At 37.7% G+C, this 72,089-nt stretch overlaps 3 protein-coding genes across 3 annotated transcripts; 2 read left to right on the top strand and 1 right to left on the bottom strand.

Moving 5' to 3' along the window:
* LOC140171028 (uncharacterized) lies at positions 1-3,354 on the bottom strand. The gene is made up of 3 exons (XM_072194210.1): positions 2,749-3,354; positions 368-766; positions 1-195 (listed from the first exon to the last, which is right to left on the bottom strand). The coding sequence occupies exons 1-3, from the start codon at positions 3,352-3,354 to the stop codon at positions 1-3; spliced, it is 1,200 nt and encodes a 399-aa protein (XP_072050311.1).
* A 17,626-nt stretch (positions 3,355-20,980) lies between these two features.
* On the top strand, positions 20,981-40,678 carry LOC140171822 (arrestin domain-containing protein 3-like). The gene is made up of 7 exons (XM_072195152.1): positions 20,981-21,209; positions 27,705-27,851; positions 30,085-30,320; positions 32,194-32,376; positions 35,094-35,294; positions 37,607-37,742; positions 38,949-40,678. Exons 1-7 carry the CDS (start codon positions 21,089-21,091, stop codon positions 39,161-39,163), a joined length of 1,239 nt encoding a protein of 412 aa, XP_072051253.1. The 5' UTR covers positions 20,981-21,088; the 3' UTR covers positions 39,164-40,678.
* A 6,084-nt stretch (positions 40,679-46,762) lies between these two features.
* LOC140171027 (arrestin domain-containing protein 3-like) lies at positions 46,763-70,355 on the top strand. Its single transcript, XM_072194209.1, is given in 8 exon segments — positions 46,763-46,883; positions 54,351-54,485; positions 58,126-58,197; positions 58,200-58,357; positions 60,191-60,373; positions 62,348-62,548; positions 64,261-64,393; positions 70,135-70,355. Coding segments are annotated over 8 exon segments (1,224 nt in total).
* Positions 70,356-72,089: the final 1,734 nt, after the last annotated feature.

Here is a 72,089-nt window from a genome sequence, read left to right as displayed (position 1 = left end):
CTAACCTTCAGGAGCAAAGTAGACCCTCCCAACGTTGGCTCTCAGGCGCATCTGGGCATCATTGGGAATGATACCTATTGGCCAAGTAGGGAAGGAACCATAGAAGTCAGGATCCGTAGCGAAACGGGACATGTAGAATTCCACGGGGTCGGGTACATTATCTTCGCCGTATATGTTTCTCAATACGTTAAGTATCTGCAAGTATTATATAGTAATTAATATAACTTTGTCATTCTAAATTAGTCGAATTAAATTTCGTGGTATTTGTAACCAAATCCTACATGATTTTATATCCGGAGCTTATTTTCAGGTTCTTATTTGTGTATAAATAAAACAGGCGCAATTATAATAACAATATAATACTCACCTCAGCTTTTACTTCATCGTCTGACAATAATTCTGCTCGATATGCCTCATCTCCTGCCAGGAATCCAATCAAGGTGTTAGTTCCCCGTGGGTGAAGACCTTCGGCTTCTAAATTCAAGAATGCTGGATAGTATCCGTGTCTGTCATTGGCATGCAAAATGAACTCCGTGTCATCCCAAAACTTGGTTTCAAAATTGAGGAAGATTGGATCAATGGTACCCATTTGAAATCGACAAAACTCTTCGGACTTCCATGATGGTAAAGGAGGGTCAAAGATTATGCCGCCATTTTGAATAACCCCAACGCTGCTGGCTACAATTGCATAGTTGCCTGTGTATTCGATACCATCTTCTGTGACTGCCCTGACATATCCTTCAGTTTGGTTCACGATCTGCACACGCTAAAGTAAGAAATAAAAAGAGCGTATCGTCGGCTGTATTCCATAGTGGCGTATAGTGAGGAAACAACTTTTCGAGAAAATCGGGTTTGAAGAAATACCAATTTAAAATCGAGTTGTGTAAATCAGACATTGATCATATTTTGTAAATGATGTGATATTTCGGTAGTTAACTAAAATTACTATATATTTTTCAAAGTAAATAAATACATAATATTGTTGGCAAACTGACAACAATAAGTATAAAACTATACGTCACTATGGAAAACATGCAAAACGCAATACACTAACCTAATGTTAACCTTACGCCATCTCTATCGCCGTGTAATCCCTATGGCGTTACTTTTCATCGTCTTCATTCCATAGTGGCGTATAGGTCACGATACGTCACTATGACATGTAGCGAGGTGTACGCCACTATGACATACAAAATTTTTCATTTTTGCTGATATTTCTTAATTATAAATTGTGTATACAAAGTGGCGTATGATCGATACGCCACTATAGAATACAAAAATGTCACTTTGTAACTATATGCCACCTTTAATTAATTAATTACTAATTAATTAGCTAATTATGACTGGATGAGACTTAGAAAAAATGAAAGAGAACATCATTAAAAACATATGTGCCAATTTTCAAAAAAATGACAAAAAATTACTATACGCAACTATGGAATACAGCCGACGATATACATACCCAGCAAACACAAAAACGTTTTCAACATCATTCGCAAAAGGTTATAAAAGGTTGTCAGAAAACGTTTAAATGTCGGGTTATATAAAGGGTATATTAAGAGTATAAAACGTTTTCATAACCGTAAAAAACATTTTTGATAATCTACTGCTCAGCAAACAAAAATGTTTTACAGAAAACGTTTAAATGTCGGGTTATGTAAAGGGTATAAAACGTTTTAATAACATTCCAAAAACATTCCTGAAAACTTGGTACAAAACATTGTAAACAGAATGTTATTGTGGGCTTGAAAAATATTTTGCGAAAAATGTTTGTCCAAAATATTTTCAATAACGTTTTAAAAACGTTTTCATGACCTTTATATAACCCGACATTTAAATGTTATTAAAATGTTTTGAAAAAACATTTTAAGAACATTTCTGTGTTTGCTGGGTTCAAATATTTTAACATAATGTTACATAATAGTATTGACACAATATTTGGTAAAAATGTTTGCAAAAATAGTTTACAATAACATTTTTTGAAAACATTTAAAAATATTGTTGTAGTGTGTTTTCATACAAAACGTTTTAAAACGTTATCAAGACCTTTATATAACCCGACATTTTAATGTTATTAAAACGTTTTTACCTAAACCAAAAGCCAAAATATAACTTCTTTAAAACGTTTTTAAAACGTTTTTGTGTTTGCTGGGTAGTGACATACAAATAATTATAGGTATAAGGCTAGTCAAATGAAATGACTCACATCTAATTGCAACATAATATATTTCATATGCATCCATCTCCCAGAAAAGCTCAAACAAAAACATATCAAAAGTCCCGGAAAATCTTAGTAGTGGAACAGTGCCTAATGACCGGTTATGCAGGGTGGAATTTCAAGGGGAGGTCAAATCTTGTTAAAAGTCAAATGTCAAATTTACCAGATTTGACCAACTTTGAAATTGACTCCTGCATAAGCGGCCATTTTAGATTCATGCAAAACCAAAACCCAAAATATAACCCGTTTAGAACGTTTTAAAAACGTTTTGTGTTTATTGGAGTCGGTGCTCATTCAGGTGTAACAAAAGCGACCTAAAATGTGAAACCATTTAAAAACCATAACAGCCTTTGGTTGCTATACATGTCCAACAACATTTCTTGTACTTTAATAAGGGTACTTTATAGTATTTAGTATTTTAGAAACAAAAGGATCAAACTACCTGGTTGAAGCGAACTTGCTCTTCCGTCAGTAAAGATTCTTTACGAAAAATTAAGGATCTGTTTCGAGAATAAAATATTCCTCTGGACCAAATAGTTCATCTTGGCGAAAGGCTTGAATTGTTGATGTATCTCGAGCCGATCTCCTTCAGCAAAATCAAAGTTGAACCATTCCATAACTTTATCAACTGCCGAATTAGCTATCCATCCACCGCGAGCTAATGTTGCCTTTTGTGACAAATCAGGACGTGCTCCTTCCTCGATGTCTTCTATAATAGCATCGGTAGCGTTATCAAAGACTTCTAAGAGACTGTTTTCTCTTTTGATGGCAACACGTGTGATATCATCACCTTCTTCCGTGTAAACTGTATACGATGAATAATTGGATTCATGAAAAGGAATACCCAATATCTCACGTGTAGCAACACCAGGTGGGTACCCCCATAAGCTTCCAGGAGTAAAGTCCAATCCTGCAAAGGTTAGTTCCTTCAGATAACCACGTAAATTATCGGAACTTTCTAGTATGATAAAGTCAGTGATGTTGTTTTCACCCAGAGTTAAAGCAGCATTAAGACCAGGTGCACCTCCTCCAATGATCAAGACTTGGGCGTCGACAGAGACATCCTGAGGTTGCGCGAAAGTGTCGTAGATTAAAAATTGGAAGGTGAGCACGGCAAGGAGTAAGTTGTGAGACATGCTGGTTGCTTGTATCTTTATAATGAAATGTAAACTGGTATTAGTAAAGCAGAATCACACGGGATGACGATGAGAAGTGGTAGTGTGTATAATTACACTGTTAGCATGGTTAGCTTCTGCTGTTTATGGCTCTGTAAATGCTGATCGGTTGTTGAGCTAGACTTGACCTACGTTTTGTGAAAAATCAACCACTCCAGAATTTTCAGGCCATTTGCATTGTTAGTAAGTTATATAGGCATGGCCAAAGGTAATCAATTGTCATAGGGTCACGGCACTTCCATTCCCTATATAGGTATAAATCCAATTGTCAGTGATGATAAGTTAATAACTCAATAAAATATTTTGGTCAATCAAATCTTGAAATGGTCATGGCTTTTCCTCGCAACTTATTGACTTTTAAAGTCAAAAGAAACACTGTGGATTATTTGTTTGGTGTTTGCTTAATGAAATTTCAGTTTTATATTTTGGCGTTCTAGAGGTATTAGCGATCAACTAATGTCACTAGTGAAATAATAGGAAATCACGCGTATTTTGCACCATTTGCCTGAGTTAGCCGAATATGGGCGATGTTATATGACAGATTTCAGTGCAAATTTGCTGCTACTTTACAGACTTTAGTGCAGTTTACCCAAGTTTATAACAATGTTTTCTGAAATTTTGCACAATCTCTTATGATTTAGCCAAATTTGCTGTGAGCAAGCATAATTTTGCACAATTTTAGGTAATTTTATTGCGATTAACAGGGCCATAGTTGAACTTGAACTAAAAATTGGGGAATAGCTCAAAAAGGAAAGGCATCGGAGAGGTACTGAACTTGGAGTTCCGAACAGAGGACGGGAGGATTGATGAAACGAAATCTTTCAACTGAATCAAACAAGATGAAACATGAAGTACATTTAATATATAATATTCAAATGACGCATAATACATATAAAATGTATCATTTCACGGCAATCCTCGCGCTTGCATGTCAAAATATGATTATCATATCAAATGTTTGAAATGAATTTCATAAATTTGAAATAGCAATAATGGCAAATTAGCCAAATACAGCCTTTTTAGTACAATGACCTTGTAAATTTTGAGTTAGTGTAGTTAAAAAGATCCACTCAACCTTGAATTTTACAGTCCCTGGTACTATTTAGTGCTATTGTTAAACAATTTAAACCTATTATTAAAGCTCATTAAGTTTAAGTTGAATGTCTTATTTCGTCGAGAAACTGATCAATGATAAGTCATCCAACAAAACTGTCAATGGGTATTTTTGAAATGAAAATATTTGGCAAAAACAAGGTAAACAGTAGTATTGACCAACTTGAAGCACCATTCAAATACATACATGTAGCTACTTTTCCTACTAAAATAGAGATATTACAACTTTCATGTCAAATGGCATATTTTGTCTTTCAGGGTTCGGATGGCAAATAATTGATTTGATATCAGAAGGACATTCCTCGTAATGTAATTTGAATTGTCTGATGTGCTCTCATATCCCACAAAAATACTGTGCTATCCGAGCCCTTAATACACTGCTATAGGCTATGTAGCAAATCTGGTGCAAACAAAATTTCTGTTATAGTTATTTCGGTGCTTATTTGGATTACAGGGTTTGACATAACAAGGAAGAGGAGATTTTGATTCTACAGGAGAAAGCTCCTCACAATCTCCGTCCATAAGGCATCTAATGATTGCCTCTGCCGCCGATGTACCGCCTCTAGCAGATCCTTGAGGAATACCAAAGTACTCAATATCACCGGCGCTAACGTAGGCAAGATTATACTTCATGATATCTATCCCTTTATTTATTGAAAGGGGGGTAACCCTATCAGTTTAAGATATGAATTGTCTTCAAACTTACATACAATTTCAAATATCGTCCCTTTATGCATCTATGTGAGAAAACGAGAACATTTTCAGCGTAAAAGTGAATAATTGGCCCAATTAGCAAGTCAATACGTTGATACGCGTGAATTGCATTATGGTTCGACATCCAGAAACAACACTCCCTTCGAGTGCTTCGCCATACCACTACGCCCATCGTTCTTGTGACAAAATATTTCATTCTTTTTATTTTAATTCGACCTTGATATATTTCCTTTTAATTTTTGTATTATCATCTTGTACATTTCACACTTTTCTTTTCTTTTGATTTACTAAGTAATTAATTAATTAATTTTGTAGTGTGGGCATTTTTTCTTATATTTTTTTTTTATGTTCTTCGTATCATCCTTAACAAGATAAGGTCTTGCTTTTTATTTATTTCGCCCTTATGTATTTCTTTAGTTTTGTTTTAAGCGTATTATCATTATAGCGCCCTCTATTATTTGGACCTATTTCAGTTCGTGCGAATTGGTATGAGGTAAAACGGCTCTTATTCACGGATTCATCCTTTCCTACCCAGAATGTCGAAGGTGGTAAAAAGTGGTATACCATAATTAGCCTGTTTTTTTTCATGATTTCTCCGGAAATGCATCGAATTGGATCGTGCATGGTATCATCACCAAACAGGTTTTTGACGAAATTTTGTGCTCTTTCCAAGATATTCATAAAGTCATAATGTACGATTTCCGTCAAATTTTCATTTTGCTATTCTATAACCAAAATGCTTTAAGCTTTTTACAATTCCACTAAGGTCTCTTTTCTTCCTTCTACGGGCCCATTTTAACTTTTCTTTGATTTTGTTAAGGGTCCACTATTCTCTGTTCAAGGTTTCTTTTCTTTGCTCTTTTAGGTTACATACCACTAATATAATAGGCCTGGGCGATACATGGAAATACGACAAGTAACTATTTGTTTGCATGGCATCTAAAAAGCCTGCATTAAAATCTCTGAAATTGATCAAGTTATATAGCCATAAAAGTACTTTTTAGGGTTTGATGCTTCAAAATGGTATATTTTCTCTCATTATATGACATTTTTGTTGTATATTATAGTACCAAAATTCATACGCACGGCTTCGGTTTTTAGTAAATATTCGCCCTACCTTATTGTAACTTTCAGCTTCGAGGGCGCACTGCCATTTTAAGGTCTTTACGGTTCAGTGCTTTAAAACAAGAAAAGTCTCAGATCAACCTATCTTGAGGTTTTGATCATTTGGCATCTAAATCATGTAGTTTTACCCGATATTAGTGGCATTTAACTGTGAGAGTTCTGAATATGAGAAAATTCCACCCGAAATTAGCCATTTTCCCATTGAAACCCATGTAATACATAGTTAGTGGTATTTAACCTACAAGGCCCATAAAAGCAAACAAAGGAGAGTAGTGTGCCCATAAAAAATTGGGGGCGTCCTCCCCATCCCATAACGAATACAAGCTCACAAATTTACGTTATTATTAGAAGCCAACTTAAGGGGGTACTACACCCCTGCCCAATTTTGTGTCTATTTTTGCATTTTTCTCAAAAATTATAGCGCATTGGTGACAAGTAAGATATGTATATTATAGGGGCAAGGACTACAACTTCTGCACTGGAAATTTTCTTTTAACACAGACAACAGTTGTGGAGTTATAGTCAAAAATGAGGGAAAACCAATATTTGATCAATAAATCAATAACTACTTGCCTTGAGTTGCTGAATTTTCTGTGCAGTTGTTGTAGTCCTTGCCCCTATAATATACATATCTTACTTGTCACCAATGCGCTATAATGTTTGAGAAAAATGCAAAAATAGGCACAAAATTGGACAGGGGTGTAGTACCCCCTTAAGTACAACGTTGATTACTTTTATATGACGTTGTAAGTTGTAACAATGTAAAATTGACGAAGAAGTATCCTACGATCAAGTCTTGGGCGTCAACGGAGATATCCTAAAGTTGCGCGAAAGTGCCGTAGAGTAAAAATTGACAAGGAAAAAAGGAGTGGCAGAACATAAGTCAAGTAATTCAAGTAAAAGAAACGTTTTATTATGTAAAACACATTGTTATGACACAGTGTGTGACGAGACAACACACGACTCTAAGAATTCTGCTCGGTGGTACTTTGATCTTGACTTGGATCAAGATAAAATCAGCCACACCTCATTGTTTTGTCTTGTAAATGGCCACATTTTTTAAAATTATTTCTATATCTCATGCTTTTGAAGTTACATTATTTTGAAATACAGGATCATAGCACTTCTAGTTGGTTGTAGGTACGAGTCAATAAAATTGTATGCCGAAACACTCGATAATCTCACACTGGACAATCTCAATTTTGACCCTTTGACTTAAAACTGCCGCTACATTTGTTGTTTTTTTTCATTCATTTTTTCAGCGAATACTAATAGAAAGATGGTTGTTAAGAACTTGCAACAACAATTTGAAACAGACTTTGAGATATGAATCTTTGAAATTGGGTAAAGTTGTTTTTGGACCACTCTGTAGAGTGCTGACTCTTTGCTTCAATGCGCTATGACCCATGTATCATTATAGGGCTTTTACCCCATTTGGAAAGACCAAATTGAAATACACAATAGACGCGTTGGCCTACTCGTCTTGTTTACAAAATAACGATTTTGTTTCTGTTAATAATGACCTCACGTTAAAAGTTCTTACGACGCTTATTTGGATTATAGGGCTTAACATCACTACAAAGAGAGCGTGGCCTAGCGGTTAAGGCATAGGACTGTGAACCCAAGGGTCAAGGGTTCAAATCCCAGGTCCGGCTCTTTGTGTCCTTGAGCAAGACACTTCACTCTACTTGCTTAGTGCTTCGGAGGGCACTTTAAGCTGTCGGTCCCGTGTACATGCATATTTTCTCACATTAATGTAGTGTGCACGTTAAAGAACGTCACAGGCTATTCGAAAAGAGCAGGGGATCATCCCGGTCATGTTGACTGTACTTCAAAATACACTCATCTACTCTAGGTTCCAGAGTAAAACATAAGTACAGCTTGTTTGTACGCAGTGCGACAATACTCATAATATGAGGGAGGCACTTATAAGGAAGAAGGAGGAGGAGGCTTAGGTTCTACAGGATCATACTCTTCACACTCTTCCTCAAGAAGACATCCAATGACTGCCTCTGCCGCCACTAAACCGCCTCTGAAAGATCCTCGAGGAATGCCAATGTAGTCAACATCGCCGGCGCCTGTTGAGAGTAAGATTCATTATTTTAATACATGTACTTCCCTTTGATTTGACTGTAAATGAAGAAGAAAACATGTAGACGCAGCGCAGGCTTATCTTAACAATAGGCTATTTTGACGGCTTCATATAATACTAAACAGAATCACTGGAATATTTCTATAACATGAAATATTATGAACCGACCTTCAGGAGCGAAGTAGACTCCCCCAACGTTGGCTCTCAGCCGCATCTGCGTGTCCTCTGGAATTATACCTATTGGCCAAGTAGGGAAGGTGCCATAGAGATCTGGGTCAGTAGCGAAACGGGACATATAGAATTCCACGGGATCTGGTACATTGTCTTCGCCGTATATGTTTCTCAGTACGTTAAGTATCTGTTAATATTATATATAGAAATAGTCGTATCAAGTTGAATGGTGTTCGCTGACAAATCTTGTATGAGCTTATTTTCAGCAGTTTTATTTCAAAAGAAAAAGTTACAGTGTTATGAATTATATCATGGGAAATAAGGTTACTATTACATCCCTGGGTCAAGTCAACACCACTGCATAATATTACTTTGTGAAATCCCGTGTGAAATATGTCATACGGAGTGAGGTTGCTTTAGTAGCCTGCAAATCCACCACTTAAATACTAAGCATTATCCTGCAAAGTCGTTTTAATGATGACGAAGCAAATGCATGTGCAGAAGTATGCTACTTCGAGCCCCACCACGGCCAGTGTGTTGTGTTCTCGAGCAAGATAGCTTATTTCCCAATTGCTTCATTCCACCCAGGTGTAAAATGGGGAGCTGCTAGGGGTAATCACAATCTAAGTCGGCTGAGAGTAACCTGCGCATTAGTTGCGAACTTGATGAAGCGGAAATGATTCTGATATCCTAATGGCAGCGGAATAATTGTTGAAGTGTGATGATAATTAGGTCATCCTAGCTGAAGCGCACGTGAAATCAAACAACATCTATTTTTTTGTATTTATTCAATGATATGCAGTTGCCTTAGAAGCCAAGATAAAAAAAAATGTATTGTAATACTAACCTCAGCTTTTACTTCATCGTCTGTCAATAACTCTGCTCGATATGCCTCCTCTCCCGTCAGGAATCCAATCAAGATGTTCGTTCCAGGTGGGTGAAGACCTTCTGCTTCTAAATTCAAGAATGCTGGATAGTATCCGTGTCTGTCATTAGCATGCAAAATGAACTCTGTGTCATCCCAAAACTTGGTTTCAAATTTGAGGAAGATTGGATCAATGGTACCCATTTGAAATCGACAAAACTCTTCGGACTTTGGTAGAGGAGGGTCAAAGGTTATGCCGCCATTTTGAATGACCCCAACGGTGTTGGTTACAATTGCATAGTTGCCTGTGTATTCGATACCATCCTCTGTGACTGCCCTGACGAATCCTTCAGTTTGATTCACAATACGAACACGCTAAAAGATCATGTACATAATGAAAAATGGTCAAACGATAGATAGGTTTATCATGTAAAGCAACTTATTTAAACGTTGATATTACTTAAACCTTGCATTATTTAGGCAACTCTAATAATGAGAGAAAGATCAGCAACCTGGAGCGTATGGCGATCTTTGTAATATCGTCAATTGATGATCGTGATGTCACTGATAAATGGAAGTGTAAAGTAAGCTCAATGGCTTTAATTTCGCTTTCTTTGCGGTACAGACTAAGTGGCCATATGTGACTGGACGCGGCGAATCAGCCGTAATGTCGGCCCGGTCGATTTTGTTTTATTTCGTTGCTGCTTGTTTAGCAATTCATATCTCATTTGAGATATGGAGCAACCTCTCTAGGGGTTGATAGTTAGCATAATTTTGAATAATTGGAATTTAATTCATGTGAATTTCCCCTATTTTCTATACGGCCTGTGATATTATTATATTTAGAAATATAATTATATCTTGGACACATTTTGGATATATTTTGAAAATTTGGATAGATTTTATTTTTATTGTATACATTTCTTTTAAAGTTACTTGGATTAAGTTTTATACTGGATATTTTAGTGTGAACCTTTATAATTTTTGTGGAATATGATCTTAATTTTTAATTTTAGTGGAACTATTTCCGCGTATAAAAATTACAAAGCTAATTAGCATGAAAAATCATGATTGGTCAATTTTATAGATTTTTGATTGGCCATATCCGCGGTCCAATAGGATTGCTCACTTTACCAACCAATCAACGCATTGAAGTACTTTTGGCATTATGAATATAAGGTGACGCATTTGATCAAAAACTTTAATTCTCTCTCAGTATGAGCAGACAATTACCGTTCGTGAATAAGTTATCACTAAAGAAGAAGATGTCAGGTTCTCAGACTTCAATCTCAAGCTCGCAATCTTCTCAGGTGCAAGGTCCGGAAGGGCAGGTGCCGAGTTTAAGTCAAAAACAGGTGCAAGGGTCGGAAGACCAGGTGCCGGTATCTCTGACTGTGTTTGTGCCGTTAGGGCCAACCCAGGACTCTCAGTTAATTGCCCCGGGTCAGAAAGAGCGCTCCGATGTCCCCCCACCACCATCTATTAAGATTCCGGATCAAGAGCTTTCGAAGCACAATCTTGCGTTTATTTTTGATTTAATTCACATGGTGGAAAGGAAACTAATTGGTTTGGCAATTCTCGAGGAAAAGATGACCAAGCTATCAAAAATGCTTGACGGTCATCTCGAGATTCCGGTGGAGTTTTGTGCGGTCAGGAAACTCCCAAGCCTACAAGAGTGCAACTTCTCAGTCAAGATGAGGGCTGAAGTTGACACTCTTTTTCGGAAACATGATTTGGAGTATGTCAAATTAATGAAGGAAGACCTGGAAAATAGGGTCATTCCGGAATTCGAAATTGAAATTGATGAGGCTATGACTGCAGCTAGGCGAAAGATAGATGCAGGTAGCCCGGTTTTAGAGTTGGGCGCCGCACGTCGTTTGTTCGAAGAAACGTGTGAGAAAAGGAGGGTTGACAGAGTCAAATTTTTAGAGCAAAAAAGATTGCCTAGCAAGAGCAAGAGAAAGAGTCAACATGAGACGGGTAATAAGCCTTCCAAGAGAAGCAAGCCAGAGAACCAGCGCCCACCCCATTCTTCACGGGGCAGAGGCCCACCTCGCCATCCTCAGTCATCTTGGGGATACCAGAACCAGTTCCCAGCTCATAATGGTGAGGGCTGGAACGCTAGGCGAGGTAGAGGCAGAGGACGGAGTTGGAAGAACTAGCTCTACAAAAAACCAAACGGCTCTTTTCAGAGCCACCATTTACTTATAAAAGAGAGATGATTTTGTGTCAATAAAATGCCCCTTGTTTTGTTTTGCGTTACTTCTATTTTAAGTTATTATTCCAAAAGAACTTTGGAATTTGTGTGTTTTACTTTTATAAGCTCTAGAGGCAAGGAATTGCATTAGGGCTTGAGCGTTTCACCGTTCTTTCTAGCCCTGCGGGGCATATATAAAATAAACTCACTTGGAGTGTTTAGTCGTCGTATGGGAGTCACCGGCCTCGGGGCTTCACCCCTGCGGCCTTGCTGTTTTTTCGTGTTAATTTTAAAATTTTAGTCTGCTTACGCAGACATTTTTACTCATACAAAAACAGTTGATAATTTTAACTGGTTAAGTAGAAGAATTTTTGAAACTTTGGATGAATTTTGAAAGATCTGAAAGTTTTGGTAAATAGATACTTTTGAGAGCCTGAAAATAAGGTAGTATCATTGGATGGTTCATAACAAAATGTTATGCATGTTTGAAGTAATACTGCTAAGTTTCGAAAGATAGAAGTGGTATTAGATTTCTTCAACATGACCAGATAAAAGTGGTATATTTTGATAAACACGTATACTTCCCTTAAACATGTTTAAGAAAGTAGTGTTTTATATATATATTCTATGTATCATAAATGATTCGTAATTTTGAAATGTTTCACATGATGAGACATATTTCGGATATTTTAATTCTTAATTTATAAATTTACCCCTTTGCGGTTTTGATTTTGGAACTGGAGGCAGGTTCCGTCCAGGGTCCGTTATCTTTTTAATTTCGATTTTGTTTTATTTCGTGTTTAGCAAATCATTTGACTTCAAATGATATCCAAAAGCGGGGTTATGATTTGTTGAACTCTGTTCCTTCGACAAAATTGTACTTTTTATCGGTTCTACATGTGTCTCTTTTTCTACATTTCTGGTAATAAATATCCAACAGTCATAATTGGCGGTCATTTCAAATCATCCCCAAGTCAACGAGGTTCAGAAATATCCTCTCATTGTTCATTGTTGATTATACATACCTAGACAAAATACAATGCTTTGTTATCTACCACTTGAACAGGATTTAGCCAAAGCAAACAAAGACAAGAACCATTCTATAGAAATAGGTAGAAGCTTATTATCCTCTTAGTAGTATTATTGATAGATTTAAACAGCGTTTGATAAGATACTTGTCGCAACGAATTGATACACCTTTGAATACGACCTTCACATACATTTACACTTTAACTCAGAATACAATTTGCCGAGTTTACGGCTGATTCGCCGCGTCCACTCACATATATGTGAAACAATAGCAACTAAAACTTTGGAACCTTACGGTATTTTAGTGCAAAAAGATACAAAAAACCTACATTGGATGAGTTACTGTACAATTGATGTTGTTATATGAAATGATTAGGTCTAATATTCTGGTATCTCATTTCTTTAATCTAACCGTAAACTTACACTTTAATAAAAGTCATTTATTTCAGTTAGAGATAAAAGTAACCAACTTACCTGGTTCAAGCGAACTTGCTCTTCCGTTAGTATAGATTCGCGACGATCAAGTACGGTTCTGCTTCCGAGAATGAAATATTCCTCGGGGCCGAAAAATTCATCTTGGCGAAAGGCTTGTATTGTTGATGTATCTCGAGCCGATCTCCCTTCAGCAAAATCAAAGTTAAACCATTCCATAACTTTATCAACTGCAGAAGTAGCTATCCATCCACCGTGAGCTAACGTTGCCTTTTGTGACAAATCAGGACGCGCTCCTTCCTCGATGTCTTCTATGATAGCATCGGTAGCGAAATCAAAAGCTTCAAGCAGACTCTTTTCTCTTCTGGTGGCAACACGTGTGATATCATCACCTTCTTCCGTGTAAACTGTATATGTGACCGTACAGCACGAATGAGCCGTAAATGTCCTCAATTGTATTCTGAGTTACAGTGTAAAATGGGCATGAAGGTCATATTCATAGGTATTTCAATTTGGTGCTACGTGTATCTCATTAAATGAGGTACACGTAGCACCCAATTGAGGTACCTATGAATACGACCTTCATGCCCAACCTGGAAGCAGACTACAACGAGTACAGGGAAGCCCGGCGAAACTGCAAGAAGACTATCAAAGAAGCCAAAGACCAGTCTTGGAAAACATATGGGGAAGATCTGGCAGAAAAATCAAATAGCTCAAGCAGAGAGTTCTTTAAAGCAGTTAAAGCCTACAAACAGCGGGACGAGCCTTTAGACCCAACCGCCATCATAAACGACAAGGATGGAAACCCCCTCACAGACAGCTGCGAAATCACCAACAGATGGGGAGAATACTTTGAAGATTTGCTCAACCCAAGCGGTGATGGTGACAGACAACAGCAGCAGCCCTTCCATCCTCGGTTCCAAGAGGAAGTTGATCCACCCATACTCCAGGAGGAAGTCAGAAATGCTATTAAAACCAGTCCCAAAAACAAGGCAGCTGGAATTGATGACATCACAACAGAAGCCATACTTGCTTGTGGAGATACAGGAGTCAAATGGTTGACAAGAGTGTTCAACAGGACTTGGGAGGAGCGAGCTGTACCCGATGACTGGCAACGTGCAATAATTGTCCCCATCTGGAAGAAAAAAGGGAGTAAAAGAGATTGTAGCAAATATAGAGGAATCTCTCTGCTCAGCCATACTGGGAAGATTTATGCAAAGATCTTAGAGAAACGAATAAGACCAGTTGTTGAACATCAGCTGAGTGAAGCGCAGTTTGGGTTCAGGAAGAACAGAGGGTGCACTGATGCCATATTTGCTCTGAGACAGCTGTGTGAAAGGAGTATTGAGTACAACCAAGATCTGTACACTATATTCATAGACCAAGAAAAGGCGTTTGATCGAGTAAACAGAGATCTACTCTGGACTGTGCTAGAAGACTACGGCGTAAATGGGCAACTGCTGGACAGTGTGAGAGCCATATACAGGGGCAGCCTCTGTACTGTCAGGACAAGGACAGGACTCACCAAGTGGTTTCCTGTGAAGTCAGGTGTCCGACAAGGATGTGTCCTCTCGCCTCTCCTGTTCCTCATTTTTATGGACAGGATCACCCAAGAAGCAAATCTAGATGAAGAAGCTCTCAATGAACTACTGTTTGCAGATGATCAATGTCTCATCCACCAAGACAGCCTTAGCTTACAAAACCACACCAACAGACTGCACGCAACCTGCCAGAAGTATGGCATGAGCATAAGCATCCCAAAGACAGAAACCATGCTGATCAGCCGATCCCAAAAGACCTTGGACATCAAGATTGACAACACAACCCTCCAGCAGTCAAAGGAGTTTAAGTACCTGGGCAGCATCTTTACTGAAGACGGGAAGATAGACCGAGAAATTGAAACCAGATGCCAGAAAGCAAACAACATCACCTTCATGCTTGGGCCTATACTTTCCCACCCAGCTGTGCCAATGGATGCAAAAAGATCAATCATCAACGCAATCTATACTCCGACTCTCTGCTACCAGGCACAAACATGGGCTATGAACAAAAAGACTGAACGGAAGATCACCACCTGTGAAATGAAATGCCTACGAAAAGCTGTAAACAAGACACGGCGGGACAAAATTAGGAATGAAGTCATCAGAGACATGGTTGGCACCAAGCCTATGCTAGACCAGATTGAAAGCCATCGCATCAAATGGTTTGGTCATCTTATGCGCATGCCCACAAATCAACCAGCCCTGCGGACCTACAACAGCAAACTGTCCGGTACCAAGCCTGTAGGAAGACCAAGAAGAAGATGGATTGAGGGGTCAAGAAAATCCTGACAAGGCACAATACCAACCTGACAGATGCTACCCATGCAGCCGAAGACAGACGTCCCATCATTTCCCCGCGACTCTGAGAGGAACAAGCGGAGGACAAAAGTAAAAGTAAGTAAAGAGCATCTGGGCCTGCTCCAATGATCAGGACTTGGGCGTCGACAGAGACATCCGCGGATTGCGCAAAAGTTCCGTAGAGTAAAAAGGGAAAGGCGAACAAGACAAGGGGAAAGAAGTTGTAAGACATGCTAGTTGGAATCAAGTAATCAATTGTAAACCGGTAAATAACGCATATCACAAAGTGTAACGAGAAGTGTTGATTATGTACAAAACACTATACTAATATGAATCTGCGAATGCTGCTCGGTTGTTCGTTTATAAATTAAGTTGGACTTAAATTAAGATCAAATCAACCAGTCTCGTATTTGTCTTGTGAATGGTCAAATAAACGTTCTATTTTCTTCACCTTATTGTTCGTAAATTGTATGGACCTGATCAACCTGCAAGTTCAATTTGTCAAGGTTCATCCATTCATTCGGTAGCCCAACAATTCAATAACAAAGGAATATTGAAATGGTTATGACCTCTCCAAGCACTTATCATTCGCTTTTTGTAGTCAAAGGAAGCGGTGCGAATTATTAGCTTGCTTAAGAAGGTCACATTTCACTGTAAAATAAGTGGAAAGTATTTTGCACGATTTTCACCATTTTAGCATAATATGGCAGAATTAAATACACATTTGCTGTTACGTAGCAGACTTTGTGCGATATGCCAACGGCCCATGTTTTTCATCCATAGTTGGCAATTGGAAAAAAGAGCATTCATGACATGATGGATTTTGGTAGCTCTAGAAATACCTCAGTCCATCGAGATATCGGTTACAGGCGAAAGTGACCAACTTGTTCTTCTGTCCGTTAGTAGGGGAGACCGGGGAAAAGTGGACCAATTTTTTTGTCCAGCCCAAGTAGTATTACAAAGAAGTTTAGGTTTATAATCTTACCTTAGGACTGCAAGTAACAAATGACATTAATAAAGTTGATCATAAACGCAGTTTTATTAAATGGGGTGAACTTGAAAAAAAGTAGTTAAAATGTAGACATTTATATAGCGCTTTATGCCGTAAACAGCCTCTAAGCGCTTTACATTTATTCCGCCGTCATTAGAATATGTCGGAACCACGTTTGCAGCCTACAAGTGGCGCAGGGTCCATCAGTACAACGACTGTGACTACCCCTAACAGCTTCCCATTGCACCTGGGTGGTGTGGGGCAAGCGAGGCAAAGCGCCTTGCCCAAGGGCGCAACACGGTGGTGGGACGGGGAATCGAACCCACGCACGTCGAGCAAGGCTCCCAGATTATGAGTCCAAGGCCGTAACCACTGAGCCACCGGCTCCGCTTTGCCCAAGGTTTTTGGGCCAAGGAAAAGTTGACCGTGGAGAGGGGCATTACAGAAATGCACCCACCTTTTCCGTGTTTTGTTTTGTCACTTGTCCTGCATGTATGTGTGTTTGGGGGATGGGTGGATGGGTGTGTTGACTGTTGAGGGGGTGTTTGGGTGGGATTTTTGTTTTGTGTAGAAAATCCCTGGTCTAGTTTATAGATGCACTCGTAACCAGCATTATTTGTTTGATATTATTGTGCATGTTATATGGTGCTGATTCTGCCCACCCATGGCAGGGGTACCCAACAGTTGCCTTTGTGCTTTCAAGCTTTTGCTGGGCTACCAGTTCCAAATATTCATATCACTTGTTACACAAGTGTAGGGAATAAAATAATGGGGTTTCTTCGTTGATTACGGCGTTTATTGGGATTATAGGGTTTGACTACAAGGAATAGGAGCTTTTGATTCTGCAGGAGAAAAAACTCCTCAAAATGTACATCCAGAAGATATCCAACGATTGCCTCTGTCACCACTGTACCGCCTCTGATATATCCTTGAGGAATGCCAATGTACTCAATATCACCGGCGCCGGCGCAGGCTAGATTTATTTTATTAGACTTCAGGATATTTATCCCTTTTTATTCATTTAAGGGGGTACTACACCCCTGGTCAATTTTGTGCCTATTTTTGCATTTTTCTCAAAAATTATAGCGCATTGGTGTCAAGTAAGATATGTATATTATAGGGGCAAGGACTACAATTACTGCACTGAAAATTCAACAACTCAAGGCTAGTAGTTATTGATTTATTGATCAAATATTGGTTTTCCCTCATTTTTGACTGTAACTCCACAACTCTCGCTATATAGCTACTGAAGATGATTTTAATCTTTGAATAGGTTCTGGGGAATAGGGGTCACAAATTGTAATTGCGCTATTTCCTTTAACGCTGAAGTTGCCCATCACATTAGAATCAATTAGGCCATGTATCAGTGTCTGAAGTGATTACAAACAGTCAGTCATTGTTTTCGTCATAATTTATAGCCACTACTTCTACAAGAATTCCCGGAGGAGAGTTTACACTTGCAGCAAACAAACTGAAGCAAACTTTGGGATGCTCCATCCCAATCTGCCATGGTGTTAATACATGTACTGCGTCAGAGAGTTTCCAATCAAACTCATTTGTTGTGAGCTTAGTCCAGAGCATTACTCACCCGCTTGCAAATGAATCCGCAGGCTGTGGAAATATGCTGCTCTTTTAGAAGACACCATAGTAATGAAATTGGCGAAGAATAGTCCGTTTAGAGCTAGAGAATCCTCTTTCTTGCCATCATTATAAAGATAACAAACAATACGATGCCAGCTTCACCAATTTGTTCAACTGTTGCCTCAGGATCACCATAGATATCTGATGTAGTTCCTCTGGTTGAATTAGGATGCATGCTACTATCAATGGCTTCCAAATATCGACCTAGCAACGAGGTCTTTTATTGATGGACCCTGTACGTAGCCATCAAAACAATGCAACAGTTTCCATATCTTGATTACAGATGGTTGATTATTACATTGCTACCATACATCTTTTTATTTTACTTTCTTACTTCAGTTAACCTGATGAAGAAGGGCGCTGCCATCAAGATCATGCATAAGATGCGCCCTTTGCTCAGGAGATTCCACACTATTTAGAAGGGCTTTGCTAGTTGTGCTTTCACTGGTTTACGCATTATACCATTCTTCTTGAATACAGAAGTGGGAATTGTGGAAAATTCATATTCAAACTATGGAGTTATGTTGTCTTCCCTCTGTACTTTATTTACAAGGCGTGAAAACATATGATTTGGCTCAACTGAAAGACTGCAATTGGCCACTTCTTTTAATGACGCTTCTGTTATATTCATAAATATTGTCAAGCTTTTTCTGAATGTTTACCCCCAACAGCCTCTGTCTTGTCACAGTTGACGTCATCACTATCAGTAGCTTTTAAACCTGATGACAAAGAAGTCAGTTCATCTAGTTGCTGGTTCGATACTTGGGAGCAAATGTTCATATCGTGCACAATAATACTGGATATGCTGATACATTGTAGTGACATGTACCCTTCAATCTGCAAGGCAAGACAATGTACTTTTGGATGTACCACTGAGTTCAAGACCTTGCTAATAAAGCTGGTGAAGTAGTGACATCCCATCTCCTGTTCATCCGCGCAGTGAGTAGTTGTGACACCACCTCTGCTGGCCATGGTAAAACTAATTTGTTGAAGAAAAACAACCAGAGGAATTACAGCAGATACCTATGGTGATGCATCATGCACAATCCTGAGGCGAAAGTAGAACAAATTCAACAAATTGGTGAAGCCAGCATCAGATTGTTTGTAATCTTAATGTGATGGCAAGAAAGACGATTCTCTAAATGGTCCACGATTCGCCAAATTCATCACTGTGGTATCCTCAAACAAGGTATCTCTTAATGCACGGAAGCATCCACCTACTGTAAGAGCAGCATATTTTCACAGCCTCTGGATTCATTTGCAAGCGGATGAGCAATGCTTTGGGTTAAGCGCACAAGCAATGACTTTTCAAGAGCAATGGGGCTGGAAACTCTCTGACGCACCCAGTACATGTATTAACACCAGTCATGACAGATTTGGATGATCACCCCAAATCTTGCTTCAATTTGTTAGATGCAAGTGTAAGCTCTCCTCCAGGAATCCTTCAAAGTAACGGATGTTCGTCTTGCAAGACTTAAATCTGTTGTAAGCTGTTATACCATGTGGGGATTGTACGGGAGAAACATGCAGAATGCTGAGGAGATTATACCTGTAGAATTAGCAACATATGTGACCCCTAAAACCTATTCCCTCAGAACCTATGCTAAGATAGATTAAAATCATCACCTGTATTATATAGCGAGAGCTATAATTATTATGTATAATTTTAGCCATTTTAGTTTGCCATCTTCCAGGCCATCTTATATTCCAGTACTTTTATATGTAAAACATTGAATACTTTGTCCCCTAAATTCAAAGACACGCACAATCATTGTCGTATCTACTTCAGAAACAAAGCTATAGCTAATAATGTCATATGGTGTAGGCCATTTTGGCAGCCATCTTGGATTCCTGTGTGAATGAAGACATCAGTGTTATAGATTATTGCATATTTGAATTCTCTGACCTCCAAGACTTATTCAAAAAGACTAAAATCGTCATCATAACTGCTTCAGAACCTGAGATACAGCTAATTATATGTTGTGACGGCCATTTTGGCGACCATCTTGGATTCCAGTGTGAATGAAGACATCAGTGTTCTAGATATGTACACATTTGAATTCTCTGACCTCTTACACCTATTCAAGGACGCTGAAATCATTATTATATCTGGTTCAGAAGCTGAGATACAGCCAAATATATGTTATGGCGGCCATTTTGGATTAAAAAAATTCCCCATGGTGGATTTTTGCGGATTTTGGATATGTTGTACTATAATGCATTCAGCTTATCTGGTGCAAAAATCAGCTTGTTAACAATTTTTTCCGGGTAGTACTTGTTTTTTGTCTTCAACGACCATACTAGGTATATGTTTTCTGTCTTTGCTTGTCATTATTATATACTCGATATGTTGGAGTTACGTATGGCTACATATTAATCAGGTGGCGGACTGGTCTAGCGCGCTTGTAATTCCTCTACCAAACTAGAAAAGAAAAGTTCTTTTATTATGCTTATTATTATTTATTTCATTTTAGGGAAATGAGGCTTGTTGAATTTATGTATGGCGTAGGGTGGTGCGACGACCCCGCAAATCTATTGAACCGATTTGGTCTCGTATCCATCAGCCCGTGAAGACCCGCTATATGGTTTTATCGAACTGTGCGTGCTTTGTGTTGTGTTGTTTACGAACGCAAAATGGCCATTGTGAAATTTACCGTTAAATAGACTTGCCATTATTTATTTCAAAACGTAACATATACATTTAAAATTTAAGAATTAGAATCATGAGTATCTATTATTATATTTAGGATGGTATTGGATTGCGGGGTTATGTGGAATATTTTAAGATATATTTAGTATGAGCGTTGAGTAATGTTATTGTGATTTCTGTGTTATCTCTTGTGCGTGATTTGGTCTCGGGCGATGAGAGTGTTGATCAACGGTCACATGACGCGGAAGGGAAATCCCTTGTTGCTATCTTTTGCGTCGCGTTGCCAGAGCTCAGAGACTGATATCCCTAAAGCATTTGATTGAAATTGTTTTGAAAATGGGCAAACTTCAGGTTTTTGAGGTGATTTTTGATGGCGGCGTAGATCTGTTTCGAGCAGGGGAATGGGTGCAAGGTCATGTAAGAATCGTGTTATCGGAAGCCAAGTCTGACATTCGAGGTAAGTACCCTAGACTGCCATGGAGAATGTTTCAAAAGACTTTATATAAACTAAAGGACTAATACTGAAATTATCATAAAGCCAGAAGCCAGAAGACACGAACCGTGTTGACTATAAAAGAAGAAATCAAAGTCCACGGTCAAGAAAATTGGGAAACTATATTAGTCTATTATGTGATATTGACTCAGAGATATCTCAAAAACAGGTTGTCTCTGGATCCACATGCTTACTAAGCTTACTAGAACATCGAGCTTTTTGCGGGTTTGCATGGTCCATAAACCTTCAGATGACTGACATGTGGTACCAAAGGAAACAGTCGCTGCAATTTGATTGCTTCCCAAAAATTTTGCCAGCCATTCACATCCCTGGTGCAAGGTACACCAGGGTTTGATTGTTTGACAATATGAACAATACAAGTATATTTGCATTGGAACAATTTTACAATGCCCTGACCTATTTCTTTTATACAAAATACGAACCATTTATGCCCTTCACTATGCATGACATGACATATAACTATGGATGTGGTTTTCTGATATTTTGTTACCTATCAATACAATGTTGACTAGCTCGACATGCTCGAGATACCCTATCTAAAAAACGTGTTTACATTTTAATACTATCGTACATTATCTTGCTGTATTTTCATGCATGTAGGTAAGCCTCTGTATACACATGGAAGCATGGAATAAACATGCATATCTAGATCTTCTTTAGATTATTTAAAGTGACATGAAAATCGCTGTGTGTAGGTATAGAGAGCCATTGGCCGTTCATTGTTAATTCGGAATCGGTCGGTTTATAAATTTATTGCACATTCAGCGTGTTTATATATAGTAAATATACCGAGTTTTGAGTACAGCGTATACGATAGTCCCTATTCATATACCGAAACTCTTGCTGTTTATAGTGAGACACAGTTACCGCACAAATTATATAATTATACCGACTAACATTACCGTACATTTGCAATGACCCCGAGGTCACACGAGTAATGTGTAAATATTGTGACGCGAGCTATAGTCCACTTGACCATTATTGCTTTTAAGGGGACTCGATCTTTTGTGCGTAATTATAGAGGGCCAGGGGATTCAGGCTATCATTAAAAAAAATATTTGAAGAAGTTAAAGAGCCCTAAGAATAAAAAAACTGTAGTGTAATTCACGCCAGACACAATTTCTTTATATGACAAAAATTAATTTTTGGAATCGATCAAAAAACAAACGTTTTATATCAATTTTAAATTTAGCCTGAATCGGTAAATATGGTACCTCTCGCCCTTTTTTAGGTCAAGGCTGTTTTTACCATTATGCAGCGAACCATTGTTGAAGCTATTTCACATACATGTACAAAGCATTCTAGAGAAAGAATGAGGCCATATACTGTTGAAATATCTTTTGTTGATTTCGAATGATAATGTCATGAAGTCATAAATTTTAAGGTCAAATTCCTAAAACCAAAACAAAACAGATATTTCCCGACTTACGCAATTTCATCATCACATCAGTGTCTTTATTATTTGTTTGAAACCTTTCCCAAACGTTCGTGCTCTTTATGCATAAAACGGCTAATCTATCTTTACAAAACGCGTCTTTTTTAGTAAACAAAAGGCTAAAGATGGCATTATGAGAGTTATCATTTATCATTACACTCCTCCACTCAACTGCCACCGACGCGTGGCCGAGCGGTAAAGCGCTAGACGCGTAATCAAAGGAAGTTCCGAATCGCTGGTTCGAATCCCAACGAAGCCTGTGGAAACTTTTTTTTTCTTCAAAATTCATGATCGCATTCCGAAATGAGTCACTTGTCGGTAAATCATGTATCGTATCCTTAAGGGAGGTGTAATGAGCGTGAACCTGGTTTGGATGCAGAGGGAGTGTGCCTGTAACAGACACAGCCACCAGAAAAGGACCAGCTCAGATCGCGCGCCAAATAAGTTTGCAGTCCAGAAATTTCATTTTTTTCTCAGCCTTGCATAAAAAAGGCAGAGGTGGGAATCGAACCCGGGACCTCGGTGTTGTAAAACCTACTGCGTTACCACTGAGCCAACTGACAATCAGCTATGAGAAGTTTGATAGTAATCCTTGATATTGCTGAATAGAATAAATCAATACTGATAGGTCTATTTATCTAATGTACGATGTTATTCAAATTGGCCTATAAACTAGGAATATAATGTGAAATGACTATCAATCGATCAATCAATCAAGTTGTCAAGTTATCAACAATCAATAATAAACCGACGTAGGCCTATCATGGAATATTACTAACTAGGCCTACTAACTAATATTCCAAATAAATAAAATAAATAAATAAGTCAGTAAATAAATAAATAGGCATAGGCCTAAATAAATAAATAAATACATAATGCAGAATGCAGTTAGTATTTTAGTTGCAAAATTCCAAACATTCTATTCACACATTCTATTATAATTTTCTGCTATACACGCAAAGCACCTGTGCCTTTAATATGTCCGCGCCTAATCAATAATGAGTCCCTGCAAGTATTATCTACTGACCAAGTCCTATAACACCTCAATGAAATGGATGCTATAACGTACCCAATCAAGCGAACATATCAAGGTCATATCAGGGCGTTATACAAAGAATGGTCAAAGGTCAACGTTTCCAAAGAAGTATAGTAATAGATGTAGACACAAGCTTTCGTGCGGGAAACATAAACACAAAGTCGTCAGTCGTGTGGTTTTTATGAGATTTGATACGGCGCTGAAGTCTATTGGCTGTCCCAAAATCAGTACCAGACCCGGTTTCCAGACGGCAATGTGTGTGTTGTTACAAGGAATGCAAACTCATTTTATCAATGAGTGAACCACATAGAGGAATACGACATCTATCGTGAGCCAATCTGCATTCTGTTGCCTGCAAAAGCCGACGATCAGGTAAAAATTCTAAAAGCAGCGTGACTAGATATTTGCGTTAATTTCATGATACGTGTAAAACGCATTGAAAACGCCAAATTGCAGTCATAAAATATATAATATTAGTAAATCACCCAATCGAATGTTAACGTAGGTATGTGGAAAAGAACTGCAATAACAATAACAAACTATGTGCCCAAAGAGTTGTCTTTGGCATGTCGCTTTTTTGAAATATGACCAAAAATATCAAATTTTGGAAAAACGCCCCAAAATTTAAAACAAACACGAACCTTCCAAAATAAATATATAATAGCACTCGGCGGCCCAGTCACTACCTGCCGCTGTGATTTGGGGTAACTCATTGCTTCCCCTCTCCAGATACCGGAACTTCAAGGTCGCTCATACCCCAGCCCTTAAGCTTAAAACTCTGATTTAATTATAATTTGTGCACAGTTGATAGATTTTCACAACTGATCTTTAGTTCAGTCACCATACTCCCTCTAGCTCCCTCTGTTTGTTAGCTTCCCAAGTGGACTACTTACTTTGGGTTGCGGTTAAACTTCTTAACACGGGACTCTATGGATAGGAGAGTTAGGCCAATTTCTGGTGCAATATGTGAACTGATACCACGAAATGTGCGTAAAGTCACAAGTTGGTGGTTTCGGGACGCCCTGACTACTCCATTGGTGTTGTTTGTTTGCCGCGCACCTGTTCAAGCCAGTAGTATGTATGTACATGTATGTTCTTCATGAATGGACCCCCATTCATGAACGACATACTACTGGCTTGTATAGGTTCACGGCAAAAAAAAGAACATCAACTCAGAGTTCCAGGATGTCTTGAAACTACCAACTTGCGACTTTACGCGACTAATAAACTGAACTGGTAGATTCTAAAATCAGAATTATTGAAGTGCCATTATAATTATGACATTATGATATGTTGCATTCAATAATATAATAATTATATTATATATACAGTGTAATATATAATATACATAGCCTAATATATAATATAAGTATACTTTACTTTTACTGTCACTAATATAATTATATGAACTTGTTCATAACAATTGTATACAAGTATTTTGATGTAATAAATATCAGTATAATTACGAGTTCAACTGAATGTTTTTATTTATCAAAAATCGACCATGGCATAGTATACCCATTCAACAGTTTGATCATGGCGGCAAACATGTAGCTTCTGTTTTGGAGTGAGAAGCGTTCCGAATGTCCTGCGTGCATTCTGTGCATCATGGAGAAGCTGCTACTTCCGGTATATACAGCACACAATTTATCCTCGTGTGTTTATAGTGTAAATATAGCTTATAGATCATCGTGTTTGTAGTGGGAGCAGATGCAGATGTGCGGTACATTCCGGGGGTACATTGCGGTATCATTTCTATCCGGTCAGAAATTATCTGGAAACTTGCTCTTATATTGGGGTCCCACTTGGAGTGTTTAGTCGTCGTATGGGAGTTGCTAGACTTCTCCGTAGTCCACTTGCCAATTGTGCATACTCTGGCTATTACATTTAAGCTTAAAACTCTGATTCAATTATTTGTGCACAATTGATAGCTTTTCACATCTGATCTTTTCAGTCACCGTACTCCCTCTGTTTGTTAGCTTCCCAAGTGGACTACTGACTTTGGATTGCGGTTAACATTTTTAACACGAGACTCTATGGAGAGTTAGGCCAATTTCTGGCCTAACTAAAATTGGTCATGATGTAATGCATCTTTATTGAATCTGGCTTGTGATTGGTCGCCCAGATCTAGTTTAAATCCTCCAGACATGTACTGGTACAATTAACTATACATGGTACACAACTATCTAGGGAATGCGGCGCTTTTGTGCTGGCGCGAAAGTTGGTGGATGAACGTACGCATCTAGCGCGTATTGTACCACCATGCTTAGTCTTGTGGTTAGATTTGATTGATAAACAAGTATGATTGACAGTGTGTTTTAGAGAACGAAGTCCCGGGGTAAAGTTCTGCTTAAAAGTGAAAGTCTATAGTCGATTTTTAACTCGGATAATAAACTGGCAGATTCTAAAATTAGAATTGTTCAGTATTGAAGTGCCATTATAATTATGCCATTACGATATGTTGCATTCAATAATATAAGCCTACGTATACTTTACTTTTACTGTCACTAAAATTATATAAACTTTTTCATAATCATTTTATACTAGTATTTTGATGTAATAAAGATCAGTATAATTTCGAGTTCAACTGAATGCGTTCATCATGATTAATAACATTTTTATTTATCAAAAATCGACTATGGCATAGTCTAGGGAGTTGCCGGCCTCGGGCCTACCGGCCCTGCGACATTGCTGTCTTCAGTATCAGTTTTCAGATTTTCCGTTTCCAGCACAAATGATGACGTTTTTCTCTACATCTTTGCTCACGAATCTATAAACTTTCAAACGTGACACTTTCTCAAAATAAATACTCATCAGGAGTATTTGGGGTGACACACCCTTCCTGTTCTCATTGTGCGCCATCGGTTTACATCTTGACGTTCTACCATCCCCCTCCCCATTTTAGTCAATTTAGATTAATACTAGGTGAGGGGGATTGATAAGGTAAAATTACATAATTATCAGCCATCAAGTTGCCTTTTGTCCGTGACCACAACTCGCCTTTCACCCTCATCCACAACTCGCCTTCAGCCCTTGACCACAACTCACCTTTCGCCCTTGACCACAACTCGTCTTTCGCCCTTGACCACAACGCTCAGTAACTCACCCATCCCGTAACTCGCCTTTTATCCATCCCCATAACATTTGACCCCGGTGAAGCTATTTACACTTTCTGAGTACGTACCACGTTAACCCATATTTTTCACGTCTGGTCCCATCGGCCAGGGGTGTAGTAACACCTTCGTGAAGAAATATTCCATACTTTATGTCAAGTCTATATTTTTCAAACAAAGAAAGAAGTTTAAATCCCGAATTACTTGTTATTTAATCGGAGAAGCACTACTGGGTACTAAATAGTTTTCAGCTACGGTACTACGTTTTTTGCCAGAACCCAAACCATTCCTCTTGTGTGTCAGCTTTATTGTCTTAATATTTGAGTACAAACACCACTATTAATAGGTCATTCATACTGCATATAAACATATCAAAAAAAGGAACTACCCCCCTTAAATAATGGCCAATGTTCAAAAACGGGCAATTGTATTACAAATCTGTAAAATGCGTTGGAAGCAGAATTTATTTTTGCGCATTTTGACACCTCATTTGTAGCAATTGTCTAAATATTGACGTCACAGCGTACATTTAAATCAATGTAACCCAAGATTTGAAAGTTGTAGTAAATTCTATTGATTTGTATTCAGTATAATGGAAGGAAATCTGTGTAATGATATCTGAGTGTTTTTGTATTGTTGTAAGTGCAACTTTCAAATCTGGACCGGTGTTTTATGTTTTTTGGGCTATCGTATCAAATGAGGTGTCAAAATGCGCAGATATAATTTCTGCTTCCAACGCGAGGATTTGTAATACAATAGGCTAGCCCGTTTTTGAATAATGGCAATTATCTAAGGGGGTTAGTTACTTTTTTTGAGATGTTTATGTATAATGTCACTTTTTTTATTTGTTTTAGGTATTCAAATCAAATACAAAGGCAAAGGCAAGACCCGCTGGACTGAGTCGGAGTCTCATGGATCTGGCAAACATCGGCATACACAGAGCGTTAGTTACTATTTGAAGGAAAAATATTTTGAAGAAAAAGTGCTTATCCTGGGAAAAGGTAAATAAATAACACCGGATTCCAGCAAACACAAAAATGTGTTGAAAACATTATTAACATGTTATAAACGTGTTTTGCATTTAGTCAAAATGTTTTAATAACATCTAAATGTGGGGAATAAGATTATTAAAACATTATTAAAATGTTTTGTATTACAAAATACTACTACAACATGTTATTGTAAAATATTATTTTGCATATAGTTTTCAAAAATGTTTTCTGGATATACAAAATATTGACTGCTGTGAGGGACACAGTTGAAATTATAGACCCGAGGTGATATCAAAACCATGACTATGCCCGAAGCGAAGCCTTGTTCATCATCAACGAGATGAAATCTTGAATTTTCAGCCATTTTATGTGAAAGGTCATCTGCAAGGAGAGGTCAAATTCATCACGAACTGTGACCGCTACGTCCGCTAGTCTCCTTTACAACACGCCGGCCGTATAGGGGGTGCGTGAGGTATACGAGCGATCTGTATATACAGGGTTGCGACTATCCAATTATTCATAGGGCATAGTTGATTCTATGCGGCACAGTTGCTTATTATATGGCGTCACTTGATAGAAAAAAGGGGGCACAGCTATTTTAATGACTCTACTTTTAACCAATCAAATGAGAGGAATTTATTATGAGGTATATAAAACGTTTTATACCCGACATTTAAACATTTTCTGTAAAATGTTTTGTGTTTGCTGGATTGTGATCAATATGAATGATTATCATTTATATATATCAGCCTTCCGTGTGGTACAAATTTTGCTGATCGACTTAACACTCGCACTGAGTTAAGTAGACAACTCAGTCAAATATAACTAATTTTTACCAAATCAGGCTGATCAAAATAATAATAATAATAATAATATTCAATGGCTTATTATTATGTGATAAAAGAATATATTGCACTCGATATATCAATTCTGCAGTCGACTTCGACTTGTGCAATATTTTTCTATCTCGTGCAATATGTGAACTGATACCACGAAATGTGCGTAAAGTCGCAAGTTGGTTTTTTCGAGACGCCCTGACTACTCCATTAGTGTTGCCCGTGGTGTTGTTTGTTTGCCGCGCACCTGTTCAAGCCAGTAGTATGTATGTATGTTCTTCGTGAATGGAGGCACAATTGTCCATTCATGAAGGACATACTACTGGCTTGTGCAGGTGCACAGCAAACAAAGAACATCAACTCAGTCAGCCAGGATGTCTCGAAACTATACCAACTTGTGACTTATTCTTTTATCATTCAGTAGACATGAATAACAACATTTAATAGCCAAATAATATAATTTCATGACTTACGTTATCACATTTAGGGTGCATACCATGAGAGAACAAATTGTGTATTAAGTGATAAAAGTCGTGGGTTCTATTCAAGGAGATTGTCCACATTCAATTGACAATAATCACTCAACCATGACCAAAAATTGGATGATTGGATAAAAACACAATGATAGCAAATCATTTCATCAAATTTGTTTTCAATCTTCTTGTCATTGAGGTTCTTTTGAGAGAAATGCACAATGAGTACTTGGAATCCCTATGTAAAAAATGCAACTTTTTTCTGCATCAAATTTCATAAATGGCTGTATTTTCTTTAGAAGGGCAAAAGTTGGTGTATCCTTCGTGTAAGAGAATACCAAACAAATCCCAACTCTAATCCTAACCCTAACCCTAATCCTACCCTAATCCTAATTATAACCCTTACCCTAACCCTAAATCCTAACCCTAACCCTAACTCTAATCCTATTAGTATTTCGTGCTCTCTTAAGGATAAACCCAAAAGTTGGACACAAAAGTATCACACATGTAATATGTAACTTAAAGGAGGATTTCGTGATCCTAGCATCCTCTTTTTATGACATTTTTCAGTAGATATCCACGAAAAAAGCTTATTTCCGAAATTTCAGTTGATTCCGATTTTGCGATTGCGAGTTATGCATGATTATGTGAATACACTGCTCCATAGACAATGTGTTGTAATTTCGTTCTGGTGCACCAGAACGAAATTCAAATTTAACGATATTTTTGCTAAACGAATTAATCTGCAAGAAATATTTGGTACATAAACATTATGTAGCCAGAGGTATCCAGTGGTGTAAAAATCTCAACTTTTTTTGGGAAAAGTGGGGGGATGAGGCTGTGGATCACGAAATGCCCCTTAAAGGGGCCTAGATGACAGTTTTTTAGTTATGCCCTAATTCGTTATGATGTCTTCGTTTGTACATAATATAGATAAAGAAGACAGCGGTGGAGAAAAGGTTCATTTGGATGCAGGAGAGCACAACTTTCCATTTAGGTTCCAGATTCCCGCAACTCCTTTGCCTCATGCATTCGAAGGCAGGTACGGCCGCATTCGTTACAAGGTGCGCGCTAAGATTGACCGACCGTGGAAATTTGATCACAAGGTAGAGAAGCTGTTCAATGTCGTAGGAGTGCCTGTTGATTTGAACACAAGACCTGAAGCACCAGTAAGTACTTTTGTTAAATACTAACCTATTCATTATACTGCCTTGGCTACCGGGCTTGGCTAGTCAGTTCGCATATCACTGGGTGTTATTCAAAACGCTGGTTTACCCATGTACGCTACATAAATGCGGGTGCGAAAAAGCTGCTTCAATGCGTTGACGTGAGAGGTGCAAAATAGTATATGATAAAGAAAGGGCTCAACTGATGTCTTTTGTTAGCCGATAATCATTATAATATTGGATGGATTTGAGATTTGAGTGTTGTGATGTGCCCTGAGTAACTTAATTTGATCATAAGTTCTGTCATTTAACTTTGTTTACAATTTAAAGCTATTTCATGAGAGACGGGAACTTTCAAATAATCATGCAAGAATATGTATTACATACTGCAGTTACTGTCCGTTTTCCTATACACAATACACAGTGCTCTCATGCATTGACGCGTGACCTCTACAAAGAGTGTATGTTAGAAGTATAGGCCATTGCCTAGTTAACTTCACTGTGTAAAAAATAACCGGCCAATATTTAAAGTATTCTCTGAAATTCTACAAAATATATATAGTTTTGTAACATGTCCTAAAGTTGTGGCTAATTTAGGTGCTTGGAAATATTCGCACTTTGGTGTTTTAGGAAGGATATGTAAACGACAGATAACACCAAAAAATATGAAGAAATTATTTCCAAACCGTCTTATGTCTACAACCATTATATTTCTCATTTTCAAGAATGCTGGTTAACAATATGCACACTATTGTCTCATTTCGTAAACAAAGGCTCACAGAGTATTGTTAGCTTGCGTTTGCTTTATAATCGGTTACCCAACTGAAACTATAATACCAGCTCATTGCAATACCGCACAGGTAAAACAGAAACATGTGTAGTGTGGATTTAACCAGAGAAGATCTGATTTAACATAGTTGAGCTGTTTTCAATGAGTGTTATCTTGGTTTAATAGCTTTTAATGGGGTTTAAGTCCTGCAAAGGTCGTGGTGAATTCTACTGTAGACATGACTGCATTATGAAGACATGATTTTGGGAATCCCGTTTTGATCAGAAAAACAAATCCAATCATATCTATTTTTGGATCTTGGGAAATCCCCAGTTTTTCAGAATGTTTACTGTATTGCATGATGTGGAAGAGTCCCGGTTGCTATAATAAGTTGAATGCATGCAGCATGAATAGCATAGCTGGGGAATTTCCAGTTTTACTACTTTGGTATAAAAGACATGAGCTAGTTTTTCTTATGGCAGATATCAAGAAAGCAAAGTTGTGGCAGGTTTCCTAATGTGTTTTATAGTTATGTGCCTTCACAGAGAGGTACCTGTGAGCCAGTCAATTTGCATAGCCAATAATGTGCTATTAATCCAGCAATGTAACGAAAGAGATTTCAAGTGCAACAAAGTGCTCTTCTGTTCCCCAAAGGGGAAAATTCTAAACGAGGGTTTTTTTACGAAAGAGACAAAAGGCAAATACCCCCCACAAACACATTACAATAGATTAGTCTTACAATAATACGCGTTTGTACAGCCGCTTATATCAGTAATATAGTTGTTCAAACTCTAAATATTGCTTTTGTGGAGAGTGTCTGCCACTCGTCTCTTTCGTCAAAAAAACCCTCGTTCATAGGCATATACGTATATGCTTGTAGACAAGGCTTTACGGTATTCTTCTGTCGTCTTGCTATATACATATCTGTCGATGCATAAAGTGAAACCGCACAAACGAGCCTGTTTCCTGGAGAAAGCGAGTGATTGATGAAAGCTGCACCATTTTGAGTTTGTCATCTGTGCGAGGATTTAATATTGTTATATTATCTTAGAAATTTGGAAAATATTTGAAACTAATATTAAATTCTGCTAATTGTCTGTTACATAGATGCCTTCAACGTCTCAAGATGAGAAGACAATTTGTTGTTTGTGCTGTGCAAGTGGACCAATTAAAGCTTCTGCTCAGACGGACAAGAGTGGTTATGTACCAGGGGAGACAGTATGGGTGTCTGGATTTGTAGAAAATAACAGCAGTCGTGAAATATGTGACATCACAGCAACATTGTATCAGGTGAGTGAAACCATTAGTTGGTTGTTTTATTCACTTCTAAAGGATTATTCCCGTATTTCTGTTCTCACCTTGGATGATCTTAGATCATGATCCCCACAGCCACATAATGTGTATTTGAAAAGTTGCATAATAGATCTCTTAGAATAATCATAGAACATCAAGATATGTTTACCCATCTTTCAACCCTTTTATTTAGCTGACAAAAGAGGAAAATATGAGTTTTCTACAGATACCAAATGTCCATATTTATAGGGACGGTGGGAATGTGATATTTACATGTATGTTATTTATTGATCTGACCACCTCCTTTAATATTGGCTTTTTTGTCTTGAAACTTGAACGTATCTCTCTTCAATGTACATGAATTATTACAGTTATTATTAAAGGTTTCCAATGTTTTGGGAATATACAACCCATTTCATGAAACAGAAAGATTTGAGCGGGGGAACAAGACAAAGACAGATAAGAACTAATGCAATGTGCAAACCATGGACACTGGTTGGGGCTGACCCATCCCTCTTTTTGACTTTCACCCCTTTCCTTGAGTTCTTCCCAGAAAGCGAGTGTATAATTTTCCAGGTGGTGGTGTAATTTCCCATCTCGTCGGCCACCTTCAGGTCTTCCACCTGCTTATTAAGGGTAGCAAGCTCATCAGATTTATAAAAGTTGTTAAGGCTGGTGTTCAAGTTCGTCCATCTTTCTCTAGATTGACGAGACTTTGAAATGGAGTACCGCTTTTTGGCCTCATCCCTTTCACGTTTAAGTCTGATGGTTTCATCTGATACCCAACTTGGCAGTCTACATGGCTCTTGCTTTCCAAAAACTTTCTCAGCAACTTCACGAGTTGTGTCACATATCCTAGCTTATGTGTGGGTAGTCTTGCAGCCCCCACTTTAAGTTTGCACCTCCAATTTGGGTCACCGCGCAATAGTTGGGAAAGTCTGCTACCTTAATGTATTCTTTGATCTACATCAATTTGGCTGCATTACATTTCAAATTGATATCAATATTAGCCTGACTCTCCATTGGTGATATTGCAGCTATAAGTGATGAATACATGTACATGTAAATACACAGACCCTTTGCTTTGTTCTATACACACAGATTTCAACAAATTGAACAAATATTGCGCAAAAGGGAAATACTTTTTAGGCATAGGAACAAAAGTGTACTGATTCCTGCATATTTGGTGCTTGCTGATTAAACTGTAGGGTACTTACTACCATTTTAGGCTCTGCATCTGATGTCATACCATATCTATTTGGAGTAATCTGGAGAAGTGTTACGTGTTACGTGTAATCCGATTATCACCATGTCAACTGGATCACGCTTTTGAGTTCTACACCACGATCTCGAAATGATCGCAACACAAAGTCTATGGCATAATGCTACCAATACCAAAAGGTGCGTGATCCAGTTACCAGGGAGTTATGTAACCACTTCGCTGGCGACAATTGACGTGCTCACTGACTCCACACTATGCAGTTAGGAGGATATCAATAATACTCAAATCTGTTATCTATTTCGAACAATAGTCGAAGTCCAATGCCCTTTAACCTCCGGGCTTTAACGCCGTAGAAATGATGATGTAACAGCATTAACTACCATAGAAATAGGTGACTACAATTATTGGATATATCGCACTGCACTCGCACGTCTGCATTGAACCATAGATGTCAAAGAACAGAGATAAAGACCTGGATCATAATTCTATAGAATATTCATATCATGCTAATCACTCACACCTGTAAGATTAGTATCTTTGAAAAGAGCGGTGATGAGTGCAACCTGCTTGTAGTGCAGGGCGATATAAGTCGTGCTCACACGGTCGGATATAAGTCACTTATTACCGGTAATAAGTCACTTATGTCCGAGCGTGTGAACACGACTATTGTATTCACCTATTGCTATTGTAGTTAATCCTGTTACATCATCACTTCAACGACGAATTGCAAGGCTGCACTTTTGACAATGGGAATCTGGCACCATTATAATTAGTGCATACCATGAGCATTTGCATATTTACTTACTTGCTTTACTTGCTTGCTTGCTTGCTTGCTTACTTACTTACTTTTACTTACATTTATTTATTTATTTAACAAAGAGCTCAATCCCAAAAAGGAAGAGCGTATTAAAAAATTGTGTCGCCTGATCCGTGGCGTAGCGTCATAGGGGCTCCCCATCTATTGCAAAATTTAGAAAATGCCATAGGAAAATTGCCGAAAAACGGCTTTTCCCCCCCCCCCCCCCCATCATGGTTTGTGCCACCACCACCACCGCCCCATTATGACCGCTACGTCGAAACTCAGAGTAAGGTCTCAATTTAATTTATTTAATTTATTGAATTTATTGAATTTATTGAATTTATTGAATTTATTGAATTTATTTAATTAATTTAATTAATTTAATTTATTGAATTTATTGAATTTATTGAATTTATTTAATTAATTTAATTAATTTAATTTATTTAATTTATTTAATTTATTTTATATATTTTATTTATTTTATTTATTTTATTTATTTTATTTATTTTATTTATTTTATTAAGTTAATTAATTTTATTAATTTTATTAAATTTATTAATTTTATTTATTTTATTAATTTTATTAATTTTATTAATTTTATTTGTTTTATTTGTTTTATTTGTTTTATTTATTTTATTTCTTTTATTTATTTATTTCTTTCTTTTATTTTATATATTATTTATTTATTTACAGAAAGTTCATTTCAGAGCCAAGCGGCATGGAACTGGATGGGAACACCATCGAGAGCAGAAAACAAAACTGGGAGAAGCAAAAGGAGAAGGATGTGGTGCACACCGTACTGCATCATTTGACCGCAAACCTATACTTGTGCCCTCATGTCCTCCATCTGGTTTGGAAGGCTGTGACATCATGAGCATTGAATATTACATAGGGGTAAGTACATAGTACAGTAAACCAAAGAATTACTAAGGTACCGGTTATTTTCACCGCAGTATATCTTAAACAAAGACAGGTATGTCATAATTTGAACCAGCAGCCAATAGCTGCATCTTTGAGCTCAAATTTAAGTACTCATTCGTTGAAATTGTTAAAGAAATAAAGACACAACGATCCAAAAACCCAAGGACGATGCCAATTTAAAAGGTGCAATTTGCTCCATTGCATGCCCTATTGATGTACACAAAGCGTTCGCGAACAAGATAACTAGCGCCATGGTTCCATTGATTAGCACATTAATGACACATATTTGTCTAGGATAGACAATATAGGATATACAGGGGTGAACACAACTGGTACCTTAATTCTTTGACTTACTGTATTCCAACCTCACATGCCTTAATTTCTAAGGAACATTTTTTAACATCTTCTGTCCACTGTCAGTTGTGTTATAGTAACTCATTCATGGGAAGCTTCAAAACAGTCCCATAAGCTTAACTGTGTAGAATAACAGACGCATTCTTCATTAACTTGTGCAAAATTGCAAATGAGAAACACGTAAGAATGACTTAGGCACTTTTGTTATGAGGGTGACGATTTGTAAAGGTAGTATTCCTGGGGGGGCACTTCAATATGAAATGGATATAGGTGTAGGGCTGGCACTTTCGCAGTAAGGGGCATTGGGTGAGAGCAAAATGTAAAAAAATATGGGGTCATTGGGTGAGAGCATGATTTTTGGCATTCGGTGAGAGCAAAATGTAAAAAATATGGGGTCATTGGGTGAGAACATGAAATTGGAGCCTTTGGGTGAGAGCCGAAACAGCGTCAAAAACAAAAATAGGTAACAAAATCAGTGATCACCCATTCCATGTCAACTCCAGGGATGTGCACCGCAGCACCTCTTCAATTTTTTTCTTTTTCTGTGTGGTGGTAGATATAGATGAGAAATGTAAATTTCCGAAAATTTGAGCTTCATACTCCATTTCGTTTTCCCGTGGCATCAATTTGAAATTTATGGGAATGTCAGTGTAAAAATGAGTCCGCAAAGCCAATATTGGAGGTCCATAAATGTTGTCCAAGGACACCATTTTACAACTTTGAAAAGTTGATGGTGGATCAAAATGCCTGACATTGGTTTTGGGGGTCAAAATTACAAAAATGTACAATTGGGGTTTTGTATGGGTAATATCTCAGCTTAAAAATATTCTAATAGGCCCTCAATATTGGTTAAGAGTAATGTCCATCCAGGACCAAAGGGCTCTGACTAGCAAAAAATGGAAAATAAATTGTATTTTTTTTTGGAGCCCTTTTGACATTACTCTTATCAAAGTTGGTCCCGGATGGACGAAGTTGCATTTTGAGGGCCCTATATCTTTTAAAGTAAAGGAGTTACAAGTTTTTTGATGCCAGATTTGAATTCTACACAAATAAGTACCCCAGGATACATACTTTTCAAAGTTGTAAATGGTTCCCTTGATACATTCATGGACCTCCAAACATCGTCTTTCGCGTTGCGACACATTTTTTTACGCTGACCCCTTTAAATTTCAAATTGATGCCACGGGAAAACGAAATGGAGTATGAAGCTCAAATTTTCGTGATTTTACTTTCTCATCAATATCTACCACCACACAGAAAAAGAAAAAATTGAAGAGGTGCTGGTGCACATCCCTGGAGTTGACATGGAATGGGCCTGATAAATGAAATTTGCTGTTCAAATTGAAAAATAAGGGTCTTTGGGTGACAGATCAAATGGAAAAATAAGGGGTCTTTGGGTGACAGAAAGCTACAGAACATGCGTTCGTAAAATAATATGGGGTCTTTGGGTGAGAGCGACACTGAAAAAGGGGGTCTTAACAGCCCTACATACGCGTCACCTCAAAAGTGGGAGTGCCCCCCCCCCCGGGGTAGTATTATTAATTGATGCCATCACTGCAGACTATATAGTTGGGATTTTCTTCGACCTGGGGTCCATTTCACTAAACTTTACGAGCTTTGTAAGTCTCGAAATCGTTCGTAACTTACGACGAGTCGCAAGTTCCATTTCACTAAACTTACTAACGAATGGTACCCCTTCGTCAGTAATATGGATTTACTACAGGGATCCTTCGTAAAGTTACTTTACGAACGATTACTTGAGTTAAAAGTTTAGTGAAATGGACCAGAAATGTCACTTTGAACATTTCTTCAAAATCCTCTCTTACATAAATCAGTGTATGCTTTCAGTCCCAAAACACAATTTTCTTCCCAACCTCATAAAAGACGTCTCCTTTTCCAACAATATTCTATAATTTAATTTGACCATACAGTTTGAAGCTGATGTGAGTGGGACACCGTTTGACTTAGAGGTCAAGTTACCCATCACTATTGGGACGGTTCCTCTCTACAGTGAATTCTACTCTGCTGCATTTCCTCGAGGAGAAGTCGTTACTCAACAACCAACTGGTATGTATGTGTTCAGCAGTAAAGGAAATGAATAAAAAGAAGGGAAATGAGCGGAACCCGGGGGAAACGCGGATTTAGGGTGGTTTTGAAAAGCAAAACGAGGATCCGCGCGGATCCGCGATTAAGGTCTCAAAACACTCATTTTACTAAAAGAAAGGGTGTTTTTTTAAGGACGTTAGTGGTGACATTTTTATCAAGTTATTCGGCACAAAAGAGTGGGTTCTGAGCAATTTTACTATAATTAAAGACAGAGATAAAAAGAATTTATCGCGTCTGATGTCACTGTCAATTACGATCCTTGATTGGTTTACACAGGTTAATCAGCGCGTAAAAGGAAGACCGATCTATCTGGTGCTGATCGGAGAAAAGGAATAGCAGCAAATGGCGAAAAATTACGTACTTTTACAAGGCAAAAAGCAGCTTTTCTAGGCATTGTGGACATGGTGCCTTCGGTTAAGAAAGTTTCCTACTATAAAGACCTAACTGTTGAGTTTACATGTCGAAAGGTGCAAAATTAACAATAAGGCGTCCGGTTATAAATCCGCGTTCAGCAAGTCATCATCACGACACTTGTAAACAAACCGTGCTCGAATTTGATTGACAGATGACGTCAGACGCGATAAATTCTCTTTATCTTTGTCTTTCATTATAACCCGATTTAAAAAAGAAAAATAGGAGCCGACTTCAACAGCGACAATTTTAAGCTTACCGATATCATCACTGTCACTGAATGACACTCTGCCTACACACGCAATGTCTATCCTTGTTTAGGGGCAAATGTCACACCAATTCCTCACTTAGGGTGTTTTTATATTGTCTATCCTTGTTTAGGGTAAATTTCAAACGAATTCCTCGCTTAGGGTGTTTTTTATTTGAGTAAAATCCTTGTTTAGGGTTAGTTAGACAAATTTTCGACATCCTAGCTTAGGGGCATTTTGAAAGTCAATTTTTATAACTTGTATACATGAGTGGCCCCGGGGGCGGAGAAGAATTTTGTTGCAGTTTGTTTTGAGAATTTGGGTTATTTTCTTGCAAAATAAAATGTTTGTGCGAATAATGTATCTCTTGAGCCATGGATGTTGCGTACACCTATAAGTAAGGCTTGGACTTATGTGGTATTATATCTTATTGTGATGATATCGACTGTAATAACAATAAATTAGAAAACGTATAGTAAAGTATTAATGATGTTGTTCTCTTCTGCAGCCCCACCCAGTGAAGCACCTCCTCCATCATATGAAGTAGCCATGGGTGGACCTCTAGAAATTCCAAGCAAGGATGGATATGATTACACCTTTGGAAAGATGATGTACGCGCCAAAATACCCATACTACACCTTTCCTAGTGATCCTGCTTATCCTCCTCAAGCACAGAGTATGTATCCTCCTCTCCAAGGAGACCCGGCGCATCCAACATCATAGTTTTTTTTCGGTGCCCTAGCATACTTGGCATACTGAACATGTGTGATGTGTAATTTCTTATGTATTTTATTGTTTTTTACTCCATATTTTTGCCTTTATTTTACTTTCAATTTCAATAATACATATACATTGTACTCATTTGGATTGCAGTACAATTGACAGTTACCATAGGGTATTAAATAAAAGGCACTAAATTTAATGCCCAGGTGACCCTTGGGCGCCGCCATAGTAGATGTGCTACAATGCTAAGAGATAGGAATTTTTCAGACAAATATCATCAAAATTGCTGAAAAGGCAACTTCATTATACATACGGGGATTCTGTTTTTTTAGTATATTTTCAAGAACTAAATTTTGAAAGTTTTGGTCGACGGAAAAAAAGCTTTCGACGGAAACTCTTACAATAATACTACAAAGTTGCCAAAAAATGACAAATTTGCTAGAAAATTTGGACATGCATCCCGCGTTTCCAATTGAAATACACAGGAAGACCACCCGCTGTGCCAAATGTCACTTTTCCAGACATCCTGTCTAGGCGCTGTAATATCAGCGCCCATCTGGTCACGTGGGCATTAAATTAAGTGCCTTTATTTAAATGCCCTAAAACGACTGATTGAAGGGATTCTTATCAAATGGGAGAGTTGATTAAAGTTCAACCAAAGCTGTTCACTATATCTTACATGTTATTTATTATCTTCCATGACTTAGCCCCAGCTAGCAAGATACTTTATAGTTTTATATACTTTGTATATGACACACTGTTGGTAGTGTGAGATATATGACTGTCATAATGATAATAATAACATTTACGTTGTTCTTTCATATATAATTGTATAAATTATTGTTCCTACTTACATGAACTCAAACATGGTGCCTCGTTGATGTACACGAACTAGAGGTTACTTCGTGGAATTGAATGCACGAGTGCTTGTATATGGGTATTTGACAGATAATCATGTGCATATATTCTTTGATATTCTAGTTAATGTGTCACAGTAATTGGTTAAATATAATATAGAATTAATAATTCCTGAACCTAATTTTCATGCATTATACGATAGAAATACATGTGATCTGGTTTTTGTCACAATCTTGTGACATGTTTTTTGTTGTGATCATCGCATAATGCCGAATAGCACCCAACCAGAAACCGTCCTATAGAGGGCAGCATAACAATTATTTTTAACAGTGCATAGCTGCTGTGTTTACCGTGGCACTACTCATGCACAGTGAATCGTGTAAAGCTTGTCAAGTTTGGGAAAGGAACGGTTTTCTGCGAATATCATGATGATGGCTATTCATCATCTCATCATCATGAGGCATAGTTAATCCTATCCTATCTTAGCATATTATCATATGTCATAATTAGAGTAATCATATATCATATCGCACATAATTTCATTATATCATACAGGGTGTACCAAAAGTCTCGATACCATTAAGAATGTCTATAAATCTAGAATTCAGCAACCGACAATAAATATAAAGGTGTCGTAGGACAGTGACGCCACTTGCACACATGCATTGGTAATTTTGGTATTATCCAATGTCTTTAAAATGCACACAAATTTGGGGTCAAAGGTCATTAAGGGGTCACTTCCGGTATTAACCCAAATACCTTCAAAAATATTTACTAGCTAAGAAAAACGTAGCACAGTGAGGGTACGTTTTCACCTGAATTGTTGTTACCCACTGTATATGTAGTATTTTTTATTTTAGGGTCAAATATCATTAAGGGATCACTTCTGATCTAAAATGAAATACCGCCAAAAACTTTTATAGCCAGGGAAAACATAGCAAAGCAAAGGTATGTTTACTCATGAATTGCTGTTACCCAGTGTATATGTGGTCACTTCCGGGCAGTGACGAAATACCTTCAAAATGCCTCTTCTGCCACAAATAACATAGCATAGTGACCTGACGTGTACACATTTATCGACTTTAGCCAGTGTCTATTGGATGTTTACAGATTTGGGGTCAAAGGTCATTAAGGGGTCGCTTCTGGTCCGAAACAAAATTCCTTCAAAATGCCTCTTCTGGCACAAATCATATAGCAGAGTGATGTCTATCGCACACATGCATTGACATTAGTCAGTGTTAATGGGGTGTTCAGAGGTTTGGGGGTCAAATGTTGTTAAGGGGCCACACCACGGCTGTGTTCGTGATCGTAGACCACAGCAATGTCTAGTTCTTATTGTAACTGCAAGTCCACGGAAAACAATCGGTTGTTTTCCATTAAAGTGTAGGCATATGCTAAAGATTAAAAGTCAAATTTGATCTTCAGTTGGTGCTTCATCATCAGTATGACCAAGACCAGGGGTGAAAGCGCTATTTGCATATATGTGATGTGATCGAGCAAAATCAGTCGGAAGTCGAAAATATTGATTTAGAGATATAGCCAAACAAAGGAAGTATTTGTCAAACAGCCAAACAAAGGAAGTATTTCTTTTTGTTTCCTACTGTTTTGGAAACTCTTTAACTGCTCATATCTTTTGAACTGGTTGTCCAAATTCAATGGGAACTTCTGCAAAATATAGCTTTGCAAATGTTGTTTACAATCCAAGAAACTAAAAATTGAATATGTCCAACTTCAGACTAATTTTGCTTGATCACACCACATGTACCTACTGTTAGATTGGATGTTCTATAAAGAAATGATTTCAATCTATCATCATCATCTAGCGTAAAAATTCGTTAATAAGCATATTAATGTGTTGCTCGGACAAGAACGAATTTTTAAGGTAGTTTGTTAAACTTTTTCATATTTTTTTCATTTAAATTATAAATATCTGTCACACAGATATTTGTAAATTAAAAGAAAAACTAGATATGCCGCGGTCTTGTGAGTCCAGCGGTAATTAATAATTACCTTGAACTGATTCGTAATATTGTTTCGTAATATCATTCTATTCAATAGCCTTGTATGTCTGGTGGGCTTTTGTTCACATTTGCACTTTATAATTTTATACATAAAAAAAAGACTGCCTCATGTATTCATAGTTGGTGTATTAGATAAAGGGTGAGAAACAGACCATTACCAGAAATAATCGGTGCCTTGTTGAGGTATGGACGTATGGTAAGCATGTTAGTCGCTCAAAAGAGACCGAACCTTCCAAGCGACTAACGTGCGAACCATACCTCAACAAGCCACCAATTACTTCAATTAATGGTCTGTTTTGAATCGTTTATCTTACATGGCGAGCCAAAATAAATGAATTTTTTTATTCATTTATATACGACAAAATGGAAAAGCTAATGTATTATCTTGTAAAAGTTGACGTTTTTCCCAAAATAAAAACATTTCGAAACATTGTAATATTCTTCCAATGTTCGTGTCCTGTGTTTTAGTCTACAAATACAAGTGATTTAATCAAATCAATACTGAATTGATCCCAACACAGTCTAATCTATTCGGCATTCATTTTGAAGCAGGTTTTAGCAGTCAAACGGTCAATTCCCCCAGAACCTGTTTAAAGTTAAAGAAATTGTCAAAAATTGTAAGAAAAATAAGCAATATGGCCTTGAGGTGACAAATCGGCACGAGTCCTTAACCCCCTCCCCAAATCTAATCTTTATATAAGGGGAAAGGGTAATTGTTGTAAAATCATTAATATTATTACAACTACTGTACTGAAAATTCAGCAACTCAAGGCAAGTAGTTATTGATTTATTGATCAAATATTGGTTTTCCCTCATTTTTGACTGTAACTCCACAACTGTTGTCTGTGCTGAAATAACATTTCCAGTGCATTAGTTGTAGTCCTTGCCCCTATAATATACATATCTAATTTGTCACCAATGTGCTATAATTTTTGAGAAAAATGTAAAAATAGGCACAAAATTGGTCAGGGGTGTAGTACCCCTTAAACCCTTGCAATTATGAAACGTAATTGAGCCATTCCATGTCAACTCCAGGGATGTGCACGGCAGCACCGCTTCAATTTTTTTCTTTTTCTGTGTGGTGGTAGAATTGATGAGAAAGTAAAATCCTGAAAATTTGAGCTTCATACTCTATTTAGGGGGGTCAGCGTAATAAATGTGTCGCAACGCGAAAGACGATGTTTGGAGGTCCATAAATGTATAAAGGGAACCCCCAACAACTTTGAAAAGTATGTATCCTGGGGTACTTTTTGTGTAGAATTCAAATCTGGCATCAGAAAACTCGTGACTCCTTTACTTTAAAAGATATAGGGCCCTCAAAATGCTACTTCGTCCATCCAGGACCAACTTCGGGGGGTCAGAACTCCTAAAGTAAAAATAATTTTATTGTCCATTTTTTGCCAGTCATAGCCCTTTGGTAGGACATTACTCTTATCCCATATTGAGCCTATTAGAATACTTTTAGCTGAGATATTACCCATGCAAAACTCCAATTGTACATTTTTTGTACATTTTGACCCCCCCTGAAAACCAATGTCAGACATTTTGCCCCACCATCAACTTCAGGTATGTTGAAAATATGTTCTTGGACAACATTTCTGAGAGATATTGGCTTTGGGACTCGATGACTTTGCTTTAAAAACATCATTTTGAGTGATGTTTGCGATTATGTGCGCATGAACACACGATGTCCAAACGCGGTTAGCAGTCGGATGCAAACAGGGGAAAATCCAGTGCCGCCGAGAGCCATTACGGGCCCGGGGGCAATGTGAACGCACGGGCTTCTTTGATCAGTGATGACGGTGCAGGACTTCATATTAGTGTGTGTGTGTGGGCGGGGGGGGGGGGGGGCAACAGTGGCATAAATTTCTTTGTAACATGGGGGAGGGAGGTTGGTGTAAAACCCTTGAACATATGTTGCAGCGGAGCGAAAGTAGCATGATTAGCTGTCAATAATCAAATATGAACATTGAAGGAGACAAATGCGCGCACAAATTTGCAATTTGACCGGCATTTTGCTCCCAGATTAAGTTTCTCTTAACAACTTCCACGCATAGTGCAAAACATTTGCCAATTTAAAGCCAATTTGAAGCTAAAATGATCCAAGTATGAATCGGTGAATTGGACAAATGCGCGTGAAGCGCGCGAAAATTTGTAATTCGAATTAGCGACTTTGCATTTTTGCTCCCAGATTGGACTTATTGAAATAAACTCCGTGCAAAGCGCGGAAAAATGGCCAATTTTAAGGTAAATGATCAAATAATAAAGTGTAGGGCATACTGCGCGCGAAGCGAGCGAAAATTTACAATTTGTGTTCCCACGATTAAGCTGCACTCCCCTGATTTCTCGAAGATTTCATTATATCGAGGATGATCATTTTGGCAAAAGCAAAGAGTAAATTCAAGTGAAATATTTATTAAAGTGTATGCTTCAAAGGCTATCTTGTATTTTTCTTTTCTTTGTTTTTTACGGGCCCGTTACTTTTGTTTGCTTTTTCTGGGCCGTAAGAGAGCAAAGAAAACAGACCTTATAATGGACCCGTAAAGGCAAAGAAAGGAGATCGTAGTGGGCCCGTAAAAAGCAAAGAAAATATACCATAGGCCCGTAAAGGAAAGAAAAGAGACCTTAGTGAGTATGTAAAAAAGCTTAATAAGCAAATAAAGGATACCTTAATGGACCCATAAAAAGCAAAGAAGAGATACCTTAGGCCTAAGAAATGAGACCTTAGTCGGCCCGTAGTAAAGTAAAGAAAATTTGCCTTAATTGCAAGGTATCTTTTCTGAACCTTTTACGGGCCCCTAAGGTCCGTTTTCTTTGCTTTTACTGCCCCATAGTAAAGCATCTTTTCTTCACTTTTACGGGCCCCGGGTAACGCCCCGGTTACCCCCCTTGTCAGCGGCACTGGGAAAATCTGGCCTTTTTATATAGCGCTAATTTTCTCAAAAAGTAGAGCTAAAATGTCCTGTCACTTTCAGATATAATGTTATGCAGAATTTTGTTCTAGTTATAAGATGATATCAAATATATTTCAAAGTTGGAGGTACCTCGCAACCCATATTTATAGCACGTAAAGTCTATGGACGGATCTCTGGAAAGCTACCGTATTATGCATTCTTATTCAATGGGTGCGTCTTGTAAAGAATTCACGTAATTTGATTGGTTTTCTGGTGTATAATATCTCACAATAGTTGATAGTGATATTAGTCAGGGCGCGCGCCGCCACGCAACGGCGGCACGCTTGTTGCTCCTCAATGATCGCGCGATAATGCGTTCGCGTAATACACGTGCGAGAATTCTAAGAACGCGATTCGGCGGCTTAGATGTTCGTGATGGTTTCGTTCATTTAAAACAATGGGGATGTCCTTACAAAAGTAACTTTATTTGTTTCTGAAAAAGGGCAGTTTTTCTCGCAAAAATTACATTAAAACTGAATAAGAATGAGAATAAAAGATAGGATTTTGTCTTTTGCCTATCAATATCGTGTCATAATGGATGGGCTGGCCAATATTTTTATCGTAGTGGATACCGGCTGCGCCGGCATCCACTACTCAAAATATTGGCCAGCCCATCCATTATGACACGATATTGATAGGCAAAAGACAAAATCCTATCATTTATTCTCTAATTCTTTGTTTATTTTGAAGTCGGAAAATTGAAACGGTAGGCCTATGATTTTATATGTATTTATTTCTTTATTTGGAATGGGATTTGGATTATTTATTTGGATTTGTTTGTATACATGTAGGCCTATGTATAGGCCTAATGACTGTATAATTGATTATATTCTCTCATACCTTTTTGAAGGTAGTTATAGAGTTTAATCAAACTTGTAAACTTTTGTGGTCTGTAGGCCTACCCTTCACAGACGAGAGTAATTCCATGCGTTTTCCGCGCGTCTTTATCTATTTAAGGGTTTTCCGTCGTAACTAAACCTATCGACCAAATTTTTTTAAATTGACATATTTTGTACATTAATAAGCTCCGATTTTGACAGTACTATATGAAACCTTTTAAATATGAATAAAAAAGGGTTTCAAAATTATAGAAAACATTGTTTGTTGGTGTTTAAATTACAAAGTGGCTTTTCAATTTTATCGTTTCTTTTTGACTACATTTTTTTGTCATTTAAACAGTTTCGGACTTCAACTTTAATACAATTTTGATTTTAAGATATTGCAGTTTCTAGTTTGCTCTATTTCTACCACTGTCCAGTATTGCAGATAATTAGGCCTATTATAGGCCTAATATTCAAAGTTGAATTTATAGTAATATTTAATTTCAAATAGCCATTCATTACATTGCCTTTTTGGACAAAACGGGTTAAACCGACGCTGGATGGGTGTAGGCCTATTTGATTGCCTTTTTTTGTTGTATATATTCTGCACGTACCACCATTGAAATCGCAATAGTTGCTAGGCCTACCACAGTAGGCCTACATTCTGTGACCGGAACTCATCCACATCATTTACTTATTAATCCACATTACATCGCGTGTGCATCGCGAGCGCGGAGTGATTTGGAGGTGTTCGCACTTCTTGCGTTCATGTAGCGTACTAAGAGTGTACGCAATGTAAGACGCGTGTATGCTTTCTACTGTACCGCGCTATATGTGCGCGTGTGTTTTTATATCGCGGAGCCACTACATTGTAGCCGTGAGGAGTGTTCCATCTTGGCCAAGTATTGCATATTACTGGAAATTTGATTGAAATTGACTTTGAAAATGGGCAAACTCCAGGTTTTTGAGGTGATTTTTAATGGCGGAGTGGATCTGTTCCGACCAGGAGAATGGGTGCAAGGTTATGTGAGAATCGTGTTATCTCAAGCCAAGTCTGACATTCGAGGTAAGCCACACCCATGACACCAGCCCTCAACATTGCCTAGGGCCGATGAACGTCATGCGACATTCCGTTTTTGATTTATTAGACAAAAACGAAATTTAGATGAAATTCTGTCGGTCGGACATCCGGGCTATCTCTAGTCTCGGGCCCAAACTGCATGTGGCTCACGGTTTGTTGTGAACAACAGAAACCGGCTGTGAAGGAGGCTACATAGCGATGTTGCTGGAGTGACCCTCAATTTCGGAGAAAACGACACTCGACCATTGAATTTAATTTTAAGTCTGTCAGTATATAAACGGTAAATCAAGTAAGTTTCTTCCACTCTGAAGACTTAGAAACGGTTGTTTGATTCCACTGACTATTTGCGATCGAAATTTACATAACACCAATGACAGAAATCATCAACAAAAATCGAATGTTTTCACTCGACCGTGAGTCGCATCATCAACCGGAAGTGACGTGGCACGGACAGACAGAATACGGTATTTTGCATTCGCCACTAGAGACAATTATCTTGGAAAAAAGTACTTGGAACACATGTTGTCGTAATACCATCCAGATTTGCAATGAGCATCAGTGAAATGATGTGTATTTTGTTTATCAACAAACATGACATCTACGACAATGATTTCCCCTTCCTCTCTCGCCATCAATCAATGTTGGAACACTTTGGAAAACTGCTGAAAACATTATATAGCATTTCCCAACATTGCACGGGGGATGTCAGTTTTTCCGTTCTTGACACAAATGTGTTCCAAGACCATCTGGGCGATCCTGACTTTTAGACCACCCGCGCTATAGGGCCCAAATATTACTATTTCATCAAGGTAATATTCTAACAAGCTTAAACTAAAAGTTTCATCTAAGGAGTCAAGCTTTAAACTATTATTAAGCAAAAATATCCAACAAGCTAAAAACGATTTTCCCCCTTTTTTAACAAGCTAAAACCAATTTTTGAAAAGAAGCTTAAAACATCAATTTTTTCATTGTAAGGGGGCTGGTATTTTCTTCGGAAGGGGGGGGGGTCCCAAAAATACAGGAGAGGGGGTCATAGAATTTTCAGACCAAAATAGGGGGGGTTATAAATTTTTTAACACCCAAAATAGGGGGGTTATACAATTATTGAGGGCTGGTGACTTAAAATTTTCTCGCGCTGCGCGCGCATTCTTTAACTTTACAATCAAAACGTGCGTACAATCTATGCAAAATTTGTACGCGCTCCGCGCGCCTTCTTTACAAAATTTGTACACGCACCACACACTTTCTTTGCTCTCAAGTTTTGGCACGCTCCGCGCCTTAGTTCCGGCAATGAATAATTTGTCTTGAGTCTGTGTATGTGGAAGGGGGCCCAGACAAACAAGTACCTAGACCTATGACTTTGGTTTGCGTAGTGAAGTCAACACTGCTTAGCAACGATTTTGACAAGGACGCAACCCGGACGCAAACAAGCAGACATGTTCGCGTCTACAGAACACGTTGCATTCATTCTTGGTACCGGTATTATAATTTCAAACTTGTACTCTAAAACCTTTGACCACCGCATCCACCGTGAATGGTGATCATCAGCCTGTTACTTGAATGCATGCGCGCGCGAAATAAAGTTTTTCAGGCACATTTTAATACAATATTGAAAAGGCTGTAGTATGGTTCACATAAAACCTTCCAAAGTAATTTCAACGGAATAAATTATGTCAATCGGTATAATGTATTCTATAATATTGAAATTAACCACATAATACACAATTTATTTAAAATAAATGAGTGTTTAAGCGCAATCGGCGGTATCTGCAGATTTGAGTGAAAATCGTTCCTGCTGTATCAATACATTTGGAGTAGCCTTTTTGCAAAATTATTGAAGACAAAACGAAAGAAAGTATATTGTATGATGAATTTGTACTCTTCTTTTAGATTTACTACTTTTAGCTTGTCTCTATAAACTGCAAAAATTTGTGTTTTATAAGAGTTTTTGTGTTAGTGTACTAAGCGCACCTGAGCGCCTCCATTTACGATACGATCTTTTACCTCTTGTACGACTGCGAAAAAAGACTACGCGCGATGAACCTTCTGTCCGCATTCGCGTTGAAACGAACGGCCGTGAAACAAGCAGACATGTTCGCGTATACAGAACATGTTGCATTTGACGCGGGCGATAACGGCGCAGCAATCACGCAAACGATCGCGTTTTTCGTTCCAGACATGAACGCTTATTTCTCCGCGTCCGACCACCCGACCAAAATCACCTTGGATACGTGGCTTCATAGACATACCAACCTAGACCTATTACTGCCCATACTTTACCACAGCGGGAGGTGAAGCCCCGTATCCAAGGTGATATTGACGGATTGACGGGGTTACTAGGCGTGGAGAAATATCACAAACATGTTTGACGCGCTCGTTTGCGTGATTACTGCGCCGTTATCGCCGCGTCAAATGCAACATGTTCCATAGACGCGAACATGTCTGCTTGTTTGCGTCCGGGTATGCGTCCTTGTCAAATTCGTTGCTAAGCAGTGTCGGCTTCACTACGCGAGTCAAAGTCATAGGTCTAGGTTCTCGTTTGTCTGGGCGTGGCTTCACCTACTGCCATGGTTAGGGATGGGCAGTTATAGGTATAGGTGGTATGTCTATGGAAGGGGGTGGGAGGGTCGTCATAAAAATTTCGACCCAAGATAGGGGGGTCGTAAAATTTTTTTGCCCGTGATAGGGGGGTCATAACAAATTGACTCCGGTCATCAACATATTTGGGACCCCCCTTCCGAAGATAATGCCAGCCCCCTAAAAATCATCTAAAACATCTTTTAAAATACAATGACCTACCTAATATTACTAATCTATGTTTCCGATGATATCCAAGAAGCTAAAATATTGTGAAAGAGGGCAGGGCTTTGAGTAATGAGGGAAATTATGCTGGTTTCATACTACCCTGCCGCTTGAATACATCACGTTTTTCGAGAAATTCGCCATCTTGAATAAATGCAGAATAAATTGCGTCACGCAGTAAAACGATGTCAAACGCGCTTGAAAATGCATGATATACGCTAGCGTAAATTACCCTCAAAACGAGCGTACATCAACTTCGGAGCTGGCATCACCGGTTTTGTTACCAGCTTTTTTACGTCAAAAATAGCTATAAAAACGTGAATTTTGGAACAAAATAATGCTTGTTCGATGAAATAAAAGGTATGTTTGTACAGTTGAAAACATGTTTAACCTTGTTTCAAAAGTTTAATATGATAAATTTGCAATTTGTACCTTATATAGCTCGGGTGGTCTAAAAGTCAGGATCGCTAAAATTGATTTTATCTTGTTAAAAAACGGGTTAAAAAATCGTTTTTTTATTTAATTTAATCCCCAACTTATGCAATTTCATCATCGTATCAGTGTCTTTATTATTTGTTTGAGGCTTTTTCCAAACATTCGTGCTATTTATGCATAAAACGGCCAATCTATCTTTACAAAATGCATACTTTTTATGTAAACAAAAAGCTAAAGATAGCATTATGAGATTTATCATTTATTATTACACTCTTCAGTTCATCTGCCTCCGTGGCCGAGCGGTAAAGAACGGGACTAGTATTGGTTCGAGTCCATCGAAGCCTGTGGAAACTTTTTTTCTTGAAATTCATGATCGCATTTCGAAATGAGTATAACTTGTCGGTAAATCGTGTATCGTATCTGAATGACTCTCCTTCACTGGGCTGCATGTAGTAACTCCTCACGATATAATTCGCTTTAGAATAATGTCAATATAATGTCAATATTTTCATTTGTTTTAGGTATTCAAATCAAATTCAAAGGCAAAGCCAAGACCCATTGGACAGAGACTGAGAATCATGGATCCGGTGATAATCGGAGTACAGAGATCGTTCTATGACTCTTCTTCATTGGGCTGTATGTAGTAACGCCTTAAGGATGCACACAGGATCACTGAAGTGTTACATGGCCAAAATTGAGTTTTCATCACTAATGTCATCTTCAAACCGTATTTTATCTTGTCATTAATAGATTTTAAAGAAATCTTAAAATTTGAACCATAAGAAAAGCTATTTTAAAGACCCTTTTTTATTAAAAATTCGTCAAAATGCAAAAGCAAATAAATCATTGTTTTCCCGCAATAGATCGCGTAACGCGTACTGCGGCGTACAGCTAGCAAAGACACGCACACATGGTAAACTGGATGGGCGAGGTGATTACTGATTGCGATCACTACCGTATTTTATCGTATTGATCTCTTCAAAGGTAGGTAAAGATTGCACCATTGCATTGCGAAACTGCGGGCCGACAGACCACCACCGTCCCCGTCCCAGAATCAGTAGGCCTACTCGATAAATTTCGCCAAAAAAGTGCTGATATAGTGGTATAAATTATAGTGTTTTTTTATATGAACATAATAGTGAATTTTTTGTTTGTTTTTGTTTTGTTTTTCAAGCCCTGTAATGATGACGCAATCTGGTAGATACGATAGAAAACGTAGGCCCTAAATATTTTGCTAGTAGGCTAGACTTAGCCGTATAGTACATCATTATAGGCTTATTATTTTATGTTTAAAAATTTGTTTTATTTCACTCATTCATTCATTCATTCATTCATTCATTCATTCATTCATTCATTCATTCATTTCATTGTTAGTATTTGATTTACCAAGTTGGTGTAGTTGGACAATAATAGGCCTATTAGGCCTATATTAGCTTATATTTTATGCAGTCCCAGCCTTGGTTCGGGAGCCTCTGCGGTCGTTCAGTCTCGTCTTCATTTTGAAGACGGCATAAAAAATAGGCAAGCAGTTAGGCCTACTACCGGTAGGCCTATATTAGATACCTAAAGGACCCGAATAATGTTTCAAAGTGTTATTAAAACACGTATTAAAAAACGTTGACATTTCAATAGGCCTACATCATGTTGACCATCTAGGCATAGGGCTATAGGCCTAACTCTATGTCAAAAATTTCGATATTTGAAATCGGCATAGCGAGCGAGCACGCGTTTATGAAAGCATTTTCATGAATGTTTTAATGCTAAATAATAATTTCAAACGAGAAATATAATCGAAAACGCAAATTCGTGCTTTTTTTCATAACCCATTTTAACTACATTTCCATTAGTAGGCCTATTAGGTCTACCATGCCATGATTGCGATAACTGACCTTTTGGTTTTACAACACTTTTTGCGAATGTTTTGGCCAAATGCCTTTTTATTTGCAATCGTTTGTCTGGCTTTCAACTTTCACGTTTTCTGCATGCTTTAAAAGGTAATTACTGCTTTAAAGCATTTTCCGTGAATGTTTTCATGCAGTGTTTTAAAACGCTCTTTATAGCATGATGCCTAGGCCTATATAGGCCTACGGTAGGCCTACTGCATAAACCACAATCTAATTTAAAGCCATAAGTGTTCCGTTTTCTACTTTTGAAATTCGGTTTTGTTAGGCTATGTAAATTTCCGTGTTTTTCAGTTTTCTTGTGACCTCTCCGTGTTTTGCCCGTTTAACATATATATATAGGCCTACTTTTTGTCCGTTTTACAAGAAGTTTATTCAAGACATATTATAACTTTTACCCCACTTTTTACACGTTTATTTGATTGAAAACAACAACAGACACACTGTTGTTGTTGTTGTTGTTGTATTTTATTCACTTTTTATGCGGTACAAAATATTTTACAACTTTGATATTCCGTAACAAACAATTAGGGCCTACAATAACAAAAACGGAATATTGAGTAATGCGACACATCAGAATCTTTTAAAATTTTACTTGGGATTCCTGTGGTGTAGGCCTAGCTTTAACGGGCGTTAAAATGCCTATCTTTGGCGCGGACGGGCCGCTGTGGTGCCTCTCAAGCACCAACTAAAAAGAAAAAGCAACGAGTAGTAACAACATCATGTTTGCGGTTCAGAAAAGGACAATGAACATAAAAATGAAATATTTGTCAACACCAAAAAAAAAAAAAAAAAAAAAAGAAAGAAAATCACCAAAAACATTGCATTTTTAAAACAAAATTATAAAAATTAGTACAAAACAGAAATCGCAATTATCATGATTATGTCTCAATTTATTCTTCATTTCATAAAACTTCCTGATCTGCTAAAATAATTGCTTGTCAGTTATTCTATGCTAATTTTAATGTTCTGATGTCCGCAAATTTTAATACAGAGCATGATCTTTTTTTTATACGGAACAGGACAAAATTGTGCAAAAATAATCATGGTTTCGTTCGCGGCAACACGACCATGCACTGTGCAACTTATTCGCGTAACCTGTCTGTCTGTCCGCGCGCCCTGTCGCTCCTCAAACGCCGACGCGACGCCGCGCCCTTGCCGGAAGCTCTGCTGCACCATGGAAACAAGACTGCAGTAAATAAAATGGCTGCACCATGTGGATAAACATCTGCCGAATGTGCACGGATAATTTTGTCATATTGTATATTTTACCTTCTAAATCACCAAAAAAATGCCAATCTGCTGCAGTTGGACGCCCCTTCTCATTTTCTAACTTGACCAAACGTCACAAGTCACCGGATTATATATTTATGGAATAATCTTCAAAAATGGACCTAAAATCGGCTGTATTTTTCTAAATCGCGATTTTCGGCAAGTTCACTGACCACTTTTAACCATTTTTGGTCCGCCATAGCGTCTAAATGAAGCATCACTGAGGTAAGTTTTTAAGTCAAACGTTTAGATATGACCAAAATCTAGATAGTGTTTTTTCATTTTTTTAAATTAGGGCCTAAAACTTTTTTTATCACCCATGATTCAAAAATTTGAACACGGGTCACACGTTTTTACTGATTTTTTGCATATATTTTAAAAACTAAGCAAAATTTCGAAAAAATAAAAAAACACTTTCTAGATTTATTTGTCTAAATTAATAAAATTCATGTTTTACAGTTTTTGATTTTCAAATAATTTTTTTATGGCGGACCAAAAATTGTTGGTCAAAAAAGCCGTTTTTTGGGATTTTTTCGAAAATTGTACTTTTTGACCCAAAACTGACATTTTAAATGGATTTATGAGCTCATTTCCGTTCAAAAAATGTATACTTTTATATACTTTACATAAATAGTTTTCGAGTTATGAGGTGAATAATAATGGATAATTAGTGATCCTGTGTGCCTCCTTAAGCTGGTTTCATACTACCCTGCCGCTTGCCGCTGAGCGCACGCGCATTGCAGACAAACGGACACAATCAATTTAAAAGCTTGTCATTGGTTGATACGCCGTGCCGCTTGCCGCAGCGGCAAGCGGCAGGAAAGTATGCTGGAGGCTTTAAGCTGGTTTCATACTACCCTGCCGCTTGCCGCTGAGCGGATTGCAGACAAACGGACACAATCAATTTAAGGCTTGTCATTGGTTGATATGCCGCAGCGGCAAGCGGCAGGAAAGTATGCTGGGGGCATTACGGTATGATATGAGTATTCATTTTAGAATTTAATTTGATAAAATATAATGTCAATATTTTCATTTGTTTTAGGTATTCAAATCAAATTCAAAGGCAAAGCCAAGACAGAGTGGACAGAACAAGAGGGATCTGGAGATAATAGTCGGAGCGTTCGTTACTATCTGAAAGAAAAATACTTCGAAGAAAAAAGGCTTATCCTAGGAAAAGGTAAATAAATAACACTGGGTTCCCATCAAACACGAAAATACCATCTTATAAACGTGTTTTAGTTGTGGTCCAAACGTTTTAATAACATTTAAAATGCCGTGTTATAGAAGAACTGAATATGAAAACATTAAATGTTTTGTATGACAAAATATTACAACAACATTTTTAAAATGTTGTATAAAAACGTTATTGTAATATATTTGTTAGCAAACATTTTTGCAAACTACACTCATAAAAACAGTCAGCCACCTGGACAACCGATTCTTTAGAAATGCTTAGTCGCGCTAAAAGTCGATCGATACATGTTAAAATCAGCACAATTCAGAGATACACCTTTTTGCTATGAAATTAATTTTCTCGGTCAAATATAAAGCAATAATTTTTTTTTCTTCAGTGATGTCAGTTAAAAACTTGGTGCTTGGATATACATTTTTTTTTAAAATCCTGGTGCTAAAATTAAGCATCAAATTGTGTCTTTTAGTGTGATATTTTTGATTTTTATAGGCCTTGAATTCGCCCGCGAGCTTTTTACGGAATTCATGTTTTAGCGTCTCAAACTAATATAGTTTGCTAAAGAAAGATATTTCCCACCCCTGTAAGGCACATCGTGTGGGTCTATATGTTATAGTTTTTTGTCAGAATTTCCGTTTTTGTTTTACCCTTTTTCCCTTCATGCTCCGAAAATGTCTACTTTTATCTCGAGAGCAACCAGCAGAAATAGTCGATATTTCCTTTGTAGTTTATCCAGGTCAATTTTCCATTGAAAGCAAATTGCCCGACCAGCGATTTGGTAGCCCAAATCCCCAATTGAGTGTTCTGGTCAAACATGATCAGTAGGAGCGCTATAGGCCTGGGAATTTCTTTGCTATATTGAAGTTCTAGCAACACTGTATAGCCATGCCGGTATTCCTATTAAACCCAGGGATATCGATCCACAATGCTAGTATTAGCCTTGATTTTGAAAAATGGTCAGCCGGCAGTAAAAATGGTGAAATGAAAACGCAAATTCTGACAAAACTATGATATATCGCTCACGGTGATGTGCGTTAGAAAGTTGGGAAAAATCCTTCATTAGCGAACTATCTTACTTTGAAAAGCTAAAATGTTGATCCAAAAAAAGGTTCGCGGGCAGAGTTTAAGCCTATCAAAATCGAAAATCTTACACTATATGACTAAATTTCACGCCTGTCATGATATTAATAGGATTTCCGCGGTGTAACGCGGCGCGTTGCGCGGGGAGCGACGCGGTGAGATTTGCGTTTGAGGAAGAGCTGCGCGAGGGAAAATGAGGAAAAATAATAAGTGGAAGGAATTGGAAAAAAGAGAGAGAGGAATAAAAGGACTCTAACTAGTCTAAGAATTATGGTAAAACTTCGCCTGATGGTGTGATTTCATAGTTTTATTAAGAAGATAAGCCGGCAGTGCTAGTGAACGTAACATGGTGGCAGCGAACGTAACATGGTGGCAGCGGAAAAAGTAAATCTACAGGTACGCCATTTCCAAGAAATAGCCTAAGGCTAAGAAAGATTCAAAGAAATCACCAAGAAAACATCAAAGAAGTTTTCGAAGAAAGAAACTGGAAAATCGCCAAAGAAAACATTAACAAAGTTTTCGAAAAAAGAAACTTGAAAATCGACAAAGACGATATCAAAGTCGGTAAAGACTAGTTCAGCTTTGAAGAAGAAACCTTCAGTGAGCTAGCCATAAGAAGAAAGAAGAGGACGCAGAACTGATTAACTGTTGTATTGGAAGCCCGCGGATTGGAAGAAAGAAGAGAGCGTCACAGATAGCTTCGCTACAGAAGAAAGAAGAGAAGAAAACAGAGTAGCTTCGTGACTGTATCATCATCAATTCCGTTCAAATACCAGAACTGTGAGATTTGATGCACATTAATACATTTTCATCGTTGGAATATATTGCTGATTTGTGTTCTTCTGGAAAAAGACAGGTGAATCGTGTTTTCATCAGTGGCAGTGTTGTCTACATGATCTACGCATCGGTGTGGCAGAGTGATGTGGAAAATGGATTACGAGAGGCTGTCTTCAGGTTCTAGCCTGCTTGGATTCCTTGCTAAATGACCAGACATTTGGTATGATATTTTGACTGTTGGCCTTTTTACTTGAAGACAATCAAGAGATGTTTATATTTTCACAGATGAAAATGATCAGTAATATATTATAAAATTTAAACGAGGATTGTGCGATAGTGAAGCAAGTATTATAAATATTGCAAATGTACGTGCACAAATGAAAGGTACGTACAACGAAATGTGTATGCACATATCAAAATTAAATGTTGTATACATCATGTTTAGTAGAGATGTAGGCCTAAGCTTACATAATGCACGTCAATCTTTGTGGCATTCAAAAATGTTTTGTTGTGTAAAGCATAATTGCGTTTAAAAACAAAGTTAAACAGCAATGAAACATTATATTGTTTTAATTTAGTATTATCATGCACATGGACAAATGTGTGCATTATTTCACATGCAAAAACTCCAGCCAGAGTACAAAAATGTGTGTAAGATTTTTTATTGGATTGTTGTAATAAGCGACGAGCGTTTGGGATTGCAGCAGTAGTGCGCAAGTCAATCGAGTCGACATTTCTTTAAAAATTGAAATGAAGGGATAAAGTAATATAATATGGTCGTCAAAAACTGTTGTGTTTAAAATAAGATTTTATCACAAAATGTGCGTATTGATCAGGATTTCATGATGAATTTAAATTTCTGGACAAGCGTTTGGTATTGCAGCTATAGTGCGCAATTAGTCAAGCGACATTTCCATATAAACATGGACATGTATAACTTAATTCATTATGTTTTGGAGAGATGGAAACTTGTGTGAGATTATCATTGGAGAAGAAATTTATCACATAAATTTTATTTGTATTTATGGCAAATGTACGTTTGGAGAATATTTTATATAATGAATTAAAACGTGCATTAAAAACAAATTGCATGAAATTATATTTATGCACACAAAAAGATGTAAATTTAACGCGATTTAAATGTGCATTTTTGAGATGATTGACACAATCATATAGGAGTTCGGGGAGTGTCATGTGGTAATGTTATCAATGCGCGATTAATTGCAATATGCGCTCAAACTAGTACGCGGCGTGGCGCGCTATGTCTGCAGATTTGCGTAGCGCCATGATTGCGAATGTATTTTATTATTGTAATTCACTTTTGAATGTAATGTCCGACCGCGATGTCGTAAAACTATGGAATGGGAAGAAAAGAGGAGAGAGAGGATGGAGAGAGAAATAAAAGGACTCTAACTAGTCTAAGAATTATGGTAAAACTTCGCCTGATGGTGTGATTTCATAGTTTTATTAAGAAGATAAGCCGGCAGTGCTAGTGAACGTAACAACGCCTAAGTTTAACACTGGAATTTGAAAAAAAATACAGTATCAAGCACTACAATTTTTCCTGACATTTACTGAAAAAATGAAAATGATTGCTTTTCATTTGGCCGAGAAAATTAACTAAAAATTTAGCTCATTTAGCGGTGTTTTACTTATGTCCTAATTTATGAAGGGGAAACTTACATTTTTTGACCGCGTATGTAGGCCTAAAGTATGATGAATTGTAGGCCTATAGATAATGACATGATGATCTTGTTTTGTACATATGTAGATAAGAAAGAAAAAGGAGAAAAGGTTCGTTTGGTTGCAGGAGAGCACAACTTTCCATTTAGGTTCCAGATTCCGTAACTCCTTTGCCTCATGCATTCGAAAGCAGGCACGGCCGTATTCGTTACAAGGTGGGCGCTAAGATTGACCGACCGTGGAAATTTGATCACAAGGTAGAGAAGCTGTTCAATATATATGGAGTGCCTGTTGATTTGAACACAAGACCTGAAGCACCAGTAAGTACTTCTGTTATACTAGAGAGATTGCGATGTTGCACACGTGGAACGTGGCACGTACGTCGTTTATACGACGTTGAAAACGGTGTTAAATATTGCTAGTCTCGGTTCCAAACTGGGTTGTGCTCATTAGTCACGAAGGTGAACAAGGCGGCTGGAACAAAGACTAATATCTAGAGCTTATCTGATCTGATCGATAGAGGGCAATGTGATTGAAAATTTAATGGTCACACCGAGTCTCTGCCTAATTCAATACAGCATGCTTTTGATTTTGACTGAAAACCAAGGTTAACAGGCTGCTTAAACTTAATTGTATTTTTGTACTGCCCAAATATTATAGTTGCACAAAAACATACATTTTGGGACATATATTAAGGACCACTACATCCATATAATCATGAATTAACTTTCAAAATGAGACTTATTCGTGCTGAAAATTAGGCGCGTTGCGTGAACTTCGACATGTTGTAAAATCAGCATAATTCTACGTAACACGTGCGTTTTATACGACGTAGGTGTCCAAAATGTGAAATCGCAATATCGTTTTTTTATACGGACATTTCAATGGACAATCTCTGCGTATGAACATGGCGTATAAATTTAGTCAATTTTTAACACATCGCTGTACCTTTATTATAATGATTTGTTACAAATAATAATTAGACTTTCCTTCTTATGTTCATTTATCCTTGACTGTCTTTAAAATATTGTGAAATGGACAAATTTTTGCATTTTCAACGATGTATCTACGTTGATTTCGTACGTGCAAAATCTTCAAAACTGGCTAAATACGCGACCTCGCTTCGATACAGGAGAGTGGTTTTGAATAGATCGACGTGCGTCCGATACCTACGTTTGGAAATCACAATCTCTCTACTAGATCTTGGGTCTTTGATATTGATCAATCACATTGATCGTGTATAGGCCGCATAATGCGGCCCATACACGATCAATTTGATTGATCAATATGCGGCGCATAGGCCTACACGATCAATTTGATTGATCAATATCAAAAACCCCGGATACAAGAGTGGATACAAAATCTACCATTGTGCAAGGTACACACTAACATAATAGTGATTTCATTGTCCAACCGTCAATAAATTCAAACTAGATTAGATCTCTTCAACTGTCAATAGTATTGAAGAGAAATATTATTTTGTATCCAGTCCTGCATCTAGGGTCCCCAATATTGAGCAATCAAATTGATCGTGTATGGGCCGCAATATTCATTCCTTATACCATTGTTATTCATAGTAATGAATATGTAAATAGTTCAAAGTTCTAATTATCCTTCTTTACAACATAACTCAAGAACCACAGAACCAATAAAAGTATATATCTGTGACATTTCAATTCTTCTACGCGCTCGCTATGAAATGATCAATGCAATTTTTGCCAATGTTTACTACCGGTACCATTCGAAAGATGCTGTGAACTGCCAAACCGCAACAGTTTGAAATAGTTGCTAACCTTAAGATCTTATATCCCATTTGAATTTGTGTGATTGAGAGTCTTTGAATTTCGAATTGGGTGTTATTATTATCTTAGAAATTTAATTATGAAAACTTGTTTATATCTTGAACATGTATCGAATAAAACATTAAATCTGACTCTATTCACCTTTTCGGTAAATCCCATAAGCCTTTGCGAGTACACCTGAGTACTCGTCATTTGACGTCACGCTGCCTTGCAATGCGCAGTAACGATGTTCGATAAACGATGTGCGCATTGGCGCAGATCAGCTTGACGTCAAATGACGAGGTCTCAGGTGTACTCGCAAAAGCTTATGGCATTTACCGAAAAGGTGAATTAATTTTCTTACACTTATAGATGCCTTCAACGTCTCAAGATGAGAAGACCGTTTGTTGTTTGTGCTGTGCAAGTGGACCAATTAAAGCTTCTGCTCAGACAGACAAGAGTGGTTATGTACCAGGGGAGACAGTATGGGTGTCTGGATTTGTAGAAAATAACAGCAGTCGTAAAATATGTGACATCACAGCAACGTTGTATCAGGTGAGTGAAACTATTACTTGGTTATGTTTTAATCATTTCTAAAGGATTATTTCCCTATTTCTGTTCTCAACTTGGTTAGATAATCTTGACATCCATTCCCATCGTATGAGTTTCGTGCTGGTATTTGCTGGCCAAATATGTACATTTGAATGTTCCATATAGATCCTTTCGAATAATCATAAACCGATACACATTACTAAATTTTTCACTTACGTGAGCTTTCGACACGACGAATCTGTGTCTTTTTCAAACTGAAAACGAGCTAGCGATGTCATGTGTCAGAACAGGTTCATAGACCGGTGGTAGCTGGTGGCGGCCTTTGTCATTGTTAAATGTACGTTTAAACCAGTGGGAGTCCTGATCTAGCACCAATACCCCCTTCCACGCGATGGTGTGTTTCGCGTCTTGGGCGTATTGAGAGACTGACGAGGAGGCATTGCTCTTGCGCTTGTGTTCCGTGAACCTAGTGCTTAGCGTGCGCTCTGATTCTCTAACATCAGTCGGAGGGCCATCATGCGCGTTTTCCGTTAAAGGTCAAATTATTAACGGACGCGACCTTGGCAAAAATGACCGTCGCACTCTTGGGTATGCTTTTTACTTTTCCGCGGAAAATTTCGATTTGAAATGTATCGTATTATGTGTAGCCAATCATCTTGGGCAATTAACAAATAAGTTTTATTAGAAAATATCTTCACAATTCTCTACTTGATTTCCATTTTGTCTACTTTTGTCGTTAGAATTCGTGATTTTGCGTTTGCTTTACCTTCAAATTTATTTTCGTTGCTAAGGACTTCTAACCCGGATATTTTCTGTCTTAACGCTTTAATCATTCTAATTTTTAGCCAGACAAGTAATTTCAACCTTTATCTATCGATTAGTCTTTGTCCCAAATTTTGAACTTAAAATTCTAAATTGTTATAATAGTTTGAATTGGTTACCCAGATTAGGCCCATCGACGAAAATTAAGTAAACAACTTCATAACAATACCGCGTGACTTGACACCATGAACGAGTACACGCGCGTGACTTTGTTGCGCCCAAGCGCGCCATTCATCTGCGTTCAGTGAAATACGCGCGCGCAGTTTAACACTGCTCGCATGAACCTTCTCAATGCTGTTGTCGCATGGCCTACTGTTTACTGGTATTTTTCCGTCTTGTAAAATACCCTTTTCATCCGGCAGGTTTTGTCTTAACCAACCAAAAATCTTGATTTTTTAATATGAGGATAATAAGCCATGTTTCTAATCATATGCAAATTCCTGATTTATGAACTCGCACCATTTTTAAAATAACGCAGTTTTCTTACTCTTTTATCTCAATTCATGACAAAAATTTGTGTTTATGTGCCCATATCATATTCCTTGCAAAGTTATGGTATTTTTTTGTGAACATATATGGAATGTTGAAAGCCTTTCTTGTAGTTATATATAAAATATATAGCTATTAGGAGTTGTAGAGAGAAATTTGGAAGCTTTTAAAACTGCAACCCAAACCAAGCAAATTTAAATTTTCGTTGTGTGCGTATTCATAGCGTACAGTTTAATAATAGCGCGTCAAAGTTGAATGGCCCTCCAACTGACATAGGCAGCATGGCAGGACAATTTTCAGATGAAATGTGATAAACAGTTCCGGAACGTTGCTCAATATAGCGGTCTTATCTTTAGGAGCAACAAGATTTGTAGCGTGTGCGGATGCCTTCGGCTTGAAATAGACGAGCAATGTAGGGGAAAACCACACTACCTTTGGCCGGCGCTTTGTTTTGGTACTGAGCCATAGGCGTAGATCCCGGGGGGATTTATTTTGTCGCCAAAAGGTGCTGAATTCACTATACTTGAAGAACTTTTTCCAACCCCATTTTCCAACCCCATCCCCCCAATGACTTCTACGCCACTGTCGCCTTTAGGTGTGAAACTCAGAGTAACTACTTCTATTCCGGCAGGTCTAAATTTTGACTTATTATATTTTTATTTACAGAAAGTTCATTTCAGAGCCATGCGGTATGGGTCTGGAAGGGAACACCGAAAACAAGAGGAAACCAAACTGGGAGAAGTAAAGGGAGAAGGATGTGGGGAAAACCGTACTGCATCATTTGACCGCAAACCTATCCGTGTGCCCTCGTGTCCTCCATCAGGTTTGGAAGGCTGTAACATCATGAGTATTGAATATTACATAGAGGTAAATACAGTATTCCAACTGCACATGCCTACATTTCTAAGGAAAAATATTAGGTGCCATAGGACGTTGGCGATCATGTCATGCCACAATTTTCTGTTATATACCATCTCCAGAAGCTCTATCGCTTTATGTTTAGCTCCCCTTTCTTTTAGCCAGTCTTTCAGATTTGATAACCACATCACTCTCTTCCTGCCTCTGCTCCTTGTGCCTTCTATCCTTCCTGTCAATACTAGGTTCTCGAAAACCATCCTTTCGGAGGATATGGCCACGGAATTTGAGCTGCTTAACTCTGATTTCACGTAACAGCTTCCTGTTCACATTTGCTCTACTTAGGACATCGTCATTAGACACTTTATCAATCCACGGGATCTTCATTCTTCTAAGGAACCACATTCACAGCTCTCCAATCTTCTTTTAATGTCTGTTGTTATTGACCATGCTTCACTTCCATACATTAGTACAGGAACGACATAGCAGTTGAGTACCCGAATTCTGGTCTCTACCCTGAGAGCACTGTTTTTTAAGATCTTGTCTAATTTTGAGAACACAGATTTAGCCAGTGCAATTCTTCTCTTTACCTCCTTAATACATCTTGTATCTTCTGTGATTAGACTGCCAAGGCAGTTGAAGGAGGAAACTTGCTTAATTCTTTGATCTTTCACCTTCAATATACATGTTGGGCTTTCAGTCTTTAATACTACCATACATTCTGTCTTCTTGCAATTTAACGATAGACCTTTCCTCTCACTTTCCTGCACCACCACATCAAGAAGCCTTTGCAGATCCTCCTCAGACTCAGTTAATAGGACAGTGTCATCTGCATATCTTATGTTCGTGATGTTATGTCCACCTATACGGAGACCATTTTCCTTTTCTAGCTCCCTTAGAATCAGCTCGCTGTAATAATTAAAGAGATCTGGTGACATCACACATCCCTGTCTGACTCCTCTCTATCTGAATTATGGAAACTGTCGGGCCTCATAACTGCTAAATTGTTGGTCTAAAGTATATAAAAGTATACATATTTAGAATGACAAAGACTTGATAAGTTCATCTGTTTTGTTGGCCCACTTCTTTTTCGTACATGCTACCAAAAAATTCTTGGGCCAAAATTTTTTAAATTAATTTTAAAAACTAGATAAAAAAATATCTAGGAGTAGTTTTTTAATTTTTTTGAATTTCGACCAAATTTCGAAATTTGCACCAAAAATGGGCAAAAAATGCTGAATTTTCAAAAAAATCATAAAAAACCCGATTTTCGCCCAAATTTCAAATATTTTTGGTGAAATTACGATCCAGCTCTTTATCCCTGTTCTTTGACATATATGGTTCAATGCAGACATGGTTCAATATGGTTCAAATTGTTTGAACCAATCGTAATCCTATTACATCATCACATCACATAACCTTTTCCCAACGCTCCAATGTAATATGGCATCTATCACAACATTCATAGCTTGTAACGTACTGACAGGGGATTTTCTTCAATCTGTTGGCTGCCAAATTAATATTTTACCTGCGAGAATTTTCTATTTTTAATTCTGGCATCTATTTTCGTAAAATAGTAAAAAATGCCAGAAATTCTTCAAAATCCTCTCTTACATTAATGTAAATTTATGTTACAAAACACAATATAAGAGATAAAAAATGATAAAAGAGTTTTCCTTTTCCATCAATATTCTATCCTTTAATTTGACATTTAATCTATACAGTTTGAAGCTGATGTGAGTGCGACACCGTTTGACTTAGAGATCAAATTGCCCATCACTATTGGGACAATTCCTCTCTGCAGTGCATACACTGCTGCCTTCCCTCCAGGAGAAGTCATTACTCAACAACCAACTGGTATGTATGTGTGTTCAGCAGCAAAGGAAATGAATAAAATGAAGGGAAAGGAGGCAGAGTAGAATTTAGTTGCAGTTTGTTTTGAGAAGCGGGTTATTTGAGAAAACTTTTGTGCAAACAATTGATCTCTTCAGAATTAGAAGTAGGTAAGGCTTGGACTTATGTGCTATTATGACAGCAAACAGCGCAAAAACATTAAGCGTAAAAATAGGGTGAAAATGCGAAATACTAAGTAAAATTTAGTAAATTACATTTTTTGTGATTGTTAAAAAGCAAATTATCTAGCGTGGTTGCACTTGACACCGAGTTTGATCCTGGCTCCGAATATTGCCTCACCTGTCTTGAACATGGTGATTTAAAAGTTAGAGTGAATGTGCTACCCGATGGACTGAGAGAATGCCCTTGCTGTGAGAACGAATATATTGAAACACTTCCTGACTCTGAATCCGATACTGATAATGATGATACTCATCATACTGATCATACATGTACCGTCTGTGATTTAAGGGTTTTCCGTCGTCACCCGATTCGACTCGACTATTGCGCCTCTTTTCAACGCGTGCGTACTCCGCGTCATGCTCGGCGTTGCGTTGCAGACATCGCAGAGAACGATGCGTGTTGTGCGTGTCAATGCTATTTTTGCGCACCGGCGATAACCAGGGCCACAAAATAAAGAAAACAATGTTTGCTGAGCGCAAGAAAAGTGGCCGCTTAAATATAACATGAAGGCCTACAAACCAAATTTTGCCAGCGTGCTTCCACTGATATAAACGGACCTGGACCCCTCCCCCAAAGTAGGCTTACGACAGTAGGGTCCAATCAGTAGCGTAGCCAGCGGGGGGGCAGGGGGGGCAGAGTGCCCCCCCTGACAAAAAATGAAAGAAAAAGTGCCCCTTTGACAAAAAATAAAAGGGAAAATCAGGAGGGCAAAGGAAAAGAAAAGGGACAAGAAGCCCTTTTCTACCGAAATTCAGCCCGAAAATACAAAAATTTTCCGCGCTACGCGCGCATATTGCAAAGATTAAGCCCTTTCCATCATGATATAAATGGGCGAAAATAGTGTAAAATACCAATTTTTTGCGCGCTACGCGCGCACATCGTCCCAATGAAGCCTTTTGTCTCTATGTATTGTATGATGCAACTGTAATTTTTTTCGTCTGTGCCCCCAAATTTTTATTTTGCCCCCCCCTGACCAAAAAAGCTGGCTACGCCCCTGGCCGTCCAATGGTATGAAGTTATAGGCCTACCCAACAAACACAGAATCAAGGTTTTTTTTAAAACATTAGGCCTAAACGAGTGTTGGATAAATTAGTTAATTCGTTTTAATAATATTTTGGCCTAAATGTTGGGTAACCACTACCGGTATATTATAGGCCTATTATTAAAGGTTATACGTTTGTAGAACGTTTCATAATGAAACGCACCACACGGCAAGTTTATAATCCAACATTTAAATATTTAAAGCATTTTGTGTTATTGGGTATAAAGATCTAGGCCTACTACGTGCACTGAATTCATAATGCATGCGATATAGACAACACCATCAAAACTATTCAATTTCAAAAAAATGTGTCATACATTTACAAAAATAATGTCATAGCCAATAGGCCAAACGTTTTTCTACAGCTATAGGCAACCCATTGTTTAACTTTGCTTTAATTGAACAGCTTTGTGATATGAATCCACCTCGAGATAATTCCGTATTATATAGTTTTTGTGACCACAAAAGTTTTCCTCTCGGTAAACGGCACTAAGCATGCTAAGTAGGCCTATGCCTATAATAATTGTAGGCCTATTATAGTCAAACACTTCCGGCCATGGTGTCAAACGCTTCGCTTTAATATGTTTAATAAATCCTCTTTTTGGTCGATCGAGTCAGGTGAACATGGTGAAACCTGAAAATTCCTCACTTTGTGTAACTTACTAACTTGATAACTCTTTGGTCCAATATCTTTGCAGATTGCAGAATCTAGAATGGGAGTTACACCAAATTAGTAAGAATATTAAGGCATGAAATCTTAATAATCGACATCATTAGAATAATTGTTCCTATTATGGTGACTTCTTAGGTAACTTTTTTTACAGTGAAAACTTTCCTGCGTAAACAGACAATTCCTTTTTTGTGGCCATATGCGTAAACGAACGCTTATCCGGCATCAGATCGCGCGTGTATACCAGCGCGTTGGTACGCACCAAAATATCCATGTACGCAATTAACTACGCATGGTGTCGCAGAAAAAAATGCATTTTTGACCTATTTTGGTCAATTTACGCGAAAGCAAGGTCCGGTACCCCCAATTTTTTTTTGCGCGATTTACAGATCTTTTTATTTTTCATAACATATATAAAATTAAAAAAATTTGATCGATACAATTTTTTTCTACAACGCAAAAGGTTGTCTATTTTGAGAAAATTGCTGATTTTACCATTGAAGTGTACAGAGATTTTTGGAAATGTACACCTCTTTTAAAACGGCTGTAGCTCAAAAGTGAGGTCCGGCACCCACAGTTCTTTTTAATGATTTATTATCTACACATATTAATGTACAAAATATGTCGATTTAAAAAAATTTGATCGAATGGTTTAGTTACGACGGTAAACCCTAGGGGGGGTAGTGTGTCCTCAAAGGATTATGGGTAAATTGGGAATTTCATCGCGAAATTTAGTCCTGATGATGACGTCACCCATTGGTTTTGTGTGTAAAAATTGGTCAACTTTAGCATGCAATGACAAGAATCCTAGGGTGTGTCATCCAGATATTATTTCAGAACTAGTTAAATACATCTTCCTTCTATTGACAAGTTTTTTAAAGTATGGATGACACACCCTGGAAAGATGTTTAATTTTCCAAATTGCAAGACCATATTTTTAGATTATTCGCCATGACAGACCGATAAAATGCGGCGATCGATTGGGATTCCCCTGGTCTGTTGCCATATTAAGTTGTACCGATTCCTAGAAAAGGGTTACCGAAATCATTCTTGCTGCAATAAAAGGTTTTTTAAGTTATTCAAAATTTGAATTACATTGGTTCCGAATCAAAAATGTTCTTTTATCCGCTAAACTCTTTATCAAATTGAAAATTGTGCAAATCAGGTACTTGATATGCATTTTTAATCAATGTCCACCGTGCATTTTATGTTTATGGCAATCCTCTAAATTTAGTAACATAACCTAGTAACGTAATTCCGTCTGCTGATCCACAATTTACGTGTTTTTATGATCGATGTTTGTACCGGGTCGATGAGCGTTACGTTTGTAAACAAGATTCACATCGATGTTTTTCACTGACTGATGCAGTATTACAGTGGTTTTCCGTCGTCACCCGATTCGACTAGACTATTTCTAACCAGGGCCATAAAATAAAGAAAACAATGTTTGCTGAGCGCAAGAAAAGTGGCAGCTTAAATATAACATGCAGGTCTACAAACCAAATTTTTTTCCAGCGTGCTTCCACTGATAACGGACCTGCCCCCCCAAGTAGGCTTACGACAGTAGGGTCCAATAGATGGTATGAAGTTATAGGCCTACCCAACAAACACAGAATTAATTTTTTTGTTAAACATTAGGCTTAAAGGAGTGTTGGATCAATTGGTTAATTCGTTTTAATAATATTTTGGCCTAAATGCTGGGTAACCACTACCGGTATAGTATAGGCCTATTATTAAAGGTTATACGTTTGTAGAACGTTTCATAATGAAACGCACCACGTCCCACGGCAAGTTTATAATCCAACATTTAAATCTTTAAAGCATTCATGTGTTATTGGGTAAAGACCTAGGCCTACTACGTGCACTGTATTCATAATGCATGCGATATAGACAACACCATCAAAACTATTCAATTTCAAAAAAATGTGCATACATTTACAAAAATAATATCATAGCCTAATAGGCCAAACGTTTTTCTACAGCTATAGGCAACCCAGTGTTTAACTTTGCTTTAATTGAACTGCTATGTGATATGAATCCACCTCGAGATAATTCCGTATTATTATATAGTTTTGTGACCAAAAAAGTTTTCCTCTCGGTAAACGGCACTAAGCATGCTAAGTAGGCCTAAGCCTATAATAATTGTAGGCCTATTATAGTCAAACACTTCCGGCCATGGTGTCAAACGCTTCGCTTTAATATGTTTAATAAATCCTCTTTTTGGTCGATCGAGTCAGGTGAACATGGCGAAAGCTGAAAATTCCTCACTTTGTGTAACTTGATAACTCTTTGGTCCAATATCTTTGCAGATTGCAGAATGTGAGTCTTTCTTACACCCGTTTATGACCAAAATACACCAAATTAGTAAGAATATTAAGGCATGAAGTCTTAATAATCGACATCATTAGAATAATAATTATTGTTCCTATTATGGTAACTTCTTAGGTAACTTTTTTTACTGTGAAAACTTTCCTGCGTAAACAGACAATTCCTTTTTTGTGGCCATATGCGTAAACGATCGCTTATCCGGCATCAGATCGCGCGTGTATACCAGCGCGTTGGTACGCACTAAAATATCCATGTACGCAATTAACTACGCATGGTGTCGCAGAAAAAAATGTATTATTGACCTATTTTGGTCAATTTACGCGAAAACAAGGTCCGGTACCCCCAAATTTTTTTTGCGCGATTTACAGAGCTTTTTATTTTTCATAACATATATGAAATTAAAAAAATTTGATCGATACAATTTTTTTCTACAACGCAAAAGGTTGTCTATTTTGAGAAAATTGCTGATTTTGCCATTGAAGTGTACAGAGATTTTTGGAAATGTACACCTCTTTTAAAACGGCTGTAGCTCAAAAGTGAGGTCCGGCACCCGCTGTTTTTTTCACTGATTTATTATCTACACATATTAATGTACAAAATATATCGATTTAAAAAAATTTGATCGATAGGTTTAGTTACGACGGTAAACCCTTAACTCTGGATCACGATTAGCTAGCTTTTGCACCTGTGCTGCTGCCGCCGCCATTAACCTTGACTGTGTATTATATATTTGATGTACTATTTATCTTGTAACTCTGTGTGACTATTATTTGGTTCACCTCAAGTTTGGTAGTGACGTCAATGCTTCTTCGCGGTTGCGCTGCAAGCGTGCCAACAAAACGCTCATGTACGCGTGCGTGCACACCTAGGGCGTTTAACTTAACGCGCGCGATTTGATACTGCGGCACGGAAAATACGCACATACGTCACTACCAAACTTGAGATGAACCAAATTATATATATTTGTTCGAATTAACTTTATATATGTTGTGAACTTAAACTTACTCTTCAGAAAAGAAGAGGTGCTCCTACACAAAAGGAGGAATTTCCAATACGAAACGAAACGAAACGATGGCGAATGTTTACACTCCAGTTACTGAAATGAAAGACATATGAATTTGAAATACATTGCAAGCAAAACAAATAGCTAAATATATGAGTTGTTGAAGACGCTCCCTATAAGATTGATCCCCCTACCCCCTTGACATGCATTATGTAGACTTATGTTGAAATATTAAATATTCCGAATTTGGACTTGTTGACAAAAGAAAAGAAATTCAAGTTGCATGATTTACATTGATGATATTGATGATATGATCTTTAATTATAATCATGATGATGATGGTTGTGATGATGAATAATAAGGTGATGAGCATGACAAAGGTTGTAGTGATGATGATGCTAATTATGATGATGTTGACTACAATAACAATAAATTAGAAACCATGTAGTAATTGTAGATGATGATGTTTTCTTTTACAGCCCCACCCAGTGAAACACTTCCTCCATTATATGAAGTAGCCATGGGTGGACCTCTAGAAATTCCAAGCAAGAGTGGACATGATTACACCTTTGGAAAGATGATGTACGCACCAAAATACCCATACTACGCCTTTCCTAATGCGAGTGATCCTGCTCATCCTCCACCAGCACAGAGCATGAATCCTCCTCATCAAGGAGAACCAGCGCATCCAACATCATAGTGTTTCTCGGAGCCCAATCTCTGTGTTTATAATTTGGTTCACCTCAAGTTTGGTAGTGGCGTATTTCGTTGGCCTAAGCCATTGAAATCGGAACGCTCCTTCGCCTCCGAAGGAGGCTAGAAAGGACGCATATAGCGCGTAGGCCGGTGCGTAGTGAAGTCGAACCTTTTTGTTTTGATCTTCGCGTGTTGATATAAACCATCGCGAACTCCGCACTGAGTACGCCGTGAGTGCGCGACAATGCTGTCGTGAGAGCGTAAAATGAGTCAGCACGCAATATTGGGAGATAACTTTACGTGTTGCCACTGCAGTTGGTCAACATTGATTAGTCTTGAATGGATTGTAGGCCTACCCGTAAATTGTACAAGAAACCGTTCATAATCGCTTTCCTGTTGTTTTTAGTGGTTATAGGTTCAATTTATTATTCATGTTATTCAGAACGGACTGTTATTTTTACTCATTTTCATGAAAACAACTGCGCTATAATCATAAAGAGCAAGCCGGAGCCAAAATTAGTATGATAGCCTATGAAGTATGATAACAGGCTTATAAATCACAAATATCTCAAATAGGTAGGCTTTTAATGGAGGCTGACTCTAAATCTTCATTCTCTCATTCCCGGTAGGTCATAATAGTCTAGCTCGAAAAAATAGATAACACAGTAGGCCTATCTTTTTTTACAACGCTAGTTTTGAAATAATTCACAATGGATAGTTCATTTTTAGACCAGGATCTTTATTATTATAAGTAAACACTACGCCATCTAAGTAGGCCTATATACAAACCTTGCATAACCTGGCAAGTTATGTGACTTAACAATCAAATATATGCCTATGCACGAACACTATTTTGTACATTCAAATATTCGATATAGGCTCTATCTTCCATATTCGTCCCAGATCTTACGATATGAAATTGGTTAATTTGGGCATAATTCGCAAATTAAGCCTAAGTCCCCCCATAAAAAATCCACGTTAAGCAACCAAAATAGCCAGTGGGATTTGTTTCACTTTTTAATACCTTGTTATTTCGGTTTAAAATTGACGAAACCTTTCCTGACAGTGATTTTTAATATAGGCCTAACGTATGGGAAACGTACATTATGGCTTCGAATCAATCAACTGGAATCCCTATCTTTTAGCAACTGATCTTTTCCACCTGAATATTCAGCTGAAAAGATTGTTTCAATCTTTTGCCGACTGAAGATAAGGTCAAAACTCAAATCCTTTCCAATTCCTTTTCAATTGAACATAATTCATTCATTCTAAAAGGTTTGAAACGCATGCAACGCACGTGGCAGTAAATTAGGAGTAGGCCTATCACTTGATTTCATGGTGAAACAAGCCTACGCAATGAACCAATCCAAAAATCAAATTCAGTCCTTTTTCAATCCATTTAGATATTCCAATAATTATCATCAACAATCAAGCGCTCTACAAGATTGAAATATAAAAGCGTAGGCCTAAAAAATGTAAGGAACGTATGTTAAAAGAACGTAATTCATAACGAAATTTGAACAAAAATGTGTGTAATTTGCAAAATAGGTTTCTTAGATTTTATCCCATGATTTTTAAAAACTTTAATAGACCAAATTAATTTGAAGGAGGCATAGGCCTACAAACAGATAAAATATAACTAAGTAGGCTAGGACCTATAACAAAATATTTAAGCATAGCAAATAATAATGAATTTTATTTTATAGACAAGACAGCACTGGAACATCAGACGATTAAA

The sequence above is a fragment of the Amphiura filiformis genome, chromosome 15 (assembly GCF_039555335.1).
Source record: "Amphiura filiformis chromosome 15, Afil_fr2py, whole genome shotgun sequence".
Classification (NCBI taxonomy): domain Eukaryota; kingdom Metazoa; phylum Echinodermata; class Ophiuroidea; order Amphilepidida; family Amphiuridae; genus Amphiura; species Amphiura filiformis.
This window is presented reverse-complemented; position numbering and strand designations above follow the sequence as displayed.

What these genes read in the sequence shown, in the direction of transcription:
- LOC140171028 (XM_072194210.1), bottom strand. Translation starts at nt 3,354, where the DNA reads ATGTCTCACAACTTACTCCTTGCCGTGCTCACCTTCCAATTTTTAATC. An exon ending in TCGCCAAGATGAACTATTTG is followed by an intron (nt 767 to 2,748) that starts GTCCAGAGGAAT and finishes TTCTTACTTTAG; the next exon opens with CGTGTGCAGATCGTGAACCA. An exon ending in ACGATGAAGTAAAAGCTGAG is followed by an intron (nt 196 to 367) that starts GTGAGTATTATA and finishes TAATACTTGCAG; the next exon opens with ATACTTAACGTATTGAGAAA.
- LOC140171822 (XM_072195152.1), top strand. Translation starts at nt 21,089, where the DNA reads ATGGGCAAACTTCAGGTTTTTGAGGTGATTTTTGATGGCGGCGTAGAT. An exon ending in AGTGCTTATCCTGGGAAAAG is followed by an intron (nt 27,852 to 30,084) that starts GTAAATAAATAA and finishes TACATAATATAG; the next exon opens with ATAAAGAAGACAGCGGTGGA. An exon ending in CGTTACTCAACAACCAACTG is followed by an intron (nt 37,743 to 38,948) that starts GTATGTATGTGT and finishes TCTCTTCTGCAG; the next exon opens with CCCCACCCAGTGAAGCACCT.